We start from the raw sequence: 71,707 nt of genomic DNA on the forward strand, positions 1-71,707 counted from the left end.
CACCTCACCTGCAATATCCTGAGAGGGAGCATCTCCTTCAAGTTTATGGCCAAGTTCCAGACTGGACACTGAGCATCATCTATATTTCTATCTTTCCAACTAGAACTTCTGGTCGGCCCAACTGGGGTGGAGGAGGAGGCCTCTTACATATTTCCAATGACATAAAGTTGACATTCAATAAAAGTTAGCTGGACACGTGAATTATGTAATCACTCTTTGGTTCTGGGGAACCATATGAAAGCAAGAGACGTCGGAAGACTTCTAGCCATTGTATTAATTCTCCTGGGCAAGGATCAGCAAGCTTTTCCTCTGAAGGGCCACATACTAAATATTTAGGCTTTGCCGGCTATGCTCCCTCCGTTACAATTACTCAACTCTGCCATTGTGGTGCAAAAGCAGCTGTAGACACACATAAATGCATGAACATGGCTGTGTTCCAGTAAAACTTAATTACAAAACGGGTGCCGGGCCAGATTTGGTGCAGACGCTGTCGTTTCCTGCTCCTGCTTTAAGGGGGGGGCACGGATCTCGTGTTTTAAATTCAGTGCCATAAGCAAATTTTCATACTTGGTGTTTCTCAAACATAAAGCCCTCAAGCGGCTATGCTTATCCTGGTGGCAGGCTCAGGATGTCATTCATTCATTCATTCATTCATTCATTCCATGATATTGGACCCAACGATGGTGAAACATTGTCCTAAGTGTGAAAAAAGAATGCTCCCAGACATATAGTTTTATTAAAAAAAAAATCTGCCCTGAGATACTCGCTTCCAGAAGTATGCTGCTTATGATTTCATTTCAGTTGTTACCTGTGGCTTTCTGGAGGTTTCTTGAATGCCTTTTATGCTGTACCTGCCTCTGCGGCATAATCTATATCTTATCTCAGTTTGGCATGGCCTGAATGATTGCTCTCATTGCAACTTTTGGAACATTTCAGTGGCTTTCTTGGGCAAAGCCCCTGTGGGATTGGTGCTAGGTCCGGAATGGGACCTTGTACCCTTTCACCGCCTCTTTGGGCTGACCTTCCAGTCTTGGCTCCTGGGAGGAAGCTGGACACTAAGGGGTTTGGTGTATTCCTGATGTCTTTTCTGAAAAAGCGGAGTGTGTGTGTGTGTGTGTGTGTGTGTGTGTAATTTTTTTTAATTGTAACTAAAATTTTAGGAGAAAAGTAGTAAAAATAACAATTTAAGTCATGAGGTGTATACCATTATTCTATGTTTAGACAAGAATATAATTTAAATGCACACACAGATATTTAATTTTTAATAATTTAATTCAATAATTTCAATAATTAAATAATTTAATCAAATATTAAAATCAACATTTTAATAGTAATTTAATATTAATATTAATAATTAAATGATTTAAATATTTAAATTTAAATATTTTTAAATTCACGATGATACTGGCATAAGGGTGTCTGAATTGTTTTGACTACTACCATTTTGGTAAATTGTCTTCTGGTAACTATGACCAAATAAATTTCTTTTTTTGTTTTAATTTTTTTAACGTTTATTTATTTTTGACACACACACACACACACACACACACACACACACACACAGAGTGCGAGCGGGGGAGGGGCAGAGAGAGAGGGAGACACAGAATCTGAAGCAGGCTCTGGGCTCTGAGCTGACAGCACAGAGCCTGATGTGGGGCTGGAACTCACAAACCATGAGATCATCACCTGAGCCGAAGTTGGACGCTTAACCAACTGAGCCATCCGGGCTTCCTGAAATTCATTCCATAATCAGAATTTATTTGCTTATTTCTATAAAAACAAAATATCCTTTACTTTTTCCTTAGGAAAAACATTTGGGCAAGTAGATCTCCTTCAAATTGGCTAGAATTTTCATACACACGAGAAAAGCCAATAAAGACACTGAGCCATTGGTGTGCTGGTAAATGTTTAGCAACCAGCTATCCAGAAAGAAAAAAACAACGTGTGCATCTCTACACACATAGCTTTATTATGAATAATCCTGACATGAAAATAATTTGCAGTTTACCAACAGTAATAAAATACACATGATTCTTTATCATATACTCCATTTGATTCTCAAAGAGTGCTTTTGTTGACTTGCTGAAATCTTAGGTCTGTAGCCAACCCAGCATTGCCGCAGATGTACAAACGTGGCTCTGACCTGACCGTGGGGTGATTTACTTGCCTAATGAAGCCAGCAAGTGGAGAGAAAGTGAAATAACGAAGATGGATGTTTTGGCTTCACGGGTTCTTCATGGTGTGAGTGACTTCTTCACTAACTTGGATCGCCAGTTTTGCAAACCGAAGGAGGATCCTCTCAATTTCTGGTGCTGCCTTAGAGGGTAACAGCTGAAGGCACAACACACGTTCAGGTTTCATCTGCAGCATGAACGTTTTCTTCAACCTTGTCATGAGCCTCGGCAGACAACGAAACACTAAATCAGACCCCAGCTGGTGACATCTGCTGGTTTCTGTGGTGTAAAGACCCTCACCAATGACACGTGACTAAGCACGGACTCAGCTCCGCATCGGGCGGAACTTCCGCCCCACTGATGTCGTGGGGGACAAACCCCTCAAGAGCACAGGACACAGCGAAATGGAGTCAAATGCTTGGGAAGTGATGATGTTTCAGCTCTTATTACCTTGCATTTAATATAGTAAGATACAGGTTTATATACTTGAATATTAAATCACGGTAAAATGGAAAAGCCAAAAAGCTTCCTGAAACTTTAACAGGTGTCTCTTACGTGCCACGATGAGCTGAAACCGCCAATCGCCTGGTTGAGTTTGGCGAACGGCTCAATCGTTAGCATTAAACGTACCTATAGCTTGAGAAGAGCCTTGTAAGAAGTTGTACTATCTTATTTGCAGAACATTTAACGCTGGTTCCTAACAGGATCAGTTGCTGGCATCTCTTTCATGGAATTAGCTGTGAAGCACATAATATATGTGGCAACTTTTATTGAAACATATCAGAATAGATACACATATTTCAGTAGCGAGCCAATTAATTGACCTAATTGCTAACACTAGACGTTGTGGATTGCATATTGACAGTGAACATGGAACTTCGTAAAATGCAGACTGTAAATTCCATGGGTGTGGGGACTCGGCCCTTCTAAATTCTTATAAAATAACATGGGTTATTCTTGGCAATTTGCATCTAATTATTATAGTCTATCATTATGATAATGTGTCATCCATTTTTAAACCACTTAACACAGGGAAAACCATTCGTGAGGTTTATAAAGTAGAACTTGGGACCCATGTAGTGATGACTGAGTAAAGATAATATGAAGGAGGACAAGGCAGGATATGTGATCTTAGCGTGAAAACTTTGGGTCTCTAGGTTACTCTTAAAATTTGGGAGGATTCTCTAATTATTCAAGTGGAATTAATGTGAAATTAATTGACTTCTTTTAATATCCACTTCCTTCTGTTCTGCTTCCTGCTAAGACACCTGCTACTTCATAGTGAACTGGGATGGTCGTGGGTCCTGTGTGTGAAAGCCCCAGTGTGTGGGGCTGCTGCTTTGGACACATGTGTGACTCTCCAGAAGGCAGGAAGGAAAGAATGAATGAATAAATAGTGTGCGAAGCAGAGTATCGCTGCTTGGGAAGTGATGGCTATTGCTGGAAGACAGAGACCTCCCTACAAACCTGGCCAGGCCAGGAGTGGGGGCCAGGAGAGCCATCAGCACACCGGGCAGCGACCCTCTGGCTTGTGGCTGGACCGGGGACCTGGAGGTAACACCGCTCTGTGGCCTGGCCACCTCTGTCGTCTGTGCAAGTGTCCTTCACCATCAGCTTTAAATGTTTAGCTCACTTTTCTTACTAAGGATGCGTGATTTTCTCCCTAACTGAACTCACATTTTCCCCTGGGTGATCTGCCTATATGTATAAAATTGGATAGAACCTTTGCCAGCAGGGTGGAATGCACTCCTTGGGTTTCCTCTGGGCTGGCTGGCCCATCAGGAAGAGCTGACATCCCAGTAATTGGGCCACGAACGGCATTTCCTTTGAACCCGACCCGAGCAGGAACAACAGCTCTGTAGCGAGGTGCTGTCACTCATACTTTATGATCCCTCTCCTCAAAGACACAGGTAGACAATATGTACAATAAACACAATTAATGAATTCACAGGGAGGCTGGGCCCATCCCTCCTTGGCATTGTTAAACCCGCAGCTTCAATCACTGTGAAAAGCTCGATCGCTCAGTTCCCATGCTACGCGCAGGCTTCCCAGGTTTGCTCTACCATAGGGCATCTTGCGCTGGCCTCTAATTGGTCTGCATGCACAGAGGATGCATATTCCACGTATTGAACTAGGAGGTGCAACTTGGAACCTGCTGCAGGAAAAGGTCCAAGGACAGGACAAGTGACCCCCCCAGAAAACGATCCTGCTCCTGACCCCCCAGAAAATGACCCTGATCGCTCCCCTACCCACCAGTCTGAAACAAAACACACAGCCCAAACTACGTAAGCTCACGCCAATATCTGCACTGGGGGTGCACGCAAGGTCACCACCACCTCGCCGTGTCCATTTCACGCGGCGGTTGCCACGTTTCAACAAATTTTATTCCACGACTGTGGTTTTTAGGTGGGGCTAATGAGAAGAAAGTCGGATCGCTTAATCTCAGGTTCGACAAAGAATGAACTAAGCCTTCCTGTGGAAGATAATATAAACATGTAGAAATGGTGTCCAAAGGAACCAAACTCTATTGGAGAAAATGCTTCTAAGAAATTATATACTAATAATATTAATTACAATGTAAATAATAGGTAACACTGTTCTAAGTACATACCATATTGATATGCATTCCTTATTTTCTCCTCAAAACAACCCTCAGACATCAATAGCATCTTCTTCTTCCCCAGGTTGGAGAGACCTGAAGGTGGGACGGACGCCTGCTGTGTTCCAGCCTGGCACGGTAGATGGGGTCTTGGAGACATGGCACCTGATGGCTTTGGGCACCTTCTATTTATACCAGAGCATCAGGTCCCATGCACCTCACAAGTGGGGCAGGAGGAAAGGGGCTTCCAGATGGAGAGAGCAGTGAGAGCAAAGCCTTCAAGTTCTGCAAGGCTGGAGAGGGCATGCCAGGAGCTGTCCCTCCATATGCTTGGTGTGTGTGTGTGTGTGTGTGTGTGTGTGTGTGTGTGTGATAAAAACAGATAACATGACCTCCACCCTCTTAGCGAATTTTTAAGTGCAGGGTACAGGACTGCCAACTGTAAGCACGATGTGATACGGCAGGTCTTTGCAATGTGTGTGTCTTGCAAACTGAAACTTAATGCCGTCTGAACAACAATGCCCCACTGCCCTCTCTCCAGTCCCTGCCAACCACCATTCTACTTTCTGTGAGTTTGACTACTTTAGGCATCTCATAGAAGGGGACTCATGCGGCATTTATCCTTCAGTAACCGGCTTATGTCACTTGGCGTAATGTCCTCAAGGTTCGTCCATGTTGTCCCGTATGGCAAGATCTCCTCCCTTCTTTAAGGCGGACTGACATTCCACATGCCCCACAGCTGCTCTGTTGATAGATACCAGGTCGTTCCACAATTAGGAACAGAGTTCCCGTATGATCCAGAAATGCCCCTTTTGGGTACTTATACAAAAGAAGTGATGTTAGGATCTCGAAGAGAAGTTCACATCCCATGTTCATTGCAGCACGTGCACACGCTTTCGCAGGTGTATTTTGGGATGGGAGGAGATCAGACTCTCCGATGTCTTGCCAAGTGCTCAGCCGCCAGAGCTGTCACAAAGAGCTTGGAGTGTGTGTCCTGTTGAAGCATCAGGCCAGAGCGTCGACACACGGAAGGATGTTTGAAAGCCGGGGGGACTCTGCCAAAGCTTTAGAGCTGGGGTTTTAGGCAAGGATTATCTAGTAGCCTATACGAAGGCACCCCAGGTGTCTGGGCCTCACCAGGGGGCCAGGAGCCCCGCGGGACAGTGTCAGGAGCCACAGTAGCCACAGGAGGTCTACTCGCACTCCTGGCCAGGGCCCCCTGCCTCGAACGCGCCTGCATCGTAAAACCCACGGGTAGGAAAGTGACGCGTCAACACTCTCTGTGGGACTCTCTCTTCCTCCAGAGAGGTAGATGGCCTGGCTGCATTCTGCGGAAGGATAAAGTACAGAAGCAAAATATCTCCCTGAGCTAACTTGCTCTCAGGATCCCTTCCTCTGTTGTTCCTTTTCATTCCCTCAGCACCCCGACTGTCATGGCGATGAGACATCTGTCCCCTCCAAAGAAGAAGAGTGACCCACCCGGCATGTGAACATTGCTCGGACTTTGGGGTTCCTCCCTCAAGCACTTCTTCCTAAGTTCTTGAATGTACGAACCACCAGTGCTTAGACTGAGACCTGGGACGGGCCTTACACGGGTACGGCTTGGGTACAGACGTCCCTGGGGCTCACAAGGGCGGCAGAGAAACCTTCAGGCTGCGGTCCCTCACGAGCAGAAGCCACCTCTGTGGGAAGTCATCCTGAGGAGAAAACTGGGCTCAGGCCTGCTCTGAAAACTAGACGGCCTAAAGCGGAGTCTGGGCCCGCAGTGCCAGGCCCCGTGGAGGGGCTGGCGGGGCAGAGGGGGCGGGGGGCGGTATTCCAGGCCACCGCAGGGGCTGACACCAGCATCAGCTTCACCAGAAAGTGAGTTTCCTCTGTGACCTCCGTTCAGACCTCAGGCCCCATGGCCAGCAGGGCTGGGAAGAACGGAATAGTACACAAACAAGGCACGCCACCGTGAACTGCAAAGGGCTCCCTTGAGAGAGCTGCTGTGGAGAAGTGCGAGGAGATTTCTGCTCCCCGCCTGGCTGGGAGCCCCCAGGGGCTTGCGCCTGGGTCAGACCCCCCACCACAGCCCCTGTGGCCCCGGGGCGGTGCCGGCCGGGGACCGGGGGTCGACAGAGCGTGCGGATCCAGGCCGCGCCTCGAGGCCGGCACCGGGCGAGGGTGCTGGTGCTTGGGGTGGGCCGCAGCAGGCGGGGGTCCCGGCGGTGGTGGTGGGGGCCGGGTGTGGGTGGCCGTTGCATCCTGGCTCCTCCACGGAGCCGTGTGTCTGGGTCTGTGATTACTGGAGGCAACCGGCTGCAGGCCTGGACCCGCCTGTATACTTACTGCTCTGAATGTGCACGGGCCCTTCTCGGGCGCAGAGCTCCCCAGGGGCAGGTGAGCAGGTGCGTGGGCCTGGCAAATGTGCCTCTTCATGACCCCCCCGGGGCCCAAGGTGCGTCCGGCTGCTCTCAGACTCCATTGGGAAACTCACGGAACAGAAAGTGTTTGCCACGGGAACGCGACCGAAGGTGTAGAAGACGAGACGAAAACCAAGTCTCGGATCCCCCATATTTCTCTGTTGCTGAGAGAATATCCTCGGGTTTATTTACGATCTGAGTACCTCATAAGAAAAGCAATATAATATTGAAACAAATAATGTGTTAATGTCCTAAAAAAACAAACCTATGCAATACAACTTATGAGAAATGTGATTCCACACAAATATCTTTGCACTAAGAAGCCATATTTATTTACCTTTGGCATTCCTGTATAATCCGAAACCTAAGTGGCTCGCGGCAGACGCTCAGAGGCCTTGGCTGGTTTGAAACGGGTGCTCTGACCCCAGAATCCTGTAGGAACCAGGTGTCCTTTATCAGCAGTGGTAGGCCACATGGCCCATGACAGTCTGAGACTACAACATTGGATCCCATATTATCCCTTTTTTCCACCTGTACTTTTTAATGCCACGTTTAGGTCACTCGAGCTCCCTAATGACGTCCTAACCAAGGGGTACGTGGATACAATCTATTTCCATATAATCGCTTTCCTTTAATCGTATTTATGTTATTTGGTACATTTACTACACTGGGAAGAAAGTTTATAGGCCTCACAGAAGCCACGCACAAGGAGGTTAAGGGTGCACTCCAGGACTGACGGGAAGTCCCACATCCCTCGGCTCACTGCCACCCCTCAGCCTTCGCCTCCTGCCCAGCCCGGGAGACTCCAGGCCTGACACCCGGTCCCACAAAGGAGGACACACTCCCCTGCTTCAACCCACCCTCAGACCGGCGGCCTCCTACAAGGCCTGACAGTGGACAATGATCCTCTCTGTCAAAGGGGTCCCGGGCGCCACACAGGAGTGTGGGCTGGCCTCTGATCCTCAGCAGCAGTTGTAGGATTAGCTGGGTCGTGGCTCCCGCAGGACGAACGCTGTAGCTTTCGCGGGTAGTGCCCGTCAGGCCCACCCACCGAGCCCGGAGGAGCCGTGTTGGGGGCCACAGCGTCTTTTTTGGTCTCTTCATTGAAGTCTGAGAAAGTCTGCCGCTGGCCTTGCCCATGGCTATAGCGACTCCTGTGGGAGGTACATATCTGCCCTGGCTTTGCTCGTGTGGAAAGCGAAGAGGCAAAACGTGGAACATGGTATTTGCTCAGAAGAGACGTGCCGGGGAAATCACACGTTGATTGTAGGGCAGCAGTGGAGATTTGAGCTTTTCTTTGCACACAGGGCATCAACCCCCCTGGAGACAGCAGTGTCTTCTGTGCTGTTTGTTTGCCGAATTACCCTGGACCCATCACTTGGTGCCAGTTTCCTTGTCTGTAAAATGGGGTAGTAACGGAATCTTCCGCTATGTTTTCCCCAGTCCTACATCTATGAGCTAGCTATGAGTCCGGGCCCCATCTGGGCCACACTCTCCTGTCTACAGGATGGGCCCGTGATCTATCTGGACCCCACTGTCTCCACCTATCCCCCAACCCCAGGGTTAACTAACTAGGACTTAAATGAAAAATTTGAAAATAAAATAAAATAAGATATAAAAACATACAAATGTCGGTGCTATTTCAAGACTCTTTTCAGATGTATCACATTTCTTCCATTAGTGAAGGGCCACGACTGACCTTCCTTTGCTTCAGTTGGTACAAAGCCAGCTGTGCCAATGGGCTTATGCTACTTTTCTCTCTCTCTCTTTTTTAAATGTGAAACTTATTGTCAAATTGGTTTCCAGACAACACCCAGTGCTCTCCCAACAGGTGCCCTCCTCCATGCCCATCACCCACTTTCCCCTCCCTCCCACCCCCCATCCACCCTCAGTTTATTCTCAGTTTTTAAGAGTCTCTTATGGTTTGCCTCCCTCCCTCTTTGTAACTTCTCATTGTTAGTATTTTGACTATTTGTTTATTGTGCGTGCTTATTTTTTCAAATTGATATACTTCCAGACCCTTGTAAGTACATAGGTCTTTCTGAAGTTCACGTTCCTCTTCCTGAGCTGAGAAGCAAGCTCTTTGACTTCATTCCTCCCCACCTAGATTTTCTATTAGGTCTCCCCTTGCGAAAAAAAAAAAACAAAACCCACAATGCACTGAAACTGGGAAATCCCTCACCAATAGGAGTTTTCCACCACATGTGGCTGTGGAGGGGGCATCCTGTGGGACCTTAGCGCCTTTCACCGGCTCCTTCCACTTCCCACGGGGAAGTCTCCATGTGACGGCAAATCTTGGCTTCGTTGTCTGTGCTACAAGGAACCCAGTGTGGTTCCTTCATTATTATGCACTATTACCCGCCCTGCCCCCACTTTTGTTTTGTTTGTTTTTTAACCGAGAACCCTTTACACTGCAATTTTTGTGGGCGGTATCCTTTCTATGATTTGGTGGAAGTGAGAAGAAAAGCCAGAGGGAGGTGTGATTCAACACAAGGTGGCAGAAGTCTTTGTCAAGAGGAGTACTTCCTCAGAGCCCTCGTCTCCTCTCTCCACGACTCCTGTTTCCAGGCAGTTATTGGAGAGACAGGTGTGTGTGCGTGTGTGTGCGTGTGCGTGTGTGTGTGTGTGTGTGTGTGTGTGTGCATGACGGATGCGTAGGAAACAAACTGAGGCCTTGAGGGTCTCCACTTCCGGGAAATCTCCTCGCTATGGTTGAGGCAGAGAAAACAAAATCCCTGATGGTCTCTCAACTTAAAAACCTTTTTTTGTTTGTTTGTTTGTTTACAGAAGTTTAAATATTCGGCAGTTTGGTGATGATAGTGATGCAGTCACTTTTTTTTTTTTTTTTAATTCTTTGAACTTTTTAAAGCCCTTTGTGTTTTCCTAACTGTTACTCACAGGGCCGGGAGAGGAAAAATGCAGGCAGGCTGGTGCCTGCTTCTGAGCACTCAAGTTTGAGCAATCGCGTACCACACAGACTCAGCTGTTATATGTATGCTTTTCCCTGGTGGTGGCAGCAAGAAGTTGGATGGGTTTCTGGGCACGTCTTGTTCTCCGGTCAAATGAATGATTTCCTTTCAGCCCCGCAGGTTTGAAATGAGTTCCTGACACAGGCTCTGTGTCCTGTTGGGAGCTGCTTGTCCGTGAAAACAGCCATCGGACACAGGGCTGCAGGCAGCCCAGATCACTCTGTGCTCACCCGCCTAGACGCCACCTTGTCTACCTGAGGGCTGGGCGGGGTGGGGGGGGAGACAGGCTGTCACTGCCACATTGACCCCTATCTCCCTCCAGGTGTCTTAAGCCAACTCCGGGCTCTGATGTTTTAGGACATGTGGTGGGATGCTCCTGGCAGGAGTTGCTGTTGCTTTTGAAGTGGCCTTGTGGCCAGTCTTGGTGGGCAAATGGCCAAGAGATGCTATCTTTCTAACATCTGCTGTCCTCTCTGTTGTGTGGGAACTAATGGCTGCGTTTGAATAATTAGGCCCGCGCACCACAGCACAACAGAAGCACCCACTGCTCCATTAAAACAAACATAATTATCGTGGTGCACAGATTCAAAGCCCCTTTCATCCCTTCAGAACCTGCGGCCTCTGGGAAGGTCTGTGCGCTGGAGTGTTTGCTCGGGTGCCGCGGACGCGGTGCCCTGCGGGGTGAGGACTTCTCTCGGGGTGGAGAGCGCATGTCTGGGGGGTTTGGTCTTCGGACCTTCCTCTGTGCTCCATTACACTTTAGTCAGACCTCTGCTTTCGCGTTCATTCTCTCTTGGGCGCCCTTTTTCCTCCTAAGCCGCTGGGGTCCTCTGGGCCAGCACCGAGATCCTGTCCACAGCCATTTCTCTTGCACAGACTTTGGAGCTGAAGTCTGCTGACCTCTCTGCGCCTCAGTTTATTCATCCATTCATCATCACTTCTGCCCCAGCCACTTCCAGGATGGCTGTAAAGATCAAATGCAGTCATGGATATAAAAGTGATTTGCAAAGTATAAAAATACCACACAGATAATAAAAATCCTACAGCTACCTGGGTCAGGGCACAGATACTATTTAATCAGCCTGCCAACCATTTGACTCAGGATGTGGCTCTTCAACGAATACTTTTGAGAGATAGGATTTGTGTTCCTGGTGGCCAGGATAACTCTAAAAAATGACAGTCCTATTTATGAGAAACTCTGGTCTTCAGCTTCCTGGGCGCTGTTCCCTTCAGATCAGTGATCAGTGTGTTCTTTTCATTAATCAGCTGATCAACATATATGGAACACCTGTAACGTGGAAGGCACCGTGCCAGTTAATGCTGAAATACGAATATGCGTGCGGGCGGTGGGGAATATAAGGCTCTCAAGTCCCTTGAATCTATCAAACTGCGCCAATTGGTGGTAAATCCAAAGATGGAGCCAGGAATTCAAAGGACAGAGAAGGGAATTCCTGGACGCCGCTCTCTTTTTCAATTTTTGCTATTTGTTGATGAACCGAGGGCTGCAGATGTGTCATGGAAGTAAAATTTGATGTGAAGCTTCAAGGATGAACAGCCTCTTTGTCAACGGAGGAGAGGCGCACTCATAAGATAAGACACTGATGTATTGATGCTAATCGTATTTTGGAATTTTCCCTAAGATACTCAGCCACGTATTACTTCCCTACGTGGCTGTACGTTCCACAGTACATGTGATGAGCACTCATCATGACTGTCAATTATAGGAAAACCCAAGGTTAGCCTGAGACAGACAAATCCTCAAGGAGCTGGTGGTTGCATTGCATTATGGGTGAAAGGGGAAATGGGAGGTAGAATTCTTCACTTACGTCAGCTCCTGAATGAAGAAGTGTTTTGTTCTCCCATTTGGAATTTTAAGCCCCATAAAGAAGGATTCAAATAGGTTTTGTTTTGTTTTGTTTTGTTTTGTTTTGTTTTTTAGATCTTAGCAGTACTCCTGGGGTGCTCTAAGTTAGAGGATCCAGACACCCTTCTATCCTCTGCAAATCCTTCGGCTTTATAGACGCTGCCCAGGCTGCGTATAGAATCTTCACATCGGTGAGATATTAACGAGTCATATAGACGAATAGGCACATTTTATTCCTGGAGGAGCTCATCTTTTGTAGAGTATAAAGGTACACCAGGAGGAAGTTGTAAGTGGCTGAGTACCTTTGGGGAAATGTCAGCGTTCCATAGGGTTGATGAATTTCGTCTGAGAACACTCTTCACGTATCTGTCACTTTAGTGGAGAATTATCATATGTCAGATGAAGGCACTGAAGTGAATTAGGTCCCTGGCCTGGGTGAAATCAAAGTGGATAAATGAGTTCAATGCTCTGTGATGCCATAAGAGAGGTCTGCACCACGGACCCTGTGCTGGAGGTGGGGTGGGGTGCAGACCTCTTGGCCGAGACCGGGAGGGTTTGCAGTGGAGGTGAAATCGGACGTAAAGGGTAAGTGGAGTTTGTCAGGCAGGACGAGGTGGAAGGAAGGCCATTTCTGAAGCAGAAGTGGAGGTGACAGGACTCCGGTGGACCAGCTACGTGCACATCATGGCAACAGTGGCCTGAAGGAACTCGCACAGTCAGCTAGCTGTCTTATGAAAGCCCTCCGGGACGTTCGAGAATCGGGCAACCTTTCAGAAGCACCAAACTGCTCTCACACGTTCTCCTCATCTTAGAAATTGTCCACTTCTAAAATTCAACAGATGACTGCTAAGAAAGGAAGATTTTCCTCGGCCAGGGCAGCCCTTACCATGTAGTCACTAATCCTGTCGACGACCTACATTACACACTCCCTTCCTTTGGGAGTTAAGATTTCGTGGCTAGCCACGCACTGAAAACCACGAGATTCGAACCTCTCGGCATTTTCCCTTTACCCAGGGCTTGGAACAGCAGTAGAATCATCATCCTCTGGAAACAATGAGCCCCTCCGTGGAGGGGCTCATCTTAGCCATCACAGAATATGGGACAAGCCAGTTTTTTAAGTTTCAAAACGATGTTTGTTCCTTAGCTGATTGCCACAGCTCACTGTGGCCGTATCAGTAGAATAACCTTCATTTCAGTCAGACCAAATTTACTCTGCACTTCGGCTGGAGTCTATTTACTTTTGTTCCATTATTTGGAAGATATATTCCACTTAATAAACTTCCATGTGTAGAGTTCCAGGAAGGCCTTGACTCAGGTCTAACTCTTCTCCAGGCAAAGAAATGTTTACCCCTGTAACTTTCCCAGGTACGTGAGTGTCCCTGGGACTCTCATGAGGGAATAACTCATCTTATTCCCTAAGGGGCTGTGTTCAATTTTGTTTGCTGGCCGAGTGAACAGGATGCTACTGAGGCCCGGGTGGTGATGAGTAGAATGAAAACACTGCCTCCTGCTCATGATTTCATACAATAAATCAGAGGCCCTCAGGGCTGCTGTGGACCAAGGAATGCTAGTTCAGCCTTCACTTTGTACTGTTGAGTACATAACAGTGTATATCAGCCTCCTCAAAAGACAACGCTACCTTGAGGACACAAACTCTTTTGAGATCCGATATAAAAAAATTGATTTTCCCATAGCACCTGTCTTGGGATTCAGTCATTCAACAAATATTTATTGAGTGCCTACTATGCGTGGCGTCAGTGAAGACAACCTTAGCACTGGCAAGGTCTACACGTCCCTGCATTTACATGCTGGTAGAAGGAAAAACCCAAGAAAGAAGTAAATAGAAAAAAAGAATATAGCAGAGAGTGACAGCAGGCTGACTTGAGGCCTCGGCTAGAGACCGAACCATGTGGAGGCCAGGCTGGGCCTCCCCTCTGAGGGCTGAAGTCATAAGCCTGAGCTTCCCTTTCATAGTACTGAGGTGGTTTAAGAGAGTAAATGGTGATGATGATGCTATTGAACTTCACCTTTACCTTCTAAAGTTTAGGTGGCTTAGCTTCGGGCAATGTTTCCCATTTTTTCATAAAATTACAGACAGCAGTATTAACACTGTCTAAGGATCAAAGCCTTTTGGAGAAACACAGGGCCGAATGAAGCTGTGTGTTAGGGGCAGGGGTCCCAGTGTAAGTTTTCAACGTCATGTAGACATCAGAACAGAGGAGAGCCCTCCTAGAGAGGTTGAGGTCCTGCGCCCTGGCGGTGGCCATAACGCCGTGCTGGCTCCCGGGATGTGCAGAGAGGCCGCGGGTGGCAATCGGAAGTTCTAGGCCTCTCGAGCACTGAGTTCTGGGGGGGCTGCGGGAGTCACGGAGCCCAAGGATGGCTGAGGGAGGAAGGAAAGAGATGCCCTGTGTGGAGGACAGGAGGGCAGGGCTGAGTGGGAGCCGGCAAAGCCCGGCTCCACCGCAGGTTCTGGGGAAAGGGGAGCCCTCCCAGGGCCACCGGGGCTCTGCGGGGCAGGTGGGCGAGTCCCCCCCGCCCCACGGACACTGTCCTGCCGGGTCTCTGCCCTCTGCGACTGCACCTCACTTTGGAGCAGCCCGCGTGTGTCATCAAAGCCGCCAGAGCTGGAAACTCCACCAAACCCCTCCCGCCGCAAACCATAATCTTGCAGGCAGACAATGAAGATAGGACAGCTATTCAGAAAAACGCGTGGCTTTGGAGGCTCAGGACATGTCCCAACTGCACCTGCAGGTTTTCCTTTCCCGGGGCCGCCGGGCCCTGGCTGTGCTGCACCTGCCGCGGGCCAGCTCCCTGCCTCTCAGTCACATACCTCGTGCTGGGCGTGCAGGCCCCGGCCTGCTCCGCATCCTGCTCTGCCCTGACGACAACACCTCCAGTCCGAGGACTTCCCGACACGCTCCGCGAGGGAGGCCGTGCCTCTGCTCTCCGACCTGGGAGCTTCTGTAATAACGTGAAAAAAGAGAGACGAGCACCACTCTCTTGGCCCCCTCCTTGCCGTAGTCCACGGTGGGCCCTCACTTGTCTTTGTCCGATCCATTGCTTGTCGGTTCCTGTCCTTATGATGGTTTTCCAAGAAGCAAACCGATCTGATACACATGGGTTTAAGCTGTGTGCACACCAGTGGGCGATCTTGGAGGAGAGATAACCCCAGTCGGGGAAACAGGAACTCGGGAGGGCTCGCAGGCTCTCTTGGGGAAGGGGCCGTTTGTGCTTTTCTGTCGGAACGCATCGATCAGCTCTTTGTGAAACCAAACGCCACTTGCTACCCTACCTGTTTTGAAAATTTCAAAAATTTGTTGCAAACTCTAAGAGAAATCTACAGGAATGGGATTGTTCGGAAAGACAGGGTGGGAGACACCAAGGAAGAACCGGCCGTGTCAAACTCTTCAGCCGTGTGCATGCACGAGGGAGGGACGGGACTTAGTTCCACTAAGTCACAGAAGGCCCCACTCCTCTGAGCTCTGTGAACTACCTGTCTGACGCACTAGTGAGGATTTGCCTGGATGGCTTTTAGTAATGCTGCTTCTGTGATGTGTTACTTAGCACTAGAACAATGTGAAGATTTTGCTACTAATGGTTAAGCACATGCCATAACTTTCCTGGCCCAGATAGTGATGAAAGTAATGAAACTATTCTCTAATGACAGGAGTTTAAAGTCTTGTTATGTGCTTCAGTGGAATTTTTTTTTTTTTTACTTAGACATTTGTGTTTCCTTCAAACTCCCATTTTGTGTAGGGCTGGGATGACACTGCAGCCATGCGTGACTGGCAGGTGGGGACAGTCCTGGACGATGGTGGCACAGAGCTGGAGGCTGTGAAGTGAGTGTCAGGCAAAAGGGAGAGAGGAAACCAGGTTTTACCCATTTGTTCAAACGTCCCTCCTCCTGACACCCCCTCACGCAGGAAACACTGTGTGTGTTGCGGGGGGGGGGGGGCGGGGGGCTGGGCCACATAATAGGAGCAGTGTAGGCTGAACAGGCAAGAGGAGGTAAAAATAAACAAGATGATGTGTGTCTTAGGGGGAGGAATATTTTCTTGAGGGATTAAATCATGGCGTGAGTACATAGCAAGCCACAAATTACCGAGGATGAGGGCCGTGCTGTTCAACACGCCAAAGGATGCTGGCGATTGCAGGGAGGCTGTGACAGAGCAGGGGGCTTTCTGGGACGTCCTCAGCAGCCCCTGTGTCGCTCCTGACCTTCCGAGTGAGGGTCCGTGTATGTGCACGAAAGGCAAGAGGGAACGCCGGGTCCATTGGATGTACACATTGAGGTAGAATCTTTTCAACGCTGGGTCTACTGGGAGGCCTTCAAAATCGTATCAGCTCCATTCCTTCCCGTCTATAAGCCCATGATTGTTTCAGCTATCCGGACTGCTGTCCTTAGGCTGGTTTCAAACATTCCTGCAAGGGAAAACACATATGCTATTGTTGGACTGATGATCTACCAAGGTCTTCTTCACATCTTACCAAATCATTTCTGGCTGCAAGAAAGACCACTGTCCCCCCCTCCCACCCCCCCCCCCCCCGCCTTTTTTTAAACTTTTTTGGCTACGAGCAAAATCAGACTGGCATTTGGATGAAATCAACTGCCCAGTTTTGTTGTTCGTTTAGGACTCGTGCAGTGAAATCGAACCTTAGTTTTCATTTCTGTAGGTCAGATAAGTGATTTCTTTTGCAATGTGTGATGTTTGCAAAGCCTTTACCGGTCCTGAGGGTCATGCTTGGTCCATCTCCAGAGCCGAGCTTCTCAGTCATGCCTAGTCTTCTCTGCAGGATCTAGGGAAAGGAGGGTTCCTACTCAGCCAGGCTGGTGGGGCCCGAGACCCTGCATTCTAGCTCCCCGAGAGCTATTGCCCCTCTACGGGCAGCAGAGTACAGATGCTCTGCGGCCAAATGGGTCCTCAGTATGTCCAGATCCGCCTTCTAGAGAGAAGGGGGCCCCCTGAGGTGAACACGCACTTGCACCTGTGCTGAAGCACGGGCCCGAACAGGGAGACTCCATCCTGCGGTCGAGGGGCGCGCTCTGTGCCCTCCCATCCCTATGCTCACCTCCAGCACCCTGTGTCCTTCCTGCTGTGACCAGGGGATAGGGTGACCTGAAAGCAGGTCATTCATTCCCAGGAGCTCTTTGTCATCCTACCCGCCCCCGGTTTATCGAGCTGGGCCATGTGCCACGAGCGTGGGATGCACGGGGACACTACTGTGAGCAAGGCGGCCACTTTCTGCTCCCTACAGAGCCTCAAGTCTGGTCTGTTTATTATTCCTGGAGCCTGCACTGAGTTAGTTCCCCCTCGTGTCCGTCAGAAGTGGCTTTTCCTAGAGAAGGTAAAACACAGCTCTGTTTTCCTATACCACACACCTGGCAATCCCTAGATAAGGCTGAGGCTCATGCCGTTCTTTCCTTTTCCTTTTGTTTACTTTTCTCCCTCTTGCCTCCCCTTGTCTTCTCTTCACTTATCTCCTTCCCTCTTCCCCTCACGTGCACCTGGCTTGGCATCGGCCACGGACAGCCAGCTGTCCATGCTTCTGTATGGGCTCCTGTTGTAGCCCCAGATTGGCACTCTTTTGTTAACTGTTTATATTTTTCAAGGATACGGGTTTCTTCTAAGCAGCACGATTCAAGGAACTCGCTTGCGTAACCATATAGAGTTGTGTGGCCTGGCTGACTCGGGTTTTCCTTCCCCGTCCTCTTGGCACTGGGCACGGGGCACGAGGCAGCTAGCTGCCCCCCTGCGTCCGCCGAGGCTGGAGCCCAGAAGGGCACTGCTTTTGTGGATGGGCCTCAGGGAGCCGGTGACCAGGACAGATTTTGGTCTGAAGGTTGTGGTCAAAGTCCCGGAGGCGTATCTGTTGCTGTGACCCCAAGACTGTGTCCAGCTCGCCTTTATTTTCTGAGCCCCGTGTGGGGTTTATTTCCACATCATCTTCCATGAAATCACCAGAAATGGTTAACAAGGGGAGAGATCGGCAGGAAGAGAAAAGCACACGATAATCTGGAGACATTCAAGTCAGTGCAAAGACAGGTGGAGCTGGGCAGCGGAGACCTGAGACGCAGAGGGAAGAAAGCCTCGCTGTGCGGACAGGTGAGTTCAGGTGTGTGCGGATGAGCACGTTCGTGGGCGCGCGCACACACGCACACACCACATGCAACGGCAGCTTAAATTTGGGCCAGATAAGAAAGCACACTGAAGCTCGCATAGTAATGGATTGTGGTTTCGTGGTTAATAATAGACGTGAAAAAGGATTCCTGGGGCGCCTGGGTGGCTCAGTTAGTTAAGTGTCTGACTTCAGCTCAGGTCATGATCTCTCAGTCCGTGGGTTCGAGCCCCGCATCGGGCTCTGTGCTGACAGCTCAGAGCCTGGAGCCTGCTTCGGATGCTGTGTCTCCCTCTCTCTCTGCCCCTCCCCCACTTGCACTCTGTCTCTGTCTCTGTCTCTCTCAAAAATAAATAGACATTAAAAAAAGAAAAAGGATTCCTTAGAAGTAGCCTGTGTGGGGGCGACTGGGTGGCTCAGTCGGTTGGGCGTCTGACTTCAGCTCAGGTCATGATCTCGAGTCCATGGGTTCGAGCCCCGCGTCGGGCTCTGTGCTGACAGCCTGGAGCCTGCTTTGGATTCTGTGTCTCCCTCTCTCTGCCCCTCCCCCACTAGTGCTCTGTCTCTCTCTGTCTCTCAAAAATAGATAAAAATAAAATGTAAAAAAATAAAAAATTAAAAAAAAAAAAGAAGTAGCTTGTGTGCCTCTAGGATACTATTTTTGTAAGGAGAAATCCCCTGCGTGTTCAACCAATAGGGATTCAGATTATGACCAGGAGTTAGCATCCTAGGATGTTTCCATTCTTAGCTGAGAATTTTTGTAGGGAAGGTATTTTTATTTGTTTGTTTGTTTGTTTGTTTGTTTATTTAACATCCAAATTAGTTAGCTTATAATGCCACACTGATTTCAGGGGTAGATTCCTTTATGCCCCTTCCCCATTTAGCCCAACGCCCCCTCCCACAACCCCTCCAGTAACCCTCTGTTCTCCATATTTAAGAGTCTCTTGTGTTTTGTCCCCCTCCCTGTTTTTATATTATTTTTGCTTGTAGGGAAGGTATTTTTTCTCATATACTGAGGAATCTTCAACACCATTTAATGGTGGCTGAAATGCACCTGCCTAGGCCCCTTCCAGACACGTCCCCTTAGGACGCCGACCCCTGGAAGAATTCCAGTCCTGCTCAGAACTGCAACAGATTGGTGGCTGGTGGCACACACTCAGTGCCGTCTGAATGCTGTAAGGGGTAACCAAGGGACCAACTGACTGATCGTACAGCTACTCTTGAAATCATGACACCGAATAAGAAGATTCATGAAGTGCAGCCAAAGCATACAATGTTTACATAATAAGTCATCTGTATCTAATAATACTAGGAGCTCACATTTATTGAGCATCTATTATGTGCCAGGCACCACCCTAAGTGTTTTTAATCTATTCACATATTTAAACCCTCTGCGGCAGACGTTCTGCTGACCCCCACAAAACTAGACCGGCATTTGGATTAAATTAAACTTTACGGTCGTGTTAAGTAAGGCAGAGCGGTCAAGGCGTCTGTCCTGGGCCACGTGGGCAGATGGTGGGAGCAGTGCTCAGCCCTGCCCGGCTTGTAGAGCCCACGCTGAACCCTGGCTGTGTGACCTTTCCAGGTATATGCAAAGGCTACGGGGGTGGGGTGCTGTGCATGGTTTCGGAAGGAGGGTACCCCATTCCTGGCATGGTGCCCAATGGCCCTACCAGATGTTATGCTTGCTTGATCCTGGGGGTGCAGCTCTGGGTTCTGGGGTGGGACAAAGCACAACTCCCAGGGTCCCTCCGACTCACACAGGAGCGAAGGCCTTGCTAAAGAGGGGTGCTGTGGGCGCCTGGGTGGCTCACACCACCCAGTTGGTTGAGGGTCCGACTTCAGTTCAGGTCACGGTCACGCGGTTCACGAGTTCAAGCCCCGCATCAGGCTCTCTGTTGACAGCTCAGAGCCTGGAACCTGCTTCGGATTGTGTGTCTCCCTCTCTCTCTGCCCCTCCCCTGCTTGTGCTCTCTCTCTCTCTCTCTCTCTCTCCCCCCGAAATAAACATCTAAAAATCTAAAAACAATAAACAAAGAGGGGTGCTGTGCTGCACCTGCTCCCCTGGGGCTGGGGGACAAAGGAGTTCCACCACCTCCGGTTCTTTGCGTTCAAGGCTAGAAAAGCCTCAGTCCAACTCCCCGGGCCTCCCGCCCCCCCCCTCCCCGCGTCCCGGGGTCCAGTCTCAAACTGTTCTATATTCTGACTTTGTACTACAACCATTCACACCCCCGCGGCTTCCAGAGCAGGGCTCTCCCCTTTCAGCATTTGAAAGGATTTGCTACTCCTGCATTCTTCCCCTGGAAGCAACAGGTCCTGACAGGGCATGCGGTTGGAGCCTCCGCCTGCGTGCCCCAGGTGGACTGAGGCAGGCCAAGAATGAGAGGGGGAGGTGTGGGGCGGCCAGAACGCAGTCACCTGAGAAAGGAGGAATTCAAGCCCGAGTAATCCCTCGCCCCGTTCTGTGGGTGCCCCTCTCCCCACCCGCCTGGATGCTGCTGTCTGCCCTCCCGGAGCCCCACAGGCCAGGACGTGGGAGGAAGGATCCAAGCAGATGTGCAGGGCCTCCCCAGCACGCGGCTTCACGGGACACCTGCCTGCCTCTCGCTGTCCCGGTGGCCTCGTCGGCCCCCCTCCAGCCGCACCTCCACACTGCTCACCCTCGCCTCCCTCTGGCCTCTCTCCAGCCGCACTGCCGTTGGCTGTGCCGTGGCTCGTGTGGCTCTTCGGGGGTACTGCTAGGAAGGGACCAGAATGTTCCTTGCTGTTTTCTCCAACTGTTGTTCTGCAGGCCTCTTCATGCCGCAGCACTGCCTTTTCTGCCTCACTAGATCTTTCCCCTGGTTGCACATCCGGTCAGAGAGCAATTCCTTACCCTCACACTCTCCTCGTTCCTTCGGTCATGGGCATTGCTACAGCAACTGCTATGCCTCTGTGACTGAAATTTCTAAAAATATACGCTCACATTTAACACATCCTGCCCTCCCCACCCCCCTTTCTAACAGACCTCTTCTGGACAGGGTGGGAGTTTGTCCTTGACCACCTACTGGGAGTTCTCCTCTTTCCAGTTGAACGGGACAGTGGCTTCTCTGCAAAACTGCTTCTGCTCACAGGTCGTGAGGGTGGCCGAGAGGACCTTTAAAAAAGGACAGCGGCGGTGGTGAGGCTGTGCTGGCTCCCGGGATGTGCAGAGAGGCCGCGGGTGGCAATTGGAAGTTCTAGGCCTCTCGAGCACTGAGTTCTGGGGGGGCTGCGGGAGTCACGGAGCCCAAGGATGGCTGAGGGAGGAAGGAAAGAGATGCCCTGTGTGGAGGACAGGAGGGCAGGGCTGAGTGGGAGCCGGCAAAGCCCGGCTCCACCGCAGGTTCTGGGGAAAGGGGAGCCCTCCCAGGGCCACCGGGGCTCTGCGGGGCAGGTGGGCGAGTCCCCCCCGCCCCACGGACACTGTCCTGCCGGGTCTCTGCCCTCTGCGACTGCACCTCACTTTGGAGCAGCCCGCGTGTGTCATCAAAGCCGCCAGAGCTGGAAACTCCACCAAACCCCTCCCGCCGCAAACCATAATCTTGCAGGCAGACAATGAAGATAGGACAGCTATTCAGAAAAACGCGTGGCTTTGGAGGCTCAGGACATGTCCCAACTGCACCTGCAGGTTTTCCTTTCCCGGGGCCGCCGGGCCCTGGCTGTGCTGCACCTGCCGCGGGCCAGCTCCCTGCCTCTCAGTCACATACCTCGTGCTGGGCGTGCAGGCCCCGGCCTGCTCCGCATCCTGCTCTGCCCTGACGACAACACCTCCAGTCCGAGGACTTCCCGACACGCTCCGCGAGGGAGGCCGTGCCTCTGCTCTCCGACCTGGGAGCTTCTGTAATAACGTGAAAAAAGAGGGACGAGCGCTAACCCCCTTCACTCTCCCGCTTGCCTCTGTTTTCTTTGAAAAAAGTCACGCCAGGGAAACCTTTGCTCCTACTCAATTCATCTTATTTTAGTTTCCGTCTCTTCCTCCTCCTTTCCACAACCTCCTTCTCCTGTTTTCCGGGACAACAGCAAGTCTCATTTCCCAGATGGTTTGCTCCTGGCGGGTAGGGACAATGTCCCTATCCCTTTCCCTCTCCCTGTCCCATATCCCTTTTCCATGTCCCTTTTGCTGCCCGACGTATAGTCTGCAGACATTGGGTATAGCACCGTGCACACATGATGCATAAATCCGGACATGATCTTCAGGGTCCTTGGAAAGAAGGAGGGTGCGTCCCCTTCCTAGTAAATAATTTGACTGTAATTCCTGAGGCTGCTGTATTCTTTTCTGCATGTGCACACATCAACATACAGTGATATTTAGAAATTCAAGGAGGACAGAAGCCTGTTTTGCCCTTAGTCAAATTTACACTATCCAATTTAAGAACACAGCATGTGGACCAAGGTGTGAGCTTGGCTAGTTGGAGCTCACATAACTTGGATGTAAGTTCATGTTTACTCACGGGTTTCTGACTCCTGCGCATTCACACAAACCACACATCTTGTTAAGTTCTCTCTAATACGTCAGCACGTTAGAGCCCGCGTAACAAACACATCAAGCCTCGAATGTCGTTAATCACGACTGTGGACGTTAACAGTATGGCGCCGATGGCCTTAGAATTCGTGGTTATCTTGACTGGATGAGAGAGAAATTCAAGACACTCTGATGTGTCTGTTAAATAGAATAAACTACCATGTGTATGCCTGTGAGTCTAAGAGAGATGTGTGTGTGTGTGTGTGTGTGTGTGTGTGTGTGAGTGAGCGAGTGAGGGTGTGGGTGGGTGTGTGTGCTCACAGGAGAGGTAATTTCACTAACACTAACTCCAATCATGAAAATTCCAGTGTTGGTTGCACTGAAGTTTTGTCCTAATTTCATGAGATTCGTTTCTGTAAATACATTAGATTACTAAAGATATTTTTAGAGGCATCCTTCAGCTTTCTTTAACTGGCTGAGTGGCTTGAGCAATGTCACGCATGTAGTCAAATGCGTCTCATTTCCAGGTTGTTGATGCTCTTATTGACTCATCGTATATGAGCTCCTACTGAGAACACAAACATGTCCCAATGCAGGGCGTGTGTTCCACTGTCTAGCTCATTCCAATATCAATCTATGTATTTATATCATACTTCACAGTTTATAAAATGATACCGTAGACATGATCTCATGCAATTCTTACAAAAACCCTGTGAGGTGGAGACACCAAGAGTTGGTATTATTCCCATTTTACATGAAATGTCACTTGAGTAATCCGTAGCCTATAAATGGGTGGCATGCATATGGCTTTGCCTGGGATGACATTGTCCCACTGTAATTATGAGCATCTCCTTCCTCTCTCAGTATCTCTGGTCTGGATGACAGATAACCATGGTGGTCCCCACCAATATACACACCACCTTTCACTTATATAAGACTTTTTTTTAAATGTCTGTGTATTATTTTTGAGAGAGAGAGAGAGAGAGAGAGAGTGTGTGTGAGCAGGGGAGGGGCGGAGGGAGAAGGGGACAGGGGATCCGAAGTGGATTCTGCACTGATAGCAGTGAGTCCGATGGGCTGGAACTCACAAACCTGAGCCGGTGGGACGCTCAACAGACTGAGTCACCCAGGTGCCCCTATTTACATCAGACATTTTAGGTTCGTGCAACCTATGCAAGGCCATGTGATACCTTGTGACAATTAGAGGCAGTCGGAGCTACAACACAGTGGGGCTGGGCTACAAATCCAGCTACACCTTGATTAGTCTCCGTGGGCCAGTTACTGGCACCCAGTAAGGGCCATATCATAATTGCCGGTGTTTGCCACTGACTCATAGTCTCTCATCACTGGCATCTTCTTCAGATGGATGCCTTTCTTTGGCATCACCCAAGATGGCTCAAGAAACATTCTTTGTCCTTCTCCATTTGACGGGTCCTGCCCTTCCTCTCCTTCTGGAAGGACTTCTGTCTCTCTCCTCACAAACCAGCAATGGTCTCAGGCTCTGATTTCTCCTTCTGTTGTTCGTTGACCCTCACTTCACTTTTCCCCCTTTGCTGACCACGGAGTCACAAGGTCTGAGGGCCTGGCCACCATTCATGAACCCCATTTACCACAGGTGGACTTTGACAAGGCAAGGTTCCAGCCCAATGTCTAGATTCCTATTGGTACCAACCACAGGCACACCTTTACATCCAAATCGGAGACTGCAACTAAATGAAGGAAACTCCAAGGTGTTTCCGATGAGGACCGTGCCCTGGAGAGAGTTGTCAACATCTCACTTCCTGGCATGCCACATACCCAACACTTCCAGGGAGCCATGAAGGGGCGCTCCGAAGATTCTTCAGGAAGCAGGGGTGCTCAGTTATTTCAAACGTCAGGGAGATGTATGGCAAGAACACATACTGCTTCAGAGAAGAATCTTCAATGTTAGAACTAAATGCGGCCTGAGTCTTGGCTTTGTTGTTTACCAGGGTAGGACGTGGAGAGAGTTTCTTGATTTTCTTAAACTCCTATTTCCTCAATCTGCAGGATAAAGAAGTAACTGATGTTTATGTTTACCTCTTAGGACGGTTGTGAGAAATGAGTGAGATAGTAAATGTAGACTGCTTATCATAATACCTGGAACAAAAGGGCTCATTGGATTTTTGTATAATGTGTTATTGAGATTGCCAGGACGGTTTTATCCCACTTGCCCACTATATTGCATTTCTGAAGGACTCATTAAGGAAGACTTGACCAAATGGTTTTAATTACTCTTCGGGAGTGCTTTGGGCTTTGGAGCTAATCACTCCTACCAGGAGGTGGTGACTCAAGCTCTCGATGTCTCTTGCTGGGGAGAACTTGTAAATTCCTCTGCTTCCTTCCAAGCCATTCGCCATCTTCAGGCTCACTGTTGCCCGGCTCTTGGCTGAGGTATGGCTTTGGTCCACATGAAGACTTTGGAGACAGGGACAGGAGACGGGAAGGTGCACCTCGGGTGAAGGGGAGGACAGCCTGTATTTCACCCAATTTATTCAAATGCCCTTTAAGCTGACAAGCTTCTCACCCAGGGAACTCTCTGTGAGTCTGGCTGGGGCCACATAATAGGAGTAGTGTGGAGCTCAACAGGCAGGAGGGAGGTAAAAATAAACAAGAGGATGTGTGTCTTAGGGGGAGGAATATTTTCTTGACGGATTAGGTAGGAGGCAGGAGGTACACAGAAAGCCACAAATTACCAATGATGGAACTGTGAGCCGTTAACCGCTGCTCAGGTTAATGGCACTCTGATAAAGACGTTTCAAGTGTGGAAGCATGCAGCAAATTTCCTGCCTTTTTTCCCCCCTCGTTTGAAACTGAGCAAGTTTCCTTGAGAAGATATCTCATGAGAAGGGGACGTTGATTTGCTTGGTATGTATTTTGGCTTCTCCTTCAGGAGTAACTGAGACTGGAAAACACTTAAAGAGATCGTCTGCTTCACCCTAACAGAGAACATGGTCACTGAATCAGGAAAGACACATGTACCGTTTCTCCCTCTTTTTGAAATATTACCAGCCAATCCTCAAGACTTGCTAAAGTGTAAGTGGCGAATGCATAGGTTAAGTTTCTATTTCATTACAGATTGTTTATAATAATCTCTGCGTGTCAAATGCCATGGCCATCGTTTCTTGGTCACACCAGGTGAGAATTACCATCTACTCTGGATGACTGTGGAGAGTTGGGGGGGGGGGGGGTGGAATCCTGTGAGGGAACGGACACAGATTAAATGCAGTCAGCAAAACTGGGCCGTCCAAGGAGCTGTTCGGAGTAGCCTTCCCAGACACGGCTGTCCCCACAGTTTCGAAGTGTATTTCATTCTAACTCCCTCTAACCACGTCCTCTAATTAAAAATGACATAACTTTTGGGGGGAGGGGTGGAGAAGGGCGGGAGAGGGGCCGTCACTGTGCTTCCAGGGAGTGAAGGGGATGACACAACACAGCTGTCGCACGGCACGAGTGAGGTGACGGCAGGGTGACCCAACTCGCGCTGTGTTCGCCCTCGCAAGGTGGGAACCTGGTGAACGCTGTGGATGACTTTATGCAAGCAATTGCAGGCTTGGCTTCTTAGCAAGTGCGATCTTGTACACAAAGCTATCTGCAGGTTAAGAATGCGGGACTACCAGTTTTCGGGGGTAGTTTCTAAATCCTGTAGTCTGAGACATGTGCTTGATGGTTTCCCAAACAGACTCTCTGCACGCTGCGAGCGAGGCAGCGTGTCTGTCCCACCGGGGCCCGGCTGGCTTTCTGCTGGTCACCCGAGGGCACCGGGAGAAGGGCAGCCAACGTTCCGCGGAGCCGGTGGGAGGAAGGCTACTACGTTCGGTCCTCCAACTCAAACTGCTCATCCACGGTGCCGTCCCAGCCACCCAGAGGCAGGCAGAATGGGATGGGGTGAAATCAGGGCAGGCCGGCAGCAGGCAGGCAAGGCCCGGAGGAGGCCGCCGAGCTCGGAGCGAGAGGAACGAGGCTGTTTCCTCAGAGGTGCTCTGTGTCCTCGGATGGCCCTGCTGTCGAGCTGGGAGGATGGTCAGCGTGAAGATCATTTGTGAGTTGTCACAGCAGGACAAGTGAGAGAACCCGGAAATCCAGACACAGGCACACCCGGAAATGATTTGCGCGGACACGAGGCGGAACAGCGCAGGGGGTGTGGTCTGTAGTATTCGGGGCGGGGCGGGGGCGGGGCGAGGGCGGGGCGAGGGCGGGGCGCTCTCACACGCACCTCGCGAGTCCGTACAGTCAAGTGCTGACGCCATCTTAAGTTCCTCCGAAATTACTCGGGCGTTTCTAAAAAGGCCTTTTCGGGGGCGCCTGGGTGGCTCCGTCAGTCGGGCGTCCGACTGGGCTCGGGTCTTGATCTCACACTCCGTGAGTTCGAGCCCCGCGCCGGGCTCTGTGCGGACGGCTCGGAGCCCGCTTGGGATTCTCTGTCTCCCCCATCTCTCTGCCCCTCCCCTGCTCGTGCTCTGTCTCAAAAATAAATAAAAAAAATTTAAAAAATAATAAAATTTTAAAAAGGCTTTTCCAGTTTTAAATAATGTCAAGTAACGAAATAGGGTCATTCACACGGAAGTCACTTTTTATACAATCTACAGTACCAATTTCAGGTGCAGGTGTAGAAGAATAGTTCCCTAAATGAGAACTCAAAACCATGGTCAATCATGGTCCACAACATCCGCGAAGACGTTAAAAGGAGGTGCACCCCAGAGAAGCGGAGCGGGCAGCCCGGGCACCAGGCACGGCAGAAACCCCAAAGCCAGGCCCCTAACCCAACATTCCCTTTTACACACGTACCCCGAGTAAGCCCGCACTGATGCATGTGAAGAGATTTATTTACGAGGACAGTTCACTTTGGAAATTATTTGTAAGAAAAAAACCAACCAACGAACCAAACAAAAAAACGTGGGAACAACCAAAATGTCAGTGACAGGGGAGGAGCTTAATCAAGTCTGTTGTGATGGACCAGGTGGTCATGGCACGTCAGGCTGTTGGCAAATAGAAGTCGACCTGAGAAAATGCCATGAGCTGGAGGTCCATAAAAAAAAGGCTTAAAAAAGGGCATTTTCAACGTGATCATCTAAAAAAAATATATAGGTCTACTCCGGGCAAAAGTATAGCTATACTTACAAATGCCTTCAGAAAGCCTGAAAGAATGTATACCTGAGTATTCATGAATATTTTAATTTTATTTTTTAATTTCCTAAACTTCTGAAATGGTCTTCAGCGAACCTCTCTTACTTCATAATCAGAAAAACATAATTTTTAAAAAATCAAAGCATTGTGCGTCCCACTGTTTAGACCTACTCAAGGCAGGAAAATGGTGTCGAGGTCCATCTATGTAAGAATCTAAAATTTTAAGAAAACACATAGGCGGTAAAATACCTTTTATTTCATGGAATCACTTATTCCATTTATTTGTATCAGTCCTTTTTTTTAACACAAGGTACTCTTTTGCTTAAACTTAATACGGATGTTAACGAAAGGGATTTAGTGTGTCAAGTAGCCTCTGAGTGTTTATATGTGGACAGAGGGGATATCTGCAGATCTGCACGCTCGCAGCTGCCTGCACGCATGTAAGAAAGGGGTGAGCGGCAGCTACCGGAACCTAAGTGGGCCCCATCTTTCTCATGTTGCGCCCAGGGCCTACAGGCACCTGCTGGACAGTAGGAGGCCGAGGAAGCAGCTTTGCCTTCGGGAGTTCACGGCTGGAAGGAGGAGGTGTGACGCGCTCCCTGTTAAGGGGTGCGTGAGGGGAGGCCAAAGGTGGAGGCATGACACTGAGACGCACCCAGGTGGGGCGAGGGGGGCAAGGGATGGGGCTGAAGCGGAGAGGCAGAGGGATCCAGGGCAGAGAGGGGACTTTACAACCGGCCACAATGGGTGAGGAGCCTCGGGGTGACTCCAGAGATGGACCGAAAGCTGTGGCCGCATCACGCATTATGTACAGAAACAGCCCTCTCTTCCTCCTCCGCTCACCAAGAGTCTGGATTTATCTTGCAGCACTTTGCACTTTTCCCTCCACGCTGTTGACTGCGTACCCGTTCTATGCAGGCGACTGTCCTCACCGCTGTGCCAGACACAAAGATGGGTTGCGGGGATCCCTGCCTTCAGATGCTTACTGTCTCCAAGGCTGTTCTGGCAAAGCCTCAAACAATAACAGGCATCATGCTGAAGTAGGTCCCATGCCGCTTTCAGCTCTCGGAATGTCCCTCCATGCCTAGCGGAAAGGTGTCGAAATGCTAACTGCCATTACCCTTTCCTTCTTTTGATGTGGTCTTGATTTACCGCTCCAAAGGAAATTCAGTAGTCTCACTGATTTTTCAGTGTACACCCAGCATCTTTCTCACATGACAAGTATTTGCCTCTGCATGATTATATAATCGATTTGTTTCATGCTAGTTCAACGGATAGTCTATGTGATAAGATATCTGGCAATGTTAAACTGCCAAACGCACACTCAGAATGGGGCTTCTTGTCTCCCATTTGTTCATTTGCATCTTCCACCAAGGTTGGATGACACCTGTTGGTGAGTCCCCTCCCCCGCCCCAAACACACGACTCAACATCATCTTTCTGAGCTAAGCAGGAGAAATAAACAATACATATGCGCCTCCTTTTTTACTCACTTGAGACAACACAGACATTTAGGTATTTATATATCATTGAATTCATTCGGATCTTTAAAAACGTGGGCTTCAAATTCCATCTCGCTCTGTAAAAAAAAAGTGCTCAAATTAGCACAGACTTCCAAAAAGGTAAACAAAGCAAAACGTTCTGTATGTCTCCTTCATGTTTGAAGAGCTCCAAGATAACTGAAGAAGAGCGGGGACCAGGAACTTGTGACACTCGTGCACTTTCCACTCACGGGCAGGGACAGTGACACGCGGTCTGGGGCCACAAAGATGAGCAAAGGGGCATGACGCAGCTCTCGAGGAGCCTCCAGCCTGGTGGCCAGGTGGCCACAAATGGAGCTTAATTCATGGCGGGGACGGTGTCAGAGGGTGACTACATGGGGGCTCCGGAGTCCAGGAGGCCTCATGATGTCACAGCCAGGCTGCGGCCGGAGCCGAGCAGCTGCACTGAGAGTTGGGGTGGGGAAGGGATGTGGGCCAGCGGGACAAGAAACCAAGAGCCCTGCGCTTGGGACCTACTAACAAGTAGGGTGTTGTGACCTCAGCAAGAGCAGTTTTAGGAATGGGCTGAAGACACCGCGGTAGTGTGGGTCACAAATATAGACCGTTCTCTCACGACGTTTGACTGTAAGGAAGAAAGCCATTGGACAGGAAATAGAAGTACATGTGGGATTAAAGTCGGGTTCTTTCTTTCCTCCCTTCCTTCCTCTGCCTTTTCCTTTTTCCCTCCCTGTTTCCTTCCCTTCCCCTCCCCCAGCCCTTCCCCTTCCCTTCCCCCTTCCCTTCCCTTATCTCTCTCTCTCTCTCTCTCTCACCATTTTTCATATTAGGCTAAATTTAAATTCTGCAGGGCAAAATTCTGTAGTGAGGTAAGAGGTTGAAGATGTAGGGTAAAGAGAAAGGCCAGTGATAAAGTACTTCCTGAGGAGATGGAAAGAGGCAGATCTAGAACTCACTATTGGGCACTCCTGAGATCCATCCATCCATCCATCCATCCTCTCAGCATTTACTAAGCACCTACTGTATACCATGTGCTACACATGGTATATGGGGAAATATGGTGAAAAAACAAAGACTAAGTTCCTGCCCTCAGGGAACTTCTATCCATGTTTCGAGACAGACAAGAAGTAAATGAGTAGATAAATACATTCTACATAGTGATAAGAACTACAAAGCAAAAAGGGGCAGTGGTAGGGGGTGGAGGGGATGGAGTAGTTAAGAGGGTGGATGGCATCTGCTCAGAGACTGAGTGAAGTAAGCATCTGAGACATGCTGAGGTCTGGGCACAGGACACTCAGAAAGAAGCTACAGCAAGTGCAGAGGCACCTTCTGTAGGGAGAACAGGTAGGTGGCTGCTCCAGGGGCAGGAATCTTCCATTGGGGAGGTAGTAGGAGACCATGGTCTGGAGAGAGACAGAGGGGTCACCGAACAGGCATCAGAACACACTGGGGATTTCAAGCAAGAGAGAGGCACGACAGCATTTGTGTTTTCAAATACACTGGATGTTACAGAGCATAGTTTGTGGGGGCAACATCAGAAGCAAGAAAGCCAATGATATAGGCTGAGTGTCAGGGTGGCAGCTTGATTTAGGTTGGCAATCACACACATGTGGAGAGGTTATACTCAAGGCCATATTTTGTTCATTTTTAAGAGAGAGAGAGAGAGAGGCAGAGAGCAAGGGGGACAGAGGATCCAAAGCGGGCTCCACATTGACAGCAGTGAGCCTGATGCGGGGCTCAAACTCACAAACCGCAAGATCGTGACCTGAGCTGACGCCATGAACTGACCGTGAAGGTGCCCCAAGGACATATTTTGAAGTAGGAGCTGCTGTAAGAGGGAAATTAAGGGTGACTTAGGTTTTTGACTGAAACTGAGTGTAGAGCTGTGTCATTTATTGAGGTAGGGAAGATGGGAGAGAAGTGATTTTTAGAGGAAAACCAAGAGTTCATTGAGATTATCTACTGGACATGTTGAATAGGCAGCTGGATAAACCAACCAGAGATTGGGGAAACGGGTATATGGTAATATTTATATATCACGTCACTCCACCTGCTTACAATCTTCCAGTGAATCCTCATGAGCTTCAAGACAAAATCCAAGCTCTAAGTGCCACAGGACTTGGCTCTCCTATGCATGTCTAGCGTCAACATGAGTCTCATACCACACTGAACGCTCTTCTAACACAGTCCTTCTTTCTGTCCCCTGTCTTCCCCTCCCATGTGTATGTCTTGCTTAGACTGCTCTTCTCCATTTGGACCTTGCTAACTATTGTGGCCTTAAAACCCAGCTGAGCCTTCCTTGTGCCACAAGCCATTCACCAGCGATTCTATCCAGCTGGATTAGATGCCCCGACCACCGCGGCACTTTCCAGCACCTATCTCTATGGACTGGAGCACCAGGGCGCCCAGGGTACTCCGTAACTCGTGACTGACCTGGGGCAACTCGCCAAAACTCTCTGATGCTCATTTTCTTCATCTGTAAAATGAGGATAATAATACTACCTCCTTCATAGCATTGTTGGGGGGATTAAATGAGGTAATAAACATCGCCTGACATAGATGAAACACTCAACAAGTCAGCATTATTATAGTAATACTTATCACACTGTTGTGTAATTAGTTTCATGCTGGCTTCTCCCAGGAAAATATTAACCCTTGAGTGCAGACATGGAACCTTTCATCTGTGTTTCTGGAGTACATTATGCTTCAATAATTGTTTCTTACCTGAATGAATGAGTTAATGAATGGGAAAAATGGCATTAGGCTAAAACGGTCCTATGAGATGAACCAGCAGGTGGGCTTTCCCTACTTAGAAGCTATTCCTCGTGGGTGAATATAATTCATCTGATCCTTCACTCACCAAGCCTACAAGTCCTGGGTTGTTGACTCTCCGTTACGCATTGGTCACTGTTCAGGGAAAGCGATATTACCTTTGGATCAGGTAGACACGGTCCGAAAGCTTCTAGTAGAAGGGTCTCTTCCCTCACAGCCTGCTCATAATCTGAGAAAGACAGCTTCCCATCATGATCATGGTCCTGGGAGGTGACCAGCCACACATCAGTCGACATGAAAAATGTTTATTGCAAACACAGACTGTCTTTTGTTGGTCAAGTATTGATAGGAGAAAGGTGATGGGAAAATGAGAGACTAAATAATGAAATTGAAAAGAACTTTCAATATTATAGTAAAAAAGAGCAACAACGTAAGTGTTTCATTTTACCAAGCAGGAAACTGACAGTTACTATAATTTGAGTTCTAGTGCCTTACCCCATATCTGGCCTGTAAATTTCAATATAAAATCCTAAATTTCCCATATTTACCATTTTCTTAAGAGTTATTTCAACCAAATCTTTAATTCCTTCGTCAGGGTCTTCTTCAGACGGCTGTTTGAGAAGGCTGTTCTTTAACATATGGAACATCTCCTCCTTTGAAATGAATCCATCACCATTCAAATCAAACACCTCAAAGCAATCTTTTAAAAAAAACAACCAGTTATGAATCTGATACTCTCACTAGGGGAAAATGTGCTCTTGTACAGTTTTCAAGGCCAACATCTGTATTGTGGATGTTCATGTCAACCCCGCAGGCTGTAGGGCAATCTACTTTCCATAGTAAATGCTTCACGGACGCTTGCTGCATATAGTGAACGACCCTTAGAAAATGAGTCCTTACACTCAATCGGCTGTGAACAAGCATGCCAAGGAACAATGACCTGAGCTCTTGGAAAAACTGACTGAAATATGATCCTTAAGCAGAGTTCATCAGCATGAATTAAGAATGAACTAAGAATCAGAAGACTTGAACCAACGTTCACTGCTTCTATGGTTAACAGCTCAGGTAAACATATAAAATACTTAACACCTTGATACATGACTGCAGATGCACACAGTCAGCATGGATAGTATATGCTTATGCAGGTTTGCTCGGCATGAACGACTCCCCAGGCTCTCTTGGTTTTCCTTTTTATTAATTTTTTTCAACCTTTATCATTGACTTAAACTCGCTCTGTAAAAGAGGCTACGGGGGATTCAAACTAACCAACCAAAAGACAGACCTTTTCACTGGCAGGTTTGGAAGACGGGAGGTAAGTTCTTTCGATGTGTTAGTCCTAATGTCCAAAGCAATAGAATAACATGAAATCTTACATTTCATTTTTTCTTCCAGAGTTCCTCGAAGAAATACCGATAATCCAGAAATCCACTCTGATACGTTTACACAGCCGTCGTTGTCCTTATCAAAACCTCGGAATACTGAGAGAGGAGACAAGTACAACATTACAGCTGTGCTGCGTTTTTTTTTCTCAGAAGTACGTTTACACTGGTGCCACTCACTTCTAAAATTTAGACAGAATTTCAGGATTAGATGGTCCAACGTTCTCACTCGACAAAGGGGAGAACTAAGACATAACATTGGGAACTCTTTTATTTAAACTTTGACACTTTCCCTTCGTATTTTGTGGGAACAAAGTAAATTCTGAGCATCTAAATATATTAATCAATAATTATTAACATATGAATATACTAGTATATTAAACATGCTGATATATTAGCATAAAATACATTATTTTATATTTTTCTTACTTAAGAAAAGTAATGCTATTACATGATACAGAAGACTATAACTTAATTTTTGTTGAAATACTTTTGATGATGTAAAGTTTGTATGTCCTTTTAAAACTATTATTTTCATCATTATGTTTACTAAGTAGAAATAGAACTATTTGAGGCTTTCAGATATAAAGTAAGGAAAACCTAATTATTCAAGCTAGACTTTTTTTAAATACACAGAATACAGAAGGTAGAATCTCCTTCCCTATGATCCTCCCCTATGCATATACAAATTAATTTTTTATATTCAAGTGAAATTGGGAATTCAGAACATTAAGCTTCCTACCAAGGAATATGTCCAAACTCCAAACTTTTTTTTTTTTTCCAGTTATGGCTAGATGTAGCCCATTTGAATATTGTGTCTTCTTACCTCTGTCCATAATCATGTCATCTGTCATTCCAAATGTCATGTGTAAGATGTTTCGAAATGCATTACGATCTAGTCCAGTGACCATACCTTGCCGCTCTGTTACATCTCCCACCAGGTTATAAAAAAGATTTATAAGACATTGCACTTCAAATTTATTGACTGTGAAAAAGTAAAATTAAAATGTAACAAAAATGCATTTTAATCTTTAATTTCTAACTTAAACTTTACATTAATGAGTTTATAAACAACATCAAGGCCATCAAATACTCAGTTTTCAACAGACGACTATTCTGTTTTAAGATTCATGACACTTAAATTAGTAGTGGGTGGCCACTACAGAGGATTCCCCATTAAAATAAGAGAAACAGCCTTCCCACCGAATAGGACTTGAATATTAAACAGATGTACACTCAGTCACGTTTAGGAAGAAAAGAATATTAGCCAAGTTACCTGAAGAACGATTGTGGGGCTGGATCCTGAACTTTAAAGGCAGTAGAGGTGCAATTGAAAGTAAGCAAGGTAACGTTTAAGAATGGTCACTTTCCCCCAGCATTTTGATTATACGCATTTATGGAATCACTTAACTTTTCCCTGGGAAGAGATACCAGACTCCTGAACACCAGGCAATAATTTTCACTTCCCATCAGCTTTGGTGAAATCATTAAGCCAGATTTTGGACATCAGAATCACCTAGTTTCCAATTCAGAAGCATTTAACCATCTTCTAGCACCCATCGTGGTCCTTGTTGTATGTGAAAAGCAACACACAAGGATTCAGTAGTATCGTGGCAGAAGGGGAATTTTTATTTAAAATAGATACACAGACACGTACACTGGCCCAGGCACATAATTGCATGAAGGGTGTTTATAAACCCTGAGTTAATTATTTGTGTTCCAATTCTCATTTGACGTACGTAGGTGGAAGTGATTACCTGGCATTAAGAACATAAAAGGGAGTTTAAATATGAAGTATAGGTGGGGGAGGAGAAAGATTTTATGTCAGAACAAAACAAAATTATGACTTGTTTTAAAAATCAAGGATGAAACCTGTGTGAATATAAAGGAAGACAGTAGGTAGGATTGGAGAAATCACGCCTCATCCTACAAGTCAAGACAGGATTGAACGTGATTATCTGGTTTTGGGTACCACAATTTAGGAGGAACATTGAATATTAGGGGAAACTAAAGATTTGGTAAAAAAAAAAAAAGTGATTAAATAGGGGGCGCCTGGGTGGCTTAGTCGGCTAAGTGTCCAGCTTCAGCTCAGGTCATGATCCCGTGCTCCGTGAGTTCGAGCCCCTCATCGGGCTCTGTGCTGACAGCTCAGCGCCTGGAGCCTGCTTCAGATTCTGTGTCTCCCTCTCTTTACCTCTCCCCTGCTCACGTTCTGTTCTCCTCTGTCTCTCAAAAATGAATAAATGTTAAAATAAATTTCTTTTAAAATGGATTAAATAGGAGAAAACAATATAATGGTTATAATTTTAAAAAGAGCTATTATGGGGCATCTGGGTGACTTAGTCAGTTAAGCGTTTGACTCGTGATTTAGGCTCAGGTCATGATCTCATGGTTTGTGAGTGTGAGCCCTGTGTGCGCCTCTATGCTGAGCGCGCGAGCCTGCTTGGGATTCTCACTCTCTCTTTCCCTCTTCCTGCCCCTCCCCCACTCTTTCTCTCTCTCTTGCTCTCTCTCTTTCAAAATACATAAATAAATTTAAGAAAAAGAGAGCAGTTAGTTGCTATAGAAAATAGCATGCCAGTTCTTCAAAAAAACATTAAACATAGATGTTACACTAGGTCACCCAGTGACTCCACTGCTGGGTATATGCTTAAAAGAACTGAAAGCAAGCACTCAGGTGCTTGTACATCAATGTTCATGACAATGTAATTCACAAGAGCCAAAAGGTGAAGGCAAACCAAGTGACCATCGATGGATAAACGGATAAATAAAATGGAGCGTATGCATATAATGGAATATTATTCAGTCTTGAAAAGGAAGTACATTTTGACACAGGCTACAACGTGGATGAAACTTGATGACATTCCGCTGAGTGAGAGAAGTCCGATACAAAAGGACAAATATTGTATTATTTCACTCATATGATGCACCTAGAGTGGTGCAATTCAGATAAGGAGAGTAGAATGGCGGCTGCCAGGGGCTGGTGGAAGGGGAAATGAGGAGAGACAGTTTAGTGGGTACAGTTTCAGCTGAGAAAGATGAAAAAGTTCTGGAGATGGATGGTGGTAATGGCTGCACAATGATGTGAATGCATTTCATGCCACAGAATCGTACACTTAAAATGGTAAATTTGATGTTACATATATTCAACCACACACACACACACACACACCTCTAAAAATAAAGGAACTGTTAGTGGCTGAAGAAGAAAAGCCTGCATAGGGGCACCTGGGTGACTCAGTCGGTTGGTTAAGTGTCCCACTTCGGTTCAGGTCACGATCTCAGGGTTGGTGGGTTTGAGCCCCACATCAGGCTCTGTGCTGACAGCTCAGAGCCTGGAACTTACTTTGTATTCTGTGTCTCTCTCCCTCCCTCTCTGCCCCTTCCCCACTCAAGCTCTGTCTCTCTGTCAAAAACAAATAAACGTGAAAAAAAAGGAAAAGCCTGCACGAAGAATGATATTCACGTATATGAAATGTTAGTAGAGTGGATGTTGATTAGCCATTTTTCCATTTATGCCTGAAATAAAAATTAAAGAATATCAGCTTAATTTATTACCCAAAAGATCCAAGATTGGCCATAAGAAAGTCTTTCTTGCTGCAATGTTTCTTAAATTCTAGAACGAAATACTAAATGAAACCAAGGGAAATTCAAGAATCGATTTTCATCTCTTTGGATTGGTCTACATGTGCTCTGCACGTCATATTTGTAGAATGGGAGGTTAGCTGGGCAATCACTTAAGGTATTTTTTTTCTCTGATTCTGCAGAATTTTTCCATTTCACCCTGGTAGGATTATCATCTGGCAAGTAAAAGGAAATCTGACTTTAGGGGTAAGGTTCTCTGTTTCAAACAATGTTTTAATTATAATGTCCATGACTTGTAACTATCTGTATAGAATTGAACTAGTCATCATCTAGGTTTTTCAGGCCCCCTTTAAAAATTTTATGTAAGGACAAAAGGAAAAAGAGTTGGTTGTTTTACCTGCCAGGTTTTCACTTACCTTTTAATACATCCACGTTTTGACTGTTCACAGTACACTGTAAACTTACTGAACAGGGACGAAATCAAATTCAGCATTGTGGATAGCAGTCACTGCATTGTTTATTCACAATGTTCACTAGATGTTTTAAGATCTGGTTTTTTTTTTCCCTTGAAACGGAATTATTTTGAGAAAAACAACAACAGGACAAAACTCTCACCAGATTATAATAATGATAATAATCCCTTACGTTATAGGATGGCTTTTTTACTAAGAAGCTTCAGATGTTTATACACACCCTAACTTTTAGCTACAGTGACGCTCCCTCCAGTAAAGGGAGCTGTATTTAGATACTAAGTACAACTAGAAGACACAAGATCCTAAATCTCTAGGACTACATTACACCTTTTTGTTCCTCCTTTGCACAATGGGGGTGGTCCTGGGATTACGGCTTCTCCTATTTTCTCAAGTGGCCATTAGTTTTGCAATCAGCAAAACAATTTGTAAGCTTGTGCATCAGACATATCTTTCTCATTGCAAACCATCTCGTAGCTTCCGTGCCTCCTCGCCCAAGTACAGTTCTGGATACAATTCTAAAGTTGCCTGTGAAACTCTAGGACCGTGTTTTGGAATGTGTGATTGGAGCAGACCTCTTCAGTAAGTGCTCATTTTGTCGCCTGCGGTCTCCTTTACCTGGCAACCCCAGCAGCAACTGCAAAGTCTAAGTCTGGAGCCGGGAGCAGGTTCTTGACTATGTGTTTAGCTTTGTAGAGCTCTTTGGTTTCCAGACACGCTTCCTTGCTCTGAGGTACAGGTTTTTGTGACACTCAACTCATCTTTCCTATGGATGTTCAGCTATTGATAACCGCTTTTCGCTTATGGATTTCCTGGTAAGTTTCCAGAACTTGGATCCCGCCAGTTTACTTGCTCTAAAAAGAGCTAGGTGGGAAGGCAAACTGGTGCAGCCTCTCTGGAAAGCAGTGTGGATCTTCCTCAAAAAGTTAAAAACAGATCTACCCTATGACCTGGCAATAGCACTGCTAGGAATTTACCCAAGGGATACAGGAGTGCTGATGCATAGGGGCACTTGTACCCCAATGTTTCTAGCAGCGCTTTCAACAATAGCCAATTATGGAAAGAGCCTAAATGTCTATCAACTGATGAATGGATAAAGAAGTTGTGGCTTATATACACAATGGAATACTAGTTGGCAACAAGGAAGAATGAAATCCGGCCATTTGCAACAGCATGGATGGAACTGGGGGGTATTATGCTAAGTGAAATAAGTCAGGCAGAGAAAAGACAGATACCATATGTTTTCACTCATGTGGATCCGGAGAAACTTAACAGAAGACCATGGGGGAGGGGAAGGGGAAAAAAAGAGTTAGAGAGGGAGGGAGCCAAACCATAAGAGACTCTTAAAAACTGAGATAAACTGAGAGTTGAAGGGGGGTGGAGGGAGGGGAAAGTGGGGGGTGGAGGGAGGGGAAAGTGGGGGGTGGGCACTGAGGAGGGCATCTGTTGGGATGAGCACTGGGTGTTGTCTGGAAACCAACTGGACAATAAATTTCATATTATAAAAGGTAAATAAAAAATACAAAGAGCTAGAAAGCAGGTGCATGCTGGCTGCTCTAGTTTTCTTGAACCTGGTGGGTTTCAGTACCTATTTTATGCATGTGTCTGAGGCGAAAAGCACACGTGTCCTGCCAGTATATACGCAACAGTTCTACAATGGACAGGCAAGTTCAGGAGAGAGTCTGGGAAGCAAGTGAGTGCCTGCACGGGGGTGTAGTGCCAGACGCCCGGATACCTGCGTACTGGTCCTTAAGGTCATGGGCAAGCGTGGGTAGGCGGCTCGAGGTAGCCCCGGGGATTCCCTTCCAGACTTCTCCTGAGGGCACGGAAAGTGGGGCTCCACGGGCATTCAGACTGGAGCCCGAAAGCGGGCCGAGCCGCGGACACTAGTGCGGGGCAGGACCTGCGCCCTGGCCAGGAGCTCTGCTCGCCCAGCACTCGCTCCATTCTTACTTACAGTGCTTGCAATTTTTAGTTAAGGTGTCCGTCAGCTTCTGCAGCTTCTTGCGGTTCATGCCGGGAGCTCGGGAATCGGGCCGCGGCGGCTGTCGGGGGGCGCGAGGTCCCCGGGTCCCGGGGCAGCTGGGCCGGCTCGCCCCCGCCGGGCGCGCGCGCGCGCGCGCGGCCCTAACACACGCCGTGGCCATGGCAACGCCCGGGCCGGCTGCCGATTGGCTCCCGGCGCGCGCGGGGTGCGTGCGCGGCCCCAACGCGCACCGTGGCCATGGCAACGGCCGGACGCCGCCTGTTGGCCCCGGGGCTGGGGCGCGCTGGGCCCCGGCCGGGGCAGTTGGAGGGTCTGCTGTTTGCCGGCGTCGGAGTTTTAGCCCTGTCGCTGTCCTTTGGGCCCACAGCCCCTTGGAGGGACTGCACTGCGAGTCCCCAAGGTCTGAAAGTATGCTGTGCACGCGGCCAGAAGGGGTGTTCGGGATGGGGCGCGTGGCACCAAGCGAGGCTTCAGATCTTCGGGGAGATCTGGGGGAGCTGGGAGGAACCTCAGGAATTAGCAGGTGTGTTAGCCCGACGAGCGTTTTCGGGGTGTAGGACGGTGAGGAGCCTGCCCTTAAAGCTGAGCCACTCTTTTTGGTTGTCAGTCTTTTTGCTGTGATGCCCGGAGGGAGCTCGGAACAAGGTAGCTTCACAATTTTGGTAATGTTGCCGGGAGCAAAAGTAGTTCGGAATAGTTCTCCCACCCTCCTTCATTCTTGGAGGTGGGGGTGGAGGCTGTTGGTGGAATCTGGAAAAAGCCTCGGGCAACGTTTCAGCTAGTGAAAGAGGCGGCCTCCCAAACAGACAGGTTGACAACTGCCACTTGGCTGTGGGGTAAAACCCAACCTTGCTTTTCTGAAAAATATCCCAGTAAAATCGGTCCTTTACTTATTTGAAAGACAGGTTCTGGGTCCTTTAATGTGGGAGGATTTTCTGCTCTTAATCACAGATGGGACACCCTCTTGGAATTAAGACAGCAATAAAATGGGTTAGCTCAGCCAGGAGCACAAAACCTACAGTATTCTCCAGTCTGTCTCCTGGTTTTACAGCAGAGGGGAAAATGCCTTTGAAAACAAATTATTTCATAGTATACATAATGTCATTGTCGGGCTGAAAGCGGAAAAATTCTGCCAACCACGAGTAACAATCCAGAATGAAATGGTTCCAGGGTTGAAGTCTCTGATTTCCTCTCCTTGTTCCATTTGCTTATCAAATGAAGAACTGGGAGGCTGTTTAAAACCAGAGTCAAGGGTGCTTGGTGAAGGCAGGGACTGGGTTATCTTAAGGCAAGTTCTCCGAGAACAGTTAACCAATATGAAATGATAGTAATTGTTGAGTTTGCAACAGTTCTCTGGTTAAATAGTATTCCTATATGTCCTCTTGTCTAGCAGCTGTGACACTTTTCTTTTACGTTTATTTATTTTGGAACGGGGCAAGGGCAGAGAGAGGGAGAGAGAGAATCCCAAGCAGGTTCTGCTCTGTCAGCACAGAGCCTGACGCAGGGCTTGATTCCGTGAACTGTGAGCTCATGACCTGAGCTGAAATCAAGAGGTGGTCGCTTGACTGACTGAGCGGCCCAGGTGCCCCCAGCTGTGACGCTTCTGATCAGATTGTAGAGAACAAATGGAAAGGACTGGACATATTCTAATTACACTTACCTGTGAAACACTTGTGGCTTTTGTTAGATGACAGCATTGTAGCAAATATTTCATTTGTAGAGATCATTGCAGTATTCATTTTAAAAGACAAGGGTCAGTAGAGATGAAGGGAATCCGTGGGCCCCACCTGTGTTGTGTTGGTAGGTCTATTAAAAACTACCTATGAGGTGTTCTGATCAGACTCCCTGCTGGCACATCTTGGGAGCGGGCCTCCGTCAGTGGGGAGAACGTTGATGGGCATGTCTAGATGTGTTTCTGCAGACATCATACACTGAGAGCTTGTTGGTGAGCATCTACGGTTGAGCTAATCACTTCTTTCTTCACAAGCTTCAGGCTTAGGACCATCTTCCCTTAAGGCCGAAAGTCTGGTGTAAGGACAATACCACCGGAGGTTGAGATTAAAAGAGCCCAGTCTGTTCTGCCAGGCAAAAAGCCTGTAACCTGCGAAGAAAACTTTGTGAGGCACTCTTCTCCCGTATGCCCCCCTCCCCAAGTTCTTTCATCCATGCTGTTCTAATTTTAGTGAAAAATTTCCAATGGCATTATTATGTGAAACTTCTCTAAGACAGTGGGCAGGGTATTTGTTAGGAGAGTGTTGTGTCAGCATATGGGAAATCTTCAGTGCGTTCATTATGTTCTTGTGACGTTTTTGAATGTAATCTTTTTAGACTTTAGGGACAAGCTGTAGGCCTGATAAGACTCAGTTAATCACATGTCAAAGCAAATTGAAATTCCTGTTTGTAGTTTTTAGTTGCTTGTGTTGAGTAGACACAGGATCACTTTCCCCCTCATGGCCTTTTTCAGAGTAAGGCAATTAAACCTGAACGGTTACTTCATATCAAGTCGATCAATAATAGAATAATAAAAAAAACTGCATTTAATCTGTGCACACATTTTGCCGCACGTGACAAGATCACAGAACTTTCCAAAATTCGACTTTGAGATGGATGCTTTTGTAAATAAAAAAGTACATTACAGTGACTATCAATGCTGTAAATGTTTCCTTTAATTTTGTGTGCAAAACAGTCTTCCCTTTGACTCACAATTAATTGGAACTTTGCCATGATAAATAACCTGAACCTTGAATTGATGAAAGCCTTTTACTTCACGTGGACCTTTTATGATGAAGGCTTTTGGAAGCTGTTCAGGAAATGACATCATAGAATTGATTTCCAAATAAATTACAAATCTATTATGAAATTACCTTAACGTAAGAAAAATATAAAGGTTAGTTATCTACATAATTTAAATTCAATTTTACCCATTTTATTATGTAGAGAGAATGATGAGAAATTCAGAGGTGACTTTAACCAAGTGTTTGGGTGGTTGAATCTCCACCACTGTCTCCTGCCACTTTGTCTTTACTGCTATGATCTGTGACCAGCTGCCTTCAATACCTCCGACCACCCAGCTCTCTGCCCCAGGATTTCTGCACATTCCTCACCCATCTCCAACGGCAACTCCCTTCAAAGAGCTTTTGACTTCACTGTGTAAAGTGAATCCCTCTCTACCCCAGGACCATTCTCTGCCTCGGGACCATTTTCTTTCTAGCACTTGCTACAGTGAGTGATTACTTTCTTTCTCTGATCTCTCCTCCCCACTAGACTGTAAATGACATAATCTCTCTCTCTTCCTATATTCATGTCTATTTTTGTGTCTGGGTTTCTAGATCTATCATCTTTCTGTCGATATCTCTGCAGTTTGGCCACACGGTCCATGTTATGTTGTCTGTATTAAGGGAGGGGGTGTGAGAATTTGCCTGAGTGGGGAATGAACCCTGAGTTTCCCTGCAACACCCCATCAAGAAGAGCCCCTTTGAAGGGATAGCAGGGCCTTTAAAGAGGGCTACGTAGTAAAGAAAACTTTTCCCAAAATACATTTGTATTCACTGGTGTTAACACATTTCTAGCTAGCATTTTTTAAAAACACACAGTCAAGTGACTTGTGGGTAATGCAAATGCCTAAGGTTTACTAAGGATAGGATTCTTCTTCTATGACGTTGTAAATTAGATGTGGCACATGATAAGTAATTGCAACAGCAATAATGTCATCAGGTTGAATAAGGAAGCTGTTTCTCTATACCCGGTAGAGCCGACCAAGAAATCCCAAGGGACCTGCCATGCTCCTTACTGAGTGCTGGGTCGTGGGTGCCCAGAGCTAGGTCATGGTGGCTGTGCTATTTACAAAAGCACAACAGGGACAGTAGATACTCCTTCCCAGGGGATCCTAGAGTGCCAGGTACCATCCTGGAACAAATCACGGCCCTCTGCAGCTGTCACACACCTCCCATGCAGAAAAGGGCCACGCTTATTCTCCCAGACCACACCCGGCACTGCCTGGCCCTGTGAGCCAGTGCCGACCACAAAATGACCGGAACCAGTCCAAATATTTGAGACCACATTCTCTACCTCTGTTGCTCTTGATCACTCGGGAGAGAAGGAAGCTCCCAGAATTGCCTATCTCTAAACAATCTTACCCCCATCACACTCTCTTTCTTAGCCTAGATCTCTCTAACCCCTCTGACCCGTGCTCAACAAATTTCTTCTTGACTGTGAACATTCATCTTACACAACCCATCGATCGGTACACAGAGCCTTTTCTCCTCAGAAGCCTGCTTCTTTTGTAGACACCCCACAGAACAGGCTGCCCATGGTCTCATGCCCACTTGCTCACAGCCAGAAGGAAGCCTGTCCCGTTGACCCACATCATCTCTTCCTTACTGGATTGCTCTTTCCTTTCTCTTCATAGGCCTTTTCAGAAAGTTCAGGCTGTGCCCGCTTCCTCGCTATGCACCTCCTGCCCCATCCATTGGCTCTCCCATCCATTGGCTGTCCCAACCAGCCCCTGCATTAGCCTGCTGTCTTCCATTGCAAGCTTCTCAAAGCCATCCACACGGCTGCCAGGAGGATTTGCACTGATCCAACTGTGTCTTCCTTCTGCTCCATGACTTCTCAGGTCCTATAAGAAGACCATGTCCACACCCAAATAGTACAGTTTCCACAGGTCTCCAAGATCTGGCCTCTGCCTTCTATGTAAGCCTTTCTCTGACCAATCGCTGTGTATTTAATGTCTGGAGCTTTAGCCGCCATCTTATACCATGAGGTTCACTGGAAGCTTGGGGCCACTCAGAGTGGAAGGGCAAACTAGAAGGGGCTGTGTCTCTTAATGCTGCAGGCACTCCTGAACAGGAATGTACAATAAGATTTTATCTCATTTATCCCATTTATATTTGGGGGTTTGCAATTACTTTCAGTCATACCTAATCCTACAAACATAGTCTTTAAAATAATAAAGTTGGACTTCTTTTCATCTAAAGATTCTTCTGGCTTTGAGATTCTTAAAGACAAAAATAAAATTTGATTTCCACCTATTTCCACAGATTCTTCACTACGCCAAACCTTATGAAAATGTCAGCAGTTGCATACTTTTGACCCATAAAACACTGACCCCATATCAATCTAACGTGTCATGGTATCTTTGTACGTTTGTTCAAGATTTCAAATCATCCAAGCAAAACCAAGACTTCCTCTGCAACATCAAAGTGGCTACCTCATCTTTTCGTCATTCAAATTCCCTGCGATCCCCAATCTAGATTTGTAGTATGCTACGGGAAGGAATTTGGAATAGTTTTCTTTTAACCTGTCTCCCATATTGGTGGGGAATATACCCAACAGCTGACTTGGGACGGGTTGTACCCGGAGGAGCCCTGCTCTATTCTCACTGCTTGGGGATGACAGAGAAGACTGTGGTGAGGTATTTTCTGGCTTTTCACTGAAATTAATAGTTTACTGGGCAATCCAGCCACTCCTAACACACTTTGTTTAGCACTTGAGAATTGCGACTATGTTTAAAGAAAACCCTTCCTGCTCTGATCTAATCTTTAATGGGGTTACGTTTAGGAACATCAAAAGGGCATTGTCTTTGTAGTAGTAGAAACAAAAGCAAATCAAGAAAGGCAATTTCACACTCAAAATTGTAGAAAGGATGTGGCCACCATTATTCTCTTTATATTTGTGGGTGTTGTTTCATTCTGCTTTAGAGAGGAGGACTTTTTTTTTTTTTTAATGATACAAATCCCAAGAAGTTCATTTGGGTCAGTTTCCACGTGGCATACTTGTGTATTTATTCATTCATTTAATCAATATTTTGGGTGCCCGCTATATACCAAGTGCGTCACATCGGGTACTCATGAATTATGCCCAGTTCCTGCCTGCTAGGCTCTGACCATCCGTGGTGTAAAGTCACTTGGTAAAATGGTATATGTGCTAGTCTGGGAAGACTGTACCCTGAGCTGTGTGCTTCCTCAAAGAAATTCATTCCCTGGGACCTGCTGGTTCAGGCAACGCTTCCTAAAATCTCGCGTTAGGGAGGGCTCAATTTGTTCACTCATCCAAACGTGATGATGAGATACGACCTGTATTGTTAGGAAAGCAGGGCTGTCTACAGAAGTGAGTAGCACAGAGAGACAGCGGGTCCTAGCCATCCTTTCCAGAGATGCTCTGGTAGGAGGTCACAGTTAATCTGGCAGGGAGCAAGCCTGGGGCACAATGCATCTACCCTTGTTGCTCTGTCCCATCGTCTTAAAGGCAGAGAGTAATGGTCTGCATTTGGAGAAGATGACCGAAGAGGGGTGTATACCTTCATGCTATGTACTCGCTCATTCGTTCATTCCGTTGGTCAGTCAACAGCCACGTATGAAGCCCTCACCATGAACTGAGCATTAGCTGGGACATGGAGATTCAAGATGAAGGCACCCGCCACTGAGTGAGAAGACAGCTGCTGCTGAAATAATTGAAAACACAGGTAACAACAAGCTGTGCAACATCTTGCGAAGGAAAAATGCAAGCAGTTCTGGATGCTGCTGAGAGGCCATGGTTACTTTTTATTAAAATAAAATCAGCCGACAGGAAGAACAGTGACCAAAATATAGCCACCATCAGTCTAGCACTCTGGGATCCAGATAGATTTGAGTCCGATGTCTGCTCTGTTATTAACTAGGGTGGGATTCTGGCACCTTCCAGAGCTTTCCACGCTCCTTTGCCGCACTGGACAATGAGCACACAAATGGCGCCCACCTCTTAGGGCAGCCGGGAAGGCAAACTGCGATGATGACTTTGGAGCAACTAGCTTGCTGTCAGGCACACAGTAGGCTGCACTCAGTGCTATCATTGTCCGTGGTAGTGGGCTCTCTGTGGGGGCAGGGTTATGGTCCCCAGGATTCACATCTCAATCCCAGGACTGGGAATACGTTACCTCAGATGTCAAGAGGGGCATTGCGGATGTCATTAACGTTACTAATCTGCTGACCTTAAAACACAAAGCTTCTCTTGGATTGCCAGGTAGGCCCGATGTAATCACAGGAGCCCTGAAAAGCAGAAGAGGACATGGAAGGGGAAGGCAGAGAGATTCAAACACAGGAAGGAGAGCACGAGCCATTGTTGGCTTGAAGAAGGAGCGGGATACATGTCAGGGAAATGAGAACCCAAAGCCCTACACCGTGAGGAAATTAATACTGCCAACAGCCCGACTGAGCCTGGAAGTAGGTTTCCCCCCAGAACCTCCAGATGGCTGACAACTTTCATTCTGACCTTCGAGACCCGGAACAGAGAACCAGTGGAGCCTGCCAGAACTTTGTGTTCTTGTTTTAAGCTACTAAGTTTGTGGTAATTTATAACATAGCAATAGAAAATAAGTACACCATCATTTTCAAGTTAAAAAAAAAAAACAGCTTTAGCAGGCGTTGTAATAATAAAATAATAAACATTCAGATCCTAAAGAGCTATTGAAAAGTTTTATTGAGATGAAATTTACATAAAATAAAGATCACCAAGTTTAAGCATAGAATTTGGTGAATTTTGAAATGGATGGATTCATGTGACCCTCTACAATAACCATGCTATAGAATGTTCTGTTACCCCACAGAGTCCTCCCTGCCCCTTGGCAGTCAGTTACTTCCCTACCACACTGTCAGACGCCATTCTGCATATTGTCCCTTTGCTTTCCCCTCTATGCCATATAAATGGCATCAGTTTCATAACCTGGCTTCTTTCATGTAGCATAAATGCTTTTAACAAAAAAATTAACATTTATTTATTTTTGAGAAAGAGAGAGAGAGACAGAGCGTGAGCAGGGGAGGGGCAGAGAGAGAGGGACACACAGAATCCAAAGCAGGCTCCAGGCTCCGAGCTCCTAGCTGTCAGCCCAGAGCCGGATGCAGGGCTCGAACTCACAGACGGCGAGATCACAACCTGAGCTGAAGTCGGAAGCTTAACCGACTGAGCCACCCAGGTGCCCCTGGCATAAATGCTTTTGATATTCTTTCATGCTGTTGCATGTATCAGTTGTTTTTTTTTTTTATTGCTGAGCGTTGTACCATTATATGGAGGCACCACATCCCTTCACCAGTCAATGGACATGTATGCTGTTCCTACTTTGGGCTATTATAATAAAGCTACTATGGACATTCAAACAAAAGTTTGTGAGATCATCTGTACTTATTTCTCTTGGGTAAATACCCGGGAGAGGGATTGCTGCTGGGTCATATGATAAATACGGGCTTACCTATACACAGAGCTATTCAACTGTTTTCCATGGCAGCCGTACTAATTTTGGATTCAATCCGGCAATGTGTTAAGAGTCCTGTTTGCTTCCAATCCCTGCCAGGACTTAATATTACCAGTCTTCTTAATTTTGTCATTCTGGTGGGTGGGTGGTGTTACCCCATTGTGATTTTAATTTGCATTTCCCTCTTAACTAGGGGATAGTATGTCTTTTTTTTTTTTTTTAACATTTATTCACTTTTGAGAATGAGAGAGACAGAGCACGAGTGGGGGAGGGGCAGAGAGAGGGGGGAGACACAGAATCCGAAGCTGGCTCCGGGCTCTGAGCTGTCAGCACAGAGCCTGACAGGGGGCTCAAACTCACAGAGTGTCAGATCATGACCCAAACTGAAGTCAGCCGCTTAACCGACTGAGCCACCCAGGCACCCCCTAGTATGTCTTTTTAATAATGAGTTGTACGTGTTCTTTTTTCTTTTTAAATTGAGTATAGTTAAGTGTTCTTTCTACATTATGGATGGAATACCTTTATCAGATACCAGCCAATTCGTTTTCTTTTATTCTCTTACTTGTGGCTTTTGAGAAACAAAGTTTTTAAATTTTGATGAAACCCAATTTATCAAATTTTAATTTTATGGTTTCTGCTTTTTGTGTTCTATCTAAAAAGATTTGCCTACTACAAATCCACAAAGATTTTTTTTTCCTGTACTTTTTTATGTGGTTTATGGTTTGTTTCTTACACTTAGATCTCTGGTCCCATCAGTTAATTTTTGCATATTCGTGAGCTAAAGATTAACGTTCATTATTTTTCATATGACTATCCAATTTGTATAGAAGACTATCCATTTTCTATTGAATTACCTTGGCATTTTTTTCAAATGGTTACATAAGTGTGGGCTTACTTTTGAACTCTCTAGTCTGTTCCATTGATCACTATGTCTATCCTTATGCCAATATCATACTGTGTTGATTTCTGTAGTTTTGTAGTGAGTCTTCAAGGCAGGAAGTGCAAGTTCTTTAATGATGTTCTTTTTCAAAATGGTTTTGATTAACTAGCATCCTTTCCATTTCATATTGATTGGAGAATCAGCTTGAGACACCTGAGTGGCTCAGTCGGCTAAGCCTCTGACTCTTGATTTTTGGCTCAGGTCATGATCCCAGGGTCATGAGATGGAGCCCCACATCATGCTCATAAGATTCTCTCTCCCTCTGACCCTCTCCCCATATCACATGCACTCTGTCTTTTTCTCTAAAGTTAAAAAAATAAAAAAAGGATCAGCTTGTCAATTTCAAAAAAAAAAAAAAAGAGAAAAAAAAAGTCCAAATAATCCTGCTGGGACTTTGAGTGGTATTGTGTCGTACCTATATAGAAATTTGGACAGAATTGAAAGCTTAAAAATAGTGAATTTTCTGATCTCTGGACATGGTATACCTCCCATTTATTTAGGTCTTCATTAATTTTGAAGCATTATTTTGAGGTTTTAAGTGTGCACATCTGAGCATTTCTGTTACATGTTTTCATAAATATTTTTGATGTTAATATATAATATTTCATAGATTTATAGTATTTACTATATTTATAATGCTAAACTTATATATTGCTTCTATGAGGGTTTTTTTTTTTGTAGATTACTTAAGATTCTCTACATTAATTGTCCTATTGTCTACCAATAAAGGAAGTTTTACTGCTTTTCCAATTTCTATGACTTTTTCTTTCCTGATCTTCCTTTTTATGGGGAAATAGTGGGCACGTTCCCGCCAACACAAGGAACACAGCAAGGATTTCTGCTTTTACCACTTTTAGTGTAATGTCAGAGTAGTAGAAGTAGAAATCCTCGTGTTGGCGGGAACTCGCTCAACATTTCACCATTAAATGTGATGTTAGCTGTAGATTCTTCACAGATACCCTATGTCCTCTGGAAGTTTTCTTCCATTCCGGATTTCCTGAGAGCATTTACCATCAGCGGGTTGTTGGATTTTGTATTGCTCATCCACCATTGCTGCAGGTAGCTGGAGTACCTATTAGGTGAGAGCTGCATATCACAGGAAACGTCAACAAATCTGGGATGCTTGTCTTTTAGTAAAATAAGTGACTCGCAACTCATTCTGAACTTTGACAACTTTTGTATACCCTGCCATACTCTGATCAGGAAACATCAGGGCTGGCACAACAGGGTTTGTAACCACTCACCCTCTCGTTGTGAATTGTTGTCAGGGTTTCGTGATATTTTAAAGACTGTGGTGTTTTGTTTGTTTGTTTGTTTAAATAAAATGGGCTACATTAACGATTTCGTTCACCTTGAATTTGACTTCTTGACTGAAGTACTATGCCTACAAATTATGCAATAGATTCATTTTAGGTCTGGTGCCATCTCGATAGCCTTAGTTGGTGATTTTTGTTTCATGTTGTTTATTCATTCTGGTTCAAGGTTCCCAGTTTTTCAATAAAATATTTTTTTTCTTTATTTACTACTTCCTTTTGTGTTAGAATATGGGTACTTTGGTACATTTGGGGTTTTTTTAGAGGCTTACTAAATTTCTTTCTGGAAGCAGAATTGGCAAAATACATAAGCTCAGACGTTTTAGAAATAGATGATGACAGTTTAAGACACACCTTTAATATTCCCTACTAATGACATAGGTAGACTATACTTCTCAGCTCCTTTGCATCGGGGCAGCACAATTAGCCAGATCTTAGTCAATAGGACATAGACAAAATTGCAAGGAACTTCATCCAGGCCTGGCCACACAACATCTCTCTTGATTGCTTGGTTCCTGCTCTGTGCAGCTGGGACACAGAATGCTAGCAGTCTGAGCTTCCACAGTTAACCCTTGGAGGACAGAATCTCCTGTCAAGAAGAATTTCAGTGGACATTGAAAGAATAAGAAGCCTATCCCCATTGTTCTACAACATTGGGATTTGGGAGTTGTATTCTACAGATCACCTATCTGACTAATATACATCTGTATAGCATCATGATGTAGCCAATTTCCCAACTCAGTGACAGGATTCACTCTCTCTTAATGTTTTAAATCAACATAACTATTTTATAAGTGTCTTCTAGTCGTTTTTTTCTGAAGAATGAATGATTTCTATATTGTTGGCCTATTTTTTCCATGTATTACTACAACATGTTTTATAGAAGAAGGGGGAACAAATGTTTTCCAAAGATATTTGGATTTTATTTTTTGGCTTCCACTGTTAAGAGACCAAGCAAGACTTACATGTATTTCTTGCTCCCTTAATTAAAAATTTGTAAAGTTCTTTGTTGAGTATTCACAGCTTTAAATATCTTTTAAAAATTATAAATATTTTCTTAGTATTCTAAATATTTATTTCGAATTATCTTACTCATCATGCTATGATTAATTTATATATATACAATGGAGTATTACTCGGCAATCAAAAAGAATGAGATCTTGCCATTTGCAACTCCGTGGATGGAACTGGAGGGTATTATGCTGAGTGAAATTAGTCAGTCAGAGAAAGACAAAAATCACTCGTATGAGGACTTTAAGAGACAAAACAGATGAACATAAGGGAAGGGAAACAAAAATAATGTAAAAACAGGGAGGGGGACAAAACAGAAGGGACTCATAAATATGGAGAACAAACGGAGGGTTACTGGAGGGGTTATGGGAGAGGGGATGGGCTAAATGGGTCAAGGGCATTAAGGAATCTACTCCTGAAATCATTGTTGCACTATATGCTTACTAACTTGGACGTAAATTTTAAGAAATTAAAAATAAAAAAATATATAAAAAATAATAATTTATATTTTAAATCACAACGCACACTAAATTCAAGTTTCCTCTCCAATGATACATTTATAATCTCATAATTCAAATAACCTTTTATAATTAACTTTTTTTTAAATTATTATTATTTTGGCCAGCTTCTTGCAGATCTGGCGAGATCACCGTAGGCTGTATTTTATCCTATGGTTGACTGGGAAGGGGTGGGGGAGGGGCTTCTCTGCCTTTCTGTTGCTGCCGGTGTGCCTTCCTCTTAGTATTACTCTCAACATGGCCGTTCCGTGAAGGAATGATTTTAACCTATTGGTCCTTTTTTTTCCAGGGCGAGTTTACTAAAACCAGATAATTTAATCCATAAATTAGCTTAACTAGGTACAGGAAACTGCAATACCATGACATTGTAAAAGCAAATACACAAATGAAGGGGCCACCATTACCTTCCCCACCTTCCCAGAATGCCTATGTTAGAATACTCACGTGACCCTTCTACAATCAGGACACATTATCTTGAGAACCTGCCTGAGGATGTACTTCATGACGACAACAACAACAACAACAACAATAAGACAATTCTAATTTAATAACTCATCCTAGGGAAATTCTTCCTCATGATAATCTCTGAGATCTATTTCTGCATTGCTTTGTTCATGATGCTCTGTAGGTATCACGCCTCTGTGCATGCATTCTCTTTTCCTACTTCAAACAGAAAATAGAGGGTATCCTGTGGGAAGTTTCTAAAGCGTTACCTTTTTTCCTCCTACTCTGAGAAATTTCATCTACCCTTCCTTCCTGTCTTAGGGAAGAAGTGTTTTCTCCCTGACAAAATGATCTTTATAATGTTGCCAGAAAGCACATCAAATTCCCTTCAGGTTTTTTAGCTTCTATTCAAGCATGCTTTTCAATGCCATCCTTGAAACTTTGGAAATTAATTTTCTATTTTTTTTCATTTCTATTGTCTTTGAGCATCTGTCTACCTTGAACTGTATTGTATTCTGTTAGGTGATATCATGTCCTGTGCTAAAGAGATATCATGTTAAACAATAAAACGTTCCAAAGAGAGCTTTAGTTATAATGACATCATTTGACATGTCGACGTTTGGTTTGAATTTGTAGATAATTAGCTTCCTACAACTTTCTGGCTGTTCGTCATCTATTCTTTAGGCCTCCGGTGGCAAGTCAGCTTTAAGATCAGCTAAACCTCACTTTCTCTTTGACGTTCCAGAATGAGGTCTACCATGAAGAGAAATAGCATTGTTGGTCTTCTGTTTTCTTTTAGACATACACACAGTTCAGCTACACTTGAAGAGCTAGAGCCAAGAGATTCTTTAATAAGATATCAGTGTTACACATTTGACCTTACTTTGTTTAGGGAGAGCTTAGGAAGACTCAAATACGTTTTTCTTCTTCATCCATCCCTGGTGAAATCAGTTCCTGCTGGGTGTCAAGGTTTTCCTTGGGCAAACCTTAGAGTCTCTTATTAAAGCTTTGATTGCATACACGGGACTGTTCAAGAGTCACAATAGGCAAGAGGTCAAGGTACAAAGGCTGATGTTGTTTTTGCTGCTTTTCCTTAAAGTATCCAGCACGTGGGAAACTGTATCAACGGAGTCTGTCAGTGAAACTTCCCAATTGATGCATCTTTTTGGAATCCCCTGGAGCAGAACCGTTCAACTCAGACCCGGGGATTGATGAAACAAAGTGTGACTAACGTTGCTTTTAGAGGACATGCTTAACAAGACAAGTGCTGTGGATGATTTAGGAGAGAAAGTCCAAAGCACTGACTAAGCATTGTTTTATAATTGCTAGGGCATTAACTGATGGGTTTTCTGCAGGCTTATCAGGTATTATGGGACCAGCAGTTACTTGGAGAATGAGAGGAGACCAGTAGATCTTGGTGGGAAGATAGTGATTCAATTTTAGGTCTGAAAAGGGTCTCTGGGATTGGCCTGTGCCGCCATAAATTCATTCGAGATCTTGTAATTTCAAATTAAATCTAAGAACTTAAACACTGTCTTTTTAGTGGTCAGAAATCCTTGCGTTTAAACAAAAACTGAGCCAGGGTTGTAAAGCCTCTTTGGTAATTAAATTCTAAAGTGTTTCTTGCTCTGGATTTCAAGTTTTTTTAAGTTTTTTTTTTTTAAACATTTATTTATTTTTGAGAGAGAGAGAGACAGAGCATGAACAGGGGAGGGTCAGAGAGAGAGGAAGACACAGAATCCGAAGCAGGCTCCAGGCTCTGAGCTGTCAGCACAGAGCCCGACGCGGGGCTCGACCTCACAGACCGCGAGATCATGACCTGAGCAAAAGTCAGATGCTTAACCGACTGAGCCACCCAGGTGCCCCTGGATTTAAAGTTTTTAAATGCCTTTCTTTCAAAAGTCTTTTGAGTTGTTGATATCTATCATACTCATTCTAAAACTTACCTTATCGTTGAGTGTGCATGTATCAATATAACCAGGAACTAGACGAACACGTTATTCTTATTTAGATTTAAAAATGTTCCATTTCAATGCTGACAAGGATCCAGATAATGGACAAATGCAGCCCAGAGAATAACTGAGGTATTTAGCGACAGTACGCAGTCAAATGTACTCACGTTCCGATCTTTGGGCCTTGCATATGCTCTTCTGTAAGGCTTTGCTTTAAAAACAACACCAGCTCTAGTAGTTCAATTGTGAGCTTCATGTAAGCAAACGCATTTTGGGATTAGTCTCTTAACAGTGGCCGAAAAATAATTATTTAATGAGAAGCTGAAAGGGAAATGTAAACTTCTGTGCAGGGAGGCTCCCCTCCATGGTAAGGCCTTCACCACGTCTCTTCTGCAGCAGGACCGTGGAGCTGAGCTCAACGCAGACCCTGGGTTGAGCAGGGCTGACGTGCTCCACGTCGGTTGCACACTCCCGGCACCACCGCTTTCTGTGTCCCTCTGATTGCCTGACTAGGGTGAGATTGGGTGCTTGTTTTCTCTCCACTGTGGATCCCACCAGCTAATCTACTATGTCTCTCAGCTAAGCCCGAGGAGCCTCAGCGAAAGCGGCATAGTCACGTAACTTATCTCTCCTTTTGAACGGTTAGCTCCAACTTGATTTTGGTATAAGTTTCCTCAGGACAATTTCTGGGAGAACCGGCCACTTCGGATGGAACGGTGGCCAAGCCTACTGCTGGTACACTAAGTCTCTTCCTTCCCTCTGCATGCAATGGGCTTTGTAGCTGAGCACAAGCCTGCCCGGACAGACCCCGACCTCAGCCTTTCCTTTGACTAGGAATGACCTTGTGAGCAGGAGAGATTAGTACTGCCTTACTCTGTACTGACTTACTCTTAGGTCACAGGTCTGTGACTTAAGGTATCCAAGCAGGTTCGCTTTTTGCTTCCCGTGAGTTGGGACAGAGAGGATTTCTGCCGCCCAAACTGGCCTATGCAGGGGGTGTGACGGAGCCTGTGTGCGGAAGACCGCGGTTGCCTGAAGGGTCTCATGGAACACAGCCACCTGCCGGCCTGAACAGCTCACCTCGGATCTGAAAGAAATAATTACGGATGTGTTTTGAGCCACTAGGTTGTTACTAGATGTCTTGTTACGGTAAGCGAGCCTGGCCAAGCTAACATAGCTTGCCGTGCTAGGTAGTGTTCTAGGATCAAACCAAGGAGTGCTGCCCTCATGGGGCCCTCAGTCTACTGCAGGAGACAGACAGCGAACAGCCCAGGTGCTTAATTATGTGCTGAGTTAGACAGGGTTTAAGTGCCACGGGGGACCTGGGGGCCAGGAAGGAAGATAAAGGTGTCGAGGGAAAGGATTGCAATTGTAGACACGGGTCCGGGGGAAGTCTCACTGGGAAAGAGACTTGCTGACACAACCGAAGAACACGAGAGAGCTGGCCGCGCGGAAGACAAGTTGAGGGACAGCAGCCCAGGGAGAGGGAGCATCCTGAGTTAGGGTGAAGCCCGGCGCGGTCGTGAATCTGCAACGAGGCCGTTGTGTCCGAAGCAGAGTCGCATCCGCTGTTTGTTTCCGTGGGACAAGTCAGCTCAAATCCCGGTGGCTTGAAACCGAAAGCCCCCCCGGACTCTGTGTGCCACGTTGTGCCTGTCCACACGAGCCACGGGCCGACACAGACTCAGGCTGTGGAGAAGTATGCCGCGCCTCTCACCGGGAGGAGTGGCCACCCCTCGCTGCAAGGCTCATTCGGGCAGGGTGGCCCGGATCACTGTGGCCATCTGTGCAGCCTGTCCACTTCGGGAGTAGATGAGGATGGCAAGGTCACAAGCGCCGCTGCCCGCTCGCTTGGAACTCGCAGGTTCGAGGGGCTCGTTAAGGTACGCTTCTGCGGGCTTCGGCCGGCTATGTCAGAAAACATTCAAAACTTCTTGGAAGCAGATCGCCTGGGTGAGTGTTACATAGCCAACCAGCAGGCAGGCAGCATAGTAGCCACTGCTAAACGTCAAACCCACACTTAAGGCTTCACGGCACTGGACTGAGACCTTTTGTCCACGGATCTCTTCATTCAGAACAGCGCGGCAGGGTGAGGACACCCATGCCTACAGGGCTTAAGTGACTTTCCCAAGATGTCACCGACGGCAGAGCGGGGTTTCTACCCAGGCCTGTCAGACCGAGCCCTTCGCTGTGACCCTCTGTGGCCACAGAGATCCTGGCCACGGCCCAGAGCTACCAGGAGATGTGAAGTCAGGGGTATCGCCCTGGGAATACTACCCGCTTCCTTACTCTTGGTCGGGGAGAAAGGAACTACTTAAAATAACCAGAGAGAGATTCCAGAGGAAGAGCCAGAGAGGCAGCTCCCCAGTGTTTTTACTAATATGGACTTTCTTGGTCTTGAGGAAGTACTTTGTTTCAAAAATAGCTGGTGCTTTTCCAAGAGGAGGCTTGGAACTGTTAGCCATTCACCTCGTGCCTAAGACGCACTGCTCCTGAGGGCCGGGAGGGAGGCGGCCGCCATCCCCAAGCCTGCAGGAGGGAGGAGGCCCACCGGCCTCCTGAACTGCCAGGACAGGGTTTCCTCATTCCTGCCAGTGCCCAGATATTTATGCCTGAGGGTAGAGGGGACAAAGAGCCCAGCAGGAAGGGAGGGTTTCCCCCTCTTCCTTTGCTTAAGTTGGAGACGTTAGTGTGGAGCAAGCATCCGAAAACACAGCCGAGGTGACTGGACAAGTTGGTTAAGGATAAAGATTTGCCTTAAGAACAAACTTTGACCTTGATTAATTGGAATCTACTAGCATTTGTAATCAGGGGCTCTTTTTTAACAGGTAGAAAGTTGGACGTGGGGGATGGACCCCAGAAAAGTTGCAACGAAGCATCTACCTCTTGTTTTTAAGAGTGAGTCAGAGTCATTAAGTCCTTACTGTACGCGAGACGCTGTTCTCAGCCTTGTCTGTGTCTTAAAGCGTCTAACCTCACGTGAACCCTATGAAGGAGGCAATATTAGTTTCTCTGTTCTAATTTGAGGAGATCGAGGCTCAGGTGGTTACACAAGTTGCTTCATTTTGCACGCAAAGGGGGCTCTGGCCTCCTTTCCAAATGGACCGATCGTTTACGCGCTGCACGTCTGTGTGTGTGCACGCCTGCCCGGCTGCGTGTGTGTGTGTGCGCGCAGGCACACGTGTGTGTGATGTTTTTGGCAGGCACACATCTGCCTGCATAGCTCCTGTCAAAATTTCACTGGTTTTCCCATCCTCGGGGGGCCATTTGTCCTTTGACGCTATGGCTTCATTTATCACTTGCCATTTCTTATCAGCCTACGGTCCCTGGAAAGCTATTTCCCTCGGAAGATGGATGTGGACGCTGCATTTGGGGCAAAGAGAATGTTCTGTTTCCACACGCCTCTCTGCTGAGTGTTTTCGGCAGACGTGGATGTGCTGTGGTTTGAACGCCAGGTCCTGCCCCGAGTCTGCTTCGTAAAAGGCTTTGACTTCTGGGCTCAGGGGCAGATTGTTTATATTATTATGTGCGTTACAAAGCAGACTTCTTTCTGCGAAGACAAGGTAAAGGTGAGGAGTAGCGTCTGTGTATCTGAGAAATAAACATGGATTTGTATACTGCGGGTATACGTGCATACTTATTTACTTTGTATGCATTATCACATTTTATATTATGCCTTAGACTTGACCTCACTCGGTAGCAAGGAATCACCTTTTTAAAAATGGAGCCTGGGGCACCTGGGTGGCTCAGTCGATTGAGCGCCTGACTTCGGCTTAGGTCATGATCTCACAGTTCGTGGGTTCAAGCCCCTCATGGGGCTCTGTGCTGACATCTCGGAGCCTGGAGCCTGTTTCAGACTCTGTGTCTCCCTCTCTCTGCCCCTCTCCCACTCATGCTCTCCCTCTCTCTCTCTGTCTCTCTCTCTCTCTCAGAAATAAACATTGGGGCACCTGGATGGCTCAGTCGGTTAAGCCTCCGACTTTGGCTCAGGTCATGATCTCATGGTTCGTGGGTTCTGGCCCCACATAGGGCTCTGTGCTGACAGCTCGGAGCCTGGAGCCTGCTTCGGATTCTGTGTCTCCCTCTCTCTCTGCCTCTCTCTCTCTCTCTCAAAAATAAAATAAACATTAAAAATGTTAAAAAGAAATAAATGAACATTAGAAAACTAAAACAATTATTATAAACCGAAGTGTTTGCTATTTCAGATCTTATCTCTATCTGCCTCATGTCCCTATAGATACCATTCTCACCTTGCAATGGTTATCAGATTCTGAGTTAATTATTTTGTTCTTTATCTGCCTTTCTCAATAAACCCTGAGATTACTTTCAGTTATTCGAAAGGCCTAGCATATTGCTTCCGGAAGCTCTGGAGATCAGAAGGAGTCTGTGTCTTGGCACCTGGTACTTGCCCAGACTTTGCTATTCCTTCTGCCTAGGGGTAACTTTCTGCTTCTATTTTCTAGAACAGATCTTATACAATTAGTGTTAATTCTTCTTTCAAGTTTTGGTAGCATTCTCCATGGAAACAATCTGTGCCTAGAGATTATGTTTTTGGATTGCTTTTAGATACAAATTAGATTTCCTGAATAGTGAAAAGGCTATTCAAATCACATCCTTCATAATGGTAAGTTTGGAAGTTTCTGCTTTTCAAGGAATGGGTCCATGTCATCTAAGTTGCCCGATTTATGTGTGCAGACTGGTCCATTTTACTCCTTTGTTACCATTTTGATAGCTGCAGGACCCATAGTGATATCCTCTGTTTCATTCCTGGTATTGGTCCTCTGTGTCCTCTCTTCTCTCTCTGTGTGTGTGTGTGTGTGTGTGTGTGTGTGTGTGTGTGATATGTCACTTTTGTTGATCCTTTCAAAGACAACCTTTGCATTTCATTGCTTTCCTCTATTGTTCTTGTGCTTTTAATTTCACTGGTTTCTGTTCTTTCTGCAATTTTCTTTACTTCTGCTTGCTTTGCGTTGGCTTTTCTAGGTTCGGGGTGGAAGCCTACATTGTGGACTTGAACATGCCCCGTCTTCTAATGTCTGCATTTAGTGCTGTCCGTTCCCTCCAGCGCTGCTGGGGCCTGTCCATGCCTTCTCGAGGTGGTATTTTCATTTTCATTCGGTGCAATGTATGGTTTCTTTCTCCCGAGGCTTCCTCTTTGACTCACGGGTATTTAAAGGCGCAGTGGTTAGTCTCAAAGTGTTTGGGGGATATTTTTCCATTTTTGATTTCTGGTCAGACTCCAGTGTGGACAGCAGACACTGTCCATATGATTTCAGTCCTGCTAAATCTGTTGCTTTTGTTTGCTGACCCAGGCTGGCGTCTGTCCTGATGTGTCGACTCGATCCTGTTGGCCGATGGTGTTGCTGAGTTCTTCCATACTCTTAGTGGTTTTCTGTCTGGTCGTTCCTTCAAGTGCAGGCAGAGGGGTGTTGAAGTCTCCACCGACAGCCGTGACTTTGCTAGTTTTGCTTTCAGTTCTCTCAGATTTTGCCTCACATGGGATGCCGGCTCGTTGTTTGGTGCATACACATTTGGGATTGCTGAGCCTTCTTGGTGGCCCGGCCCTTTGGGCATTCTGACTATTCCTGTCTGTCACCTGTCACTGGTAAGTTTCTTCGCTCTGAAGTCTAGTTTTGATAGCTCCTTTTTTTCACATATTGTCTGTATTTTAGTTTCTTATTATCATTTTAATTTAGTATACTTAGGCACCACAAATCACTCTGAAAATGATGAAGCTTACCGTTATTATTTTTTTCTGACCACATTCAAACATAAGCACATATTTACCTGTCAAACAGAAAATTTTTAAACTCCCATATACATATATATATATATATATATATTTAATTTTCTACATGAATTTTTATTTTTTATTCAAGTGTAGTTAGCATACAGTGTTATATTCATTTCAGGTGTACAATATAGTGACTCAACAATCTGTACATTACTCAGTGCTCATCATGATACGTGTATTCTTAGTCCCTTCCACCGGTTCCACCCATCTACCTACCGACCTCCCCTCTGGTAACCATCAGTTTGTTCTCTGTTTTGTTTGTTTGTCTATTTCTCTCTGTCTCTCTCTCTGTCTCTCGGCTATCAAATGTGGATAGCTCCTTTCTTTTAATGTTTGCATACTGTATCTTTTTTCTTTCTCCTTACCTAACTCATTTGAAATGAGTTTCTTATAGCCAGTATGCAATGAGGTGATTAAAAAAGTCATTCTGTGAATCTAATTTATACATTTAGATCATTTAAATTTAATGTGATTATTGAATTACCAAGGCTTCAGCCTTCCATTTTATTTTTTCCTTTATTCTGTTTTTTGTTTTCCCCTCTCCCATCTTCCTGTAGCTTACTTAAACATATTCTTAGAATTCCAATGTGAGCATATCTCTTTGCATGTCTTTTACAGACATGTGTGTATATATATATATATATAGACTCCCCGCAGTCTACGGGTGTAGATATTTCACCAATCTGAGTCCGGTGTGGAAAGTGTGCCTCTCTTTTATATTACCTTGTCCTCCCTCACTAAAAACATCGTTGTCTTAAATATTCCCTCTTCTCCCATTAAAGACATATTGGGAAGTTTTATATTTTTGCTCCAACTGTCAGGTGTAATTTAGAGAACTCAGTAAGAGAAGGAGAACGTACTGTGTTTCCTCCACATTTACTTTGTCCTTTCGTCCCACCCTCACTCTGTCCTCCTGAGCCTCTGATGGCAGTCACACAAATGTCTGCTCTGTGGTACGGACTCAGCCTGGAGGGCCCGTGCAGCCTGGCCGGGGTGAACATCTGAGCTCCCTCCTCCGCGTGTGCCGGCGTGTGCAGGGCTGGGCTGTCGTCTCTGTGCAGTGTTTCGACAGAGCGGAGTAGTCATCGTCTGAAAGTTTCCCATCTCACTAGGCTTCCCCTGGTCCTCACTTACACCGCCAGTTTCCCGGGCTGTCCCACTCCAGGTCTGAGCTATAGGAAGCGGAAGGAAAACCCAGGGAATGCACCACCTCGTTGTGTCTCTGGTCCCGAGTGCCTGGCTCATCTGCTGCCTTCTGTCTGCCTTCCAGAGTCTTCTTGTGTTTGTTTGATATGTAACGCTTACTGATTTTAGCTGTACTTGGTGGGAGAAAAGGGAAAAGGCGCATCTGATTCATCCTCCTGTAATAAGATCTGAAGACAGGAGACGTCTTCTTGCCCATGTCTCAGGTTAGAGAGGGACCTTGCAGCCACACCAGCCCAGCTCGCCACCGCTTGCCAGGCGCTCCTGTCTGTCCTTCCCTTCTTTTCACGGCGGGAGTGGGTTTCGGGTTTTGGTTTTGGTTTTTGATTGGTTTAGCTTGTTGTTTTCTAAGCAAGGGTCAGGGTGTTTCTGAGAAGTAAGGACTTAATAGTTCCCCAGTGTTACAGTGAACTCCCAGGCTTCCGAGTGAAGCAGAGAGGCATTAAGTAAGTTAGTAATTCAGGCAAGCAATCCTAAATACATAAAGGTAATTAATGAATATTTCAGCCCAGCTCCCCTAAACAAATAACTTACATGGAATAAGACATCAGTAAAGAAGTAACAAATCAGCCAAATACTTAAACCGAGCTGCCTTGGGTCTCAGGTCACATGCTTAATGGATCAACGCATCTTGATTCGATATCAATATGTATTAGTGAGCATTACAGTTAATAAGTTCAGCACTGTGCCCTGTTGCTGCCTCTTTTATTTCTGTCCGGGTGCTCAAGGGCTTGTATGAATGTATTTTAAATTTTACTAAAGTAGAACCAGTAAAGAACTTACATGATTATCGGAAGGGGTCAAGTCATTGTCTAACAGGAAGCCCCCCTCCCCTTGTCCCCTGATGTACAGGTAAGAGAAACATCCCAGCAGGACAAATGTGTCCTCAGGGAGCCAGCGTCCCATCTTACAAAGTGTGTGTGAACAAGATTAGGAAAGGAATGCACTTTCACTAAGATGTTTTTTTGTTTTGAACACCCTTCAAGAGCAGTGCCCTTGTGCCGAGGGACGTGCAAGTGTCCCTCCGACAGAAGAGTCCCCTCCTGCCCTTCCTCCCGGTGCCTCAGGTCAGCAGACGTTAGTAACGGTCCCCTCGGAAATGGCAGCCCTTCAGCTCCTGAGGCTTTACAACTATGATGCCACCAATGGTTTGTCGCAAATAGAGAGGGGCACGTGGCTGGACTCAGAAGGATTCCTCTTCTGGGCCTCTCCTGTGTCCTGTTTCTCAGAGCCGCACAGGACGTCAGAATTCATCAAAACAAAGTGGTTCTCAAATCTCTCTGGAGTCAGAATCACATCTGGAACTTTTAAGAAACGCACTTTCCTGGGAGTCCCCCAAACATGTTTGTGAATCAGACTCTCCGAGGTCAGGAGTTCGGGGACTTTACGTTTCAAAAGGTCCCCGGATGATTCTGATGAGCTGAGGGAAGGTTGGGAGCCACAGTCTTGCCTGATTTCTCTCCCTTTCAGACGGCTACCAGCCAGACCTCCCAGCGGAAACTGACTCCAGACTCCCAGTCCTGTGCTCCTTCTAGCGTGCAGCCCAGGAGGGGTTTGTGATCTCATCCAGAGGTTTCTCCTCTGAAGAGGGGGGCTGGAGGTGTTTTATTTACAAGCCACGGATGATTGAAGATGTGAGCATGCCTTCCGCCCAAAGCCCACGACTTTGCGAAGCCACATTCTCTTCCGCGCCGGGAGTGGGAGACTCTGGAGGCCTAGGAGTCCGGGGTGGGTTGACTTCCACGTAAGGCCAAGAGGTCCTCTTTAGACAGGGCCTCGGTCAGCTGCAGAGAGCAGGGTCCCTCAGACAAGACCCCGGGGAGAGGAAAAGGTGCGAAACGTGGCGTGAGAACCGCCCTCCCGGGGCCGTCCGCGTGAATTTTGAACTCCGGTTTCCACGGCTGGCTCGTTCTCCAGAGACACAAAGGCCAGGAGGCCGGTTTCTACCTGTGTCTCCTACCCAGTAGAAGGAGCCAGGGGAACGTTTGCTTTGAAAGGACCAAGCTGAGTTTCCCAGTCAGGGATGGCAGTGAAAGCTGCTTTCTCCTCCTCTCCAGAGCACAGATCCTCATCCAAGCAAGAAAAGGAGGGTGTGTGCTCGGGCCGCCCTGGCGGCTCTGGAGCGGGGCCCGTGGGCTGGGGCCAGGGGCGGGAATCCCCCCCACAGACACGGAGTCTGCCGCCCCAGACGGGAGGGCGGCTCCACAGAAAGCCACACTGTTCCTTGCCACGGAGCAACGCTCACAACACACACACACACACACACACGCGGCCGCGGAGAAAGGCGTATTTGAAAGGAGTGTTGTTTTTCCCTAGAATACACAGTGCTCTTATTTCCTCAGGGGGTGCAGTAAAAATTAGCCATGAATAGGTTGCCAAATGCAGCCGGGAGTCAGTAAGGATATTTATCTCCACAGGCCGGGGGTGGCTGGGACGGGTCGCTGGGACAAACTTTGAATCCTTCTATAAATCATAAGGAAAGATTAAAATGAGAAGGCATTTGCTAAACAGGCCTGCAAGGAGGCTTTTAGGCCGCTATTTTTTTCCTCACCAGCTGCTGCCGCTTGGAGACTTCACTGGGCTGTGAATCCGATGGAAAATGTGTATTTGTTTGAGGTGGGGGAAGAAAAAAAGCAAAAGCTCTGTGTGCTTGGAGGCTCGGTTTGCACGGGTTTTTGAGGTCAAAGACAATTCAATTGGTACGTCTAGGTGCATACATCATACTAAGTGTAAGAAAAACAATAAACCCCCCCAAGAATATATCCCCAGGATGTGTGAATACTTAACCAAGGGACAAACCAAGGGCTGAAATGTATCATCTGTTTTCTATTTCATTAACACGTAAGAATCAGTCTTCTTAAAAATCTGTGCAAAAGGCCACCCATCACTTAACAAACCTTTGCAGTCTCCTCGTGAGCACCGTTGGACAGGTGTGGACCGTGAGAAGCCAGCTCTCGGAGCGCACGGGAGGCAAGTCGCTGGCCTCAGTTCCCCGCACTCGTTTGGAGCAGGAGGGAGAACAGAGAGCAGGAGCCCCCCCCCCCCCCCCCCCAGCCGGGGAGCCAGCCCTTCCTGAAGTGAGTGAGCTTCCTTCCCCAACACCCCGCACATGGCTGCCTCTGTCCGGGAGCCGCTGTGCACAGCCCTGGGCCTGGCCACCGCCTCTGAACCCAGGAGCCGTCGGACAGGCGGGTGCCTTCGCTCTCCTCTCTGTCACCAGGCCTCAGCCACTCACCGAGGGCAGCGATCAGGCCTTAGGCTTGTGTCGTGGGCTCGGGCTGAGTTGCGTCCCCTCGAAATTCACATGTTGCAGTCTCTGGTACCTCCGATGTGACCGTATCGGGAGACAGGGTGTAAAGAGGTGAGGAAGGTAAGATGAGGTCGCCGGGTGCTCCTTAACGCAATATGAAGGGGGTCCTCATGAGAAGAGTGGATGCGGACACAAGTGCCCCTGGAGGAAGGACCCAGTGAGGACACAGGGAGAGGGCGGCCGTCTGTAAGCCGAGGAGAGAGGCCTCGGGAGAAGAGAAATCGCCGACCCCTTGAACTGCTGGTCTCCAGAAACGTGAGAAAATATTGCTGTTGAAGCCGTTCAGTCTGTGGTGCTTTGCTACGGCAGCCCTGGAAAACTAATATAGCTTCTTGTGATCCCCGATAGATAGCTCTGAGCCTTGGGAAGCAGAGGCCCTCAGAAGCTGTTTGTTGGTCTACCGGTTGGCCACGTGTAATATATAACAACATAGATATATGTAACAACACATATAATAACCTTCTATATAATGCACGTAGAATCATAGAAATTAATACATTAATATATCATATAACTAATGTATAATAGTAATATATTAGAATTCAATAATATACTAATGTATATCATGTATTATAATGTATATAACCAATTACATATTACATATACAGCATAATATTATTATATATTATATAATTTCATATGATGTATTATACAACGTTGACTATTATATACACAGAATACATGTGTGATAAGAGGGAGTTGTTATTTTACAATAACTACAAAAGTTTAATCAATTCCAAAAACTGACCTTGAGTAGGAGGCTTATAAAACACTTCAAATAAAAACGATAAAAATCTAGCAGGCTCCCGTTGGACTTCTACTTCTAGAAAAATGTAACAAATATTTTCCCTTTTCCTCCTGCTATATATAAATTTAAAAAACAGACAGTGTATATAATGCAAACATAAGACTCTTAAAGACAGAGAAAGGAAGGCAGACAGAGAACTCGGGGCCCAAGGAGACACGGTAATGAATGCCTTGGCTTTTGTTTCTGCCTTATGTATCGAGGCATGGAGCTGGAGAACCAGGCAACCCAGAAGTGTTAATGGTACACCATAGAAGCCTCTCTCTCTAGTTGACTGTCCCTAGCCAAAAGACCAGGAAAGCGGCAGCCCAGCAATACAGAAAAGTTTTAGGAAAAAACTGCTGTATTCTAGCCAAACACAGAAAAACTATGATACGAGGCCAACCCCATCAGCAAAGGCCATGCGAGGGGCCTGCTGTCCATTCCCTCCGCACCGTAATGAGATGCCCCAAATGCTCTGCCAGAAGGTGTCACAAAAGGCCAGGTCACAAGCTGGGAATCGCATCGTGAATGGGGGTGTTGAGACCCCCCCCACCCCCACCCACAGTGTCAGAGACAGACATCCGCCTCCACCCAGTGGTAGTGAAGAACTTCTCCTCCTCCCCCCTGAGATGGTGCCCAAGGAGTCCTTGTGTAGAGCCAGGACTTACCTCTCCCGATGCAGTGTCAGTGTCGAACACGTGGGGAGCAGCCACGAGGCACCCCTCGGCAAGCTGGCCACGTGGTATCAGTGGGGGCCAAGTGAGGAACCTGGACTTGAACTCTCACCTGGCAAGATGAAGCAGAGCCCCCTTTTCCCTGCCGCGGCGATGTCACGGGAAGTCAGCCGACATAGAAGGCTTAAATAAAATCCACGCTGTCATAACGTGGTGCCCAAAGTGCCCAGATTTCAGTTGAAAATCACTCATTATACCAAGCATCAGGAAGATCCCAACCTGAACGGCAAAAAAAAGACAATCAACAGACACCATGACCAATATGCAAGAGATGTTAGAATTACCTGAGAAAGATTTTAAGGCAACCAAGATAAGCACGCTTCATGAGGAATGACAGACACACCTGAAACAAAGGAACAGAAGTCTAAGCAAGTAGAAGATAGAAATTCAAACAAAAGGGAGATCTTAGAACAGAAAAATGACAGAAACCGAAATTAAATTGGACTCAACAACAACATGAAGAGATCAGTGAACTGGGTGATAGAACAACAGACATTACCCAGTTGGAATGGTCCAAGGAAAAAGTACAAAGAGGAGGCATGAACAAAGTTTCAGGGACCTGTAGTTCTGTTGAAAACATAACTGAGTTCTACTCCTGAAAACAATACTTCACTGTGCATTAACTAACTTGAATGTCCAACAGCAGAAACAACACTCATGGTATGAGTCCCTGAAAGAAAAGATAAAAAACAAACAAACAAACAAACAAACAAAAACTATTCAATGAAATAATGGCTGAAAAATCTCCCAAGCTGGCAAAAGACATAATTCTACAGATTCAAGAAATTGAGCAGATCTCAAACAGGATAAACCCAAAGAAATCCATATGGAGAAACATCATAGCCACATTACTAATGTAAAGACAAACAAACAAACAAAAATCTTGACAAAAAGGGAGCAGAAAAGTATATCTTTTCTCCGGGAGAAATACAATTTGAATGGGAATAAAGTTTTCTCCAGAAATTACAGAGCCCACAATAATTTTTTTTAATGTTTATTTATTTTTGAAAGAGACAGAGACAGAACGTGAGTGGGTTAGGGGCCGAGAGAGAGGGAGACACAGAAGCAGAAGCAGGCTCCAGGCTCTGAGCTGTCAGCACAGAACCCTACGCGGGGCTCGAACCCACAAACTGTGAGATTGTGACCTGAGTCGAAGTCGGATGCTCAACTGACTGAGCCACCAGGCACCCCCACAATAATTTTTAATTAGTGAAAGAAAAGAACTATCACCCCAGAATCCTATACTCGTAATTACCTTTCAACTGTAAAGGGAATTCAATCCATTCTGAAATGAAGAAAAAGGAAGAATTCCCGCCATCAGAGATACCCTAAAAAATGCCTAAATGAAGTTCTCTAAACAGAAAGAAATGCTAAAAGACGTTAGATTCGGAACATCAGGAAATAAGAACAAATGAAACAAATTAAAGTATGTATGTAGAAAATAATTTTCCTTCTCCTATTGAGTTTTCCAAATTATGCCTGAACGTTTGTTGGTTGAAACAAAAATGGTAACATTTTCTGATGTGGTTGCAAACATACATAGGGAAAATATTTATGACAATTAGATTTTAAGCAAGGCTAGAATTCGGGATAAAGGGAGGTAAAATTCCTAAACTTTACTCAAATTAGTAAAGTATCTACACCAGTACATGGAGATTTTTTTAAAGCCCTATAAAGGGACACATTAAAAAACACAGAGATAAATCAAAATGGAACTAAAAAAAAAATTTAAAAATGAGAAGTTCAACTAACCCACAGAACCCCAGGGAAAAAAGACGCAGAATTGAAAAACAAAGAATAAACAGAAAAAATAAAACAAAATGGCAGGCTTAAGCCTTAACAATTTAATCATTACATTAAATTAAGTTGCTTAAATATATCATTTAAAAGACAAAGATGGCAAAGTGGACTGAAGAATCATGATTCAACTGTGTATCGCTTACAAGAGACTCATTTCAAACATGACTATATAGAAAGAAGAATAAGATATATGCAAACAGTCAAAAGAAAGGAGGAAACACTGTGTTAATATCTGATAAACTAGACTTCAGAGCGAAGAAACTTACCAGTGACAGGTGACAGACAGGAATAGTCAGAATGCCCAAAGGGCCGGGCCACCAAGAAGGCTCAGCAATCCCAAATGTGTATGCACCAAACAACGAGCCGGAATCCCATGTGAGGCAAAATCTGAGAGAACTGAAAGCAAAACTAGCAAAGCCATGGTTGTCGGTGGAGACTTCAACACCCCTCTGCCTGCACTTGAAGGAACGACCAGACAGAAAACCACTAAGAGTATGGAAGAACTCAGCAACACCATCGGCCAACAGGATCGAGTCGACACATCAGGACAGACGCCAGCCTGGGTCAGCAAACAAAAGCAACAGATTTAGCAGGACTGAAATCATATGGACAGTGTTTGCTGTCCACACTGGAGTCCGGCCAGAAATCAAAAATGGAAAAATGTTCCCAAACACTTCAAAACTAACCACTGCACCTTTAAATACCTGTGAGTCAAAGAGGAAGCCTCGGGAGAAAGAAACCATACATTGCACCGAATGAAAATGAAAATACCACCTCGAGAAGGCATGGACAGGCCCCAGCAGCGCTGGAGGGAACGGACAGCACTAAATGCAGACATTAGAAGACGGGGCATGTTCAAGTCCACGATGTAGGCTTCCACCCCGAACCTAGAAAAGCCAACGCAAAGCAAGCAGAAGTAAAGAAAATTGCAGAAAGAACAGAAACCAGTGAAATTAAAAGCACAAGAACAATAGAGGAAAGCAATGAAATGCAAAGGTTGTCTTTGAAAGGATCAACAAAAGTGACATATCACACACACACACACACACACACACACACACACACACAGAAGAGAGGACACAGAGGACCAGTACCAGGAATGAAACAGAGGATATCACTATGGGTCCTGCAGCTATCAAAATGGTAACAAAGGAGTAAAATGGACCAGTCTGCACACATAAATCGGGCAACTTAGATGACATGGACCCATTCCTTGAAAAGCAGAAACTTCCAAACTTACCATTATGAAGGATTAATTTGAATAGCCTTTTCACTATTCAGGAAATCTAATTTGTAACTAAAGGCATCTCAAAAAGGTAATCTCCATGTTCAGATTGTTTCCATGATGAATGTTGCCAAACCTTTGCAGAAGAATTGGCACCAACTGTAAATAGAAGAGGCAAAAAAAAAAATCTTCCCAATTTATTATACTAAAATCAAAACCAGACAAAGCGGTACAACAGAGACAACTTTAGACCTATATCCTTTATGGATTCAGACTAAAGAGTCCTTAACAAAATTGTAGTGAATAAAATAAGAATTATATACAATGAAATATGAATTATATACCATACCAGGCAAGGCTGGCTTAACATTAAAAAATTGATGAGGGTTATGTACCATATTAACAGGCTAAAGAAGAAAAATCACATGATCATATTAATTGATGCAGAAAAAGCATCTAGCAAAATTTAACACCCATTCATGATAAAAAGCTCTCTGAAAAATAGGAATATTAGAGAAACTTGCTTAATTTCATAAAAGTGCATCTATAAAAATGCTACAACTGACATTATACTAACGGTAAAAGACAGTATTGCTTTCCCTTAAGCTGGAACAGTCAACAATGTCTGCTCCTACCATATAACCCAACATAACACTGTAAATCTTTTTGCTGAAACCAGGCAAGAAAGGAAAATAAATGGCATGCAGATTGGATAGGAAAAGCATCAAACTGTCGCTATTTACAGATTACACGATTATCTGCTTATAAAATCTGAAAGAATGTACAAAATCTCTTGGAAATAAATGAATTTAACAAGTTTGCAGGATACAAGATCAACATACAAAAATCAATTGTATTTCTTTATAGTAACAATGCACACATGGGCAGCAAAATTATAAATACAAAACTACTTACAAACAAAGCATGCACTATATACCAAAACCTATAAAACTTTTATGAGAAAAGTCAAAGATGTAAATATGTGGAGAGACATACCTGGTTCAGGAATTGGAAAACCCAACATAGTAAAGGAGCCGATTCTTCCCCAATTGCTGTCGAAGTTTAACACACTCTGTATCAAAATACAAGGAAGATTTTTTTTGTAGATATAGGCAAGATTGTTCTAAAATGTACATCGAAAGGCAAAATAAATATAAAGCTAAAACAATTTTGTAACTCTCAAAACTCGACTGTAAAAGGAACAAAAATTTGTATTAGAAAATGGGCAAAAGAGATGAACAGAAATTTTACTGGATAGAGTATGTAGATGGTAAATGACATAAAAAGAACACATGAAAACTTGTGATCAACATCATTAGCCATCAGGGGAATGTAAATTAAAATTGTAAGGAGATATATCACTATACACCTAGCCAAATGGGTAATATAAAAAATGATAATCCCAAATGCTGGTAAGGTTGCAGAGAAACTAGGTCACTTGTATATTGCAGGTAGGAATATAAAATAGCAATCTACTTGTGCAAACAATTGGGCAGTTTCTTAAAAAACTAACCATGCAACTACCATGAGATTGAACAATTGCTATCTTGGGCGTTTATCCCAGATAAATGAAACCTTATGTTCACACGAAAATGCGCACATGAATATTCAAAACAGTTTTCAGAGCCCAAAACTAGAAACAGCCCAGATGTCTTTCAACACATGAATGGTTAACAAACTGTGGTATATCTATACCATGGAATTGTACTCAGTAATAAAAAGGAACGAATTACTGATCCAAGCAACAAAGTGCCTGAATACCCAGAGAAATATACGGAGTGAAGAAAAAGACAAACCCGAAGTTTGTTCGCTGCATGGTTGATTCTATTGATACACCATTCTTGAAATGACAAAATTGCCGTGATGTAGAACAGATTAGTACTTGCCAGGACTTAAGGATGGGGGCAGGAGATAGGGACCCAGGGGGATGGATATGTCCTACATCTTGGTTGTATCAATGTCAATATCTGCTTGCTATATTGTGCTACGGCTTTGCAAGATATCAGCGGAAGAACTAAAGGTGCGTGAGATCTCATCAAATGATTTCTTACAACTGCATGCAAAGCTACACTTATTTCAAAATCAATATTTTCATTTAATTTAAAAAAAGGTGCAAGTTCTTCAAGTTTTGCTTTATGGAGAATGCCTGGTGCCACAGGGACCTTTGCTAAGGATGGCTCCCCGTTGGAGTGGGGGCCAGAGCTCCAGGTGCCCTACCGCTGTGACAGCTTAACAGGTCTAAGTATCTCTAGCTACGCATGTTCTCAGAGTTAGGAGTTCTTTGTTTTGGGAGATTTGGAGCCTGGGGATGGGAGAAAATGGGAAGTAGATCTCTACAAACCCGACTCAACTGCACTTTAGGTACTCTGAATTGATTCCATTCTACGGAATGAGGTTCTTATCATCTTTAGAACAGTGTGACTCCCTTCCTTCCATATGCCCTCCCCACGCTAGCTTTTATGTGTTTTCTGAGTCATTTAGTGTCCTCTTCCATGCAAATTAATAGAGCTCTTGATTCAAAGGTCTCACAATGAGAATTTCAGAGGGTAAGTACACAGATGCTACAGACATATCTCGCAATCCAGGTTCTTTCCTTCCCTCTGCCCTTTCTTAGTGTTCATGCGACAGCATTAATGCTCAGTTGTCACATCCAGGCACAACACCCAGAGAGAGACGAGGGAAGATGAATCTTTTCCTGTTTCTGTCTCTTAAGAGATAAACTCCTGTTTCCAGAAGCCACCCCCCCTCCACACCTCATAATTTTCTCTCATCATCCTATTGGCCAGAATTGGGTCACATGCCCCTCCCGAAGGGGCCAACCCCCCCGAGGCAGGTGGGCAGCTATGAGAGGAAGGTCGGTGTCAGAAACGTCATCGGTGATGAAGAACAGAGGAAGTGTCCGACGCTGAGAAGGCACTATTCCCTTCTAGGGATGGAGTGTTTCGCCTCCGCACCATGCACGTGTTAACATTAGGTCCTACGGCCACTTCATGGAGTAAGTG

The 71,707-nt window shown here is 46.0% G+C and overlaps 1 protein-coding gene and 1 long non-coding RNA gene across 6 annotated transcripts; one reads left to right on the top strand and one right to left on the bottom strand.

The window, feature by feature from the left end:
- Positions 1-28,007: 28,007 nt before the first annotated feature.
- Positions 28,008-39,575, bottom strand: CLXN (calaxin). Of its 4 annotated transcripts, XM_060610492.3 has the most exons (7): positions 39,421-39,575; positions 34,235-34,393; positions 33,403-33,507; positions 32,578-32,729; positions 32,188-32,292; positions 29,252-29,337; positions 28,008-28,843 (listed from the first exon to the last, which is right to left on the bottom strand). In XM_060610492.3, the coding sequence occupies exons 1-6, from the start codon at positions 39,476-39,478 to the stop codon at positions 29,278-29,280; spliced, it is 639 nt and encodes a 212-aa protein (XP_060466475.1). In that variant the 5' UTR covers positions 39,479-39,575; the 3' UTR covers positions 28,008-28,843; positions 29,252-29,277. The 4 variants fall into 4 exon arrangements, 3 of the variants coding, with proteins under 3 accessions (XP_060466475.1, XP_060466474.1, XP_078297543.1); XR_013553339.2 differs by lacking the exon at positions 28,008-28,843 and having other exon boundaries at positions 29,231-29,337; positions 32,188-32,354; XM_060610491.3 differs by lacking the exon at positions 28,008-28,843 and having other exon boundaries at positions 29,231-29,337.
- Positions 39,576-39,710: 135 nt separating this feature from the next.
- On the top strand, positions 39,711-44,567 carry LOC132664046 (uncharacterized). Of its 2 annotated transcripts, none has more exons than XR_009603400.2 (2): positions 39,711-39,973; positions 43,859-44,567. It is a non-coding gene; the product is annotated as an uncharacterized LOC132664046 (long non-coding RNA). The 2 variants fall into 2 exon arrangements; XR_009603399.2 differs by having other exon boundaries at positions 39,711-39,850.
- The last annotated feature ends 27,140 nt before the right edge of the window (positions 44,568-71,707 follow it).

This window comes from Panthera onca, chromosome F2, assembly GCF_046562875.1.
Source record: "Panthera onca isolate mPanOnc1 chromosome F2, mPanOnc1 haplotype 2, whole genome shotgun sequence".
NCBI lineage: Eukaryota > Metazoa > Chordata > Mammalia > Carnivora > Felidae > Panthera > Panthera onca.

Coding starts and splice junctions, on each gene's coding strand:
- CLXN (XM_060610492.3), bottom strand. CDS start 39,478: ATGAACCGCAAGAAGCTGCAGAAGCTGACGGACACCTTAACTAAAAAT. Junction 33,508..34,234: donor TGACATGATTATGGACAGAG/GTAAGAAGACAC, acceptor CTCCTCTCTCAG/TATTCCGAGGTTTTGATAAG. Junction 29,338..32,187: donor CGTGTCTACCTGATCCAAAG/GTAATATCGCTT, acceptor TTTTTTTTACAG/AGCGAGATGGAATTTGAAGC.